The sequence below is a fragment of the Triturus cristatus genome, chromosome 12, assembly GCF_964204655.1.
Source record: "Triturus cristatus chromosome 12, aTriCri1.1, whole genome shotgun sequence".
Taxonomy (NCBI): domain Eukaryota; kingdom Metazoa; phylum Chordata; class Amphibia; order Caudata; family Salamandridae; genus Triturus; species Triturus cristatus.
This window is the reverse complement of record NC_140595.1, coordinates 362,866,668-362,938,756: the sequence shown is the minus strand read 5'-3', so window position 1 is coordinate 362,938,756 and position 72,089 is coordinate 362,866,668.

Sequence of the window (72,089 nt, the reverse complement as noted above, 5' to 3'; positions counted from 1 at the left end):
AAATTGTAGCTTTAACACAGGGAAATCATTGGGAACTGCAGCTGCTGCACTCCTCACTCCGGAGGTCAGGGGCGGAGTACTGCGGCAGCTAGCCTACTGCCGCCATGTTCCATCATAAGCGTTCCATTCACAGGATTCTGCTTGGCCAAGGAGAGTATTATCCAAACATATATCCAAGGCAGGAATAGGTAAGAAAAGCATTTCAACCATGAAATAAAACACAAATCTATGCTGGAGGTGGATGCAAAAGAGAAGAACTGATTGAAGAAAAATAATCTTGATCCATGTAGGACCCAGATGTGCTTAGCTGGATAACAGGGGTTCAGGATGCAATAGTAGGACTCAGAAAATTGAACAGAGAGGGATCCACCCTCAGTAGATCAGTATAAATGATATCAGCTGCAGAAGACGCAGTAGTAGAAACAGTCATCATTTCAGCCATGTTGTCGGAGGAGGACTCAGGTTCTCCCCCCATCAGCCAGGGAGGATCAGCAAAGGTGGTGCTCATGGGCTGCAAATGAAAGTCTTGTTGAAGAGCATGAACACCGCGTGACATACTATTTAGAATCAGACACAAGGTGTAGTTTGACATGTTCGATGGAGACAAAGCGTTTCTCTTTAGAACCAGGATGCCCTGACAAGATTACAGTCTCGAACCTTGTATACCAAGGACCGGGACAGGAGCACGGTAGGATGGACCAAACTCCTTTTTAATAGCCACTTTCTCTCGAACCAGATCTCAAACTTTTGGAAGACAGTCAAAAACTGTAGGTTTATACGTTCCCACTCAGAGAGAGAAATGTGGGCAAGTTTTTGCTTGATTGAGTGTCACAGAACTTTTGTATGTCCTGGGAGACAAGACTATGGTCATCTACATCAAAGGTTGTGTCAGTCACCTCAATGTCTGGACTCTCAAGGTCTAGAACATAAATCTTGATGTCAACAAGTTGCTGTTATGTGCTGCTTTAAGTCAGGGCTCATTCTTTCTACAACAGAATTGCCCTCAGACCTATACGGAGAAGAATAATGCAGCCGTACCCCAGGGACGTCATTGAATCTTGGTACACTTTAGAAGCGAAAGCCGGACACTGGTCCAAATGGAATGCAGAGCACGCAGAAGTACCAACAAAGACTTGCAAGTCTTCCATAACAGCTCGAGCAGTACCCGAACACTGCTTCCAAACCTATAGGAATCTAGAACAAGAATAAACTTCAGCTAAAAATAAATGTAAATGCAATTTCCGAAATCAGTGGACCACAATGATCTAGGTAAAGGAAGCCAAAAGCGTGCTGTAAATGAAGAGGTGTGTTTGCAGTGGAAGAGCTATGGCGGAGCGTTTAGTCAGTCAACAGATGTCACAACACAGGAAATAATTTTTGACCTGCTAGTTTAAGTCCTTGTTACCAATAAAGTTGCTGTAGCAGCAAAACTGTGGCTGCCACCCCTGCATGTGCGGAGGCAACACCTTTATGGGCCCCTACAACCAAAGGGTGTCTGAGGTCTTGGTTGGGAATCAAAGGATAGCCAACCCTACGAATTGCTACAAAGGAAACATTCTGGTCATTCAAATGATACGAATATTTAGAAGGAAAACACTTTGGTAAATGGTGACAGTTTTTTATGTATATGAGTTCTAGAACGCATAACTGTTGCTACTGTAGCTGTGGTGATGGTCAATTTGGCTGCTTCATCAGCCCAAGAATTCCCTACAGCCCAAGAATTCCATGAGCCACTTGTTGATGACTCAGTGTATGTATTACATGAGTTTGTGTCAATCAATCTTTAAGATCACCCACTTTAATCTAAAGTAGTTTATGATTGATTGTGCTACCTTTTTACGCCTTGCATCCATTTTGTTGCCAATAATGTAAATTATCATTAAAGGGCTATACACAGTAATATGAATCACACACCATAAGTGTGAGGAATTCAGGATCTGTATCTTCAAGTGCACCAAGCAAGGCCTTCAGTTCAGCTAACTGCACAGTGCAGTCTCCTAGAGACTGTTGCGAGTTGTTTGAGGGTGGAGCACACCATCCAACATAACACCAATAACTATGGCACATGTGGCTGAATATTGATGTTTGAAACCTATAGCAGGTTGTCCTGAACTGTCAGTGTAAATTATATATTTATATTGATCAAGTGGCAGAACATTAGATCACAACGGATAACTATGCTCATATTGCAGAAAATCTTGTACCTGCAAAGAAGGGTCAAAGACAAAGTCTACATAAATAGCTGTTAAGAATGTAGCCCATTGGAGCCATCTAGGTGGCGGGCCTTAGTGTTAGGAATGCTAGCTTTGGTGACAGCCTCTATAACTGGTACGTGAGTAACAACATTAATGCGTTTCCCTTGAGCAAGTGGCCTTTCTTTAAGTATGGCCACCTGCAAGGCAGTATTTTTTTAGTGGAAGCAAAACACATTTCTTCTCTGGGATATAAACATGATTTATATGCTATAGGCACTGTTGCATCTTTATTAAAGGTGATATATGTAAATCCAATTGCACCCTGTAAAATCCGAATGATCAGGTTCGTGGTATTGACACGTGCATGCAAATTGCGTGTTTCATGCAAGTCATATTGTAAAGATCTGACTGTATCTCTGTGTTCTAATGTCCAGCATGAAGTGTGAAAATCAGGGCATATAAATGCATAAAGTCGTTTTATACATTGTGCACATTCAGGTATGCCTGTTCTGGCCAAATTGAAAAATCCTAGCTGGGACTGCAATATTTTAAGCATGTTTGAAAGTTGGAACCGTGCACATTTCTCAGAGAAAATAGGGGCAAGACTCTTTCCCTCATGGGTAAGTTCATATACTAAGAAAAGGACACTTAAAAAAGCCATACTAGATTTCTTGAAGTTGAGCTTGTAGCCAAGTTCAGCAAATCCCAATATTAAGTGATGTACTCTGGACAAGTGGGGATTTAATTCATCATTCATCAAGTAGATATTGTTTACATAGAACAGAGCGTTAGGGTCAATGTCATGAAGAATCAATAATTTTTTTGCCGCAAAACCCCCTAGGATATTTTTATAGCCCATAGAAATTAGTGCATAGTGCATTTGAAAACCCAGAGTGCTAAAAGTGGACCAGTCTCAGCTCTCAAGAGCTAAATTGTGACTAAAAAAACAATGGAAATATCCAATGCGGTTTTGTTATTTTTACGGATTACATTGATAATGAGTGCCATACTGTGCGTTTTGCACCGCAGATGTGTAGTTATGACTATTCAAATGTCTACAGTCCAAGAAAATGTGATAGAAATGAAAATGATCTGGTTTTAAAAAAGGAAAAAGAGCATTATTCATTTGACAGACACAGGGTTCAATTACTCCCTGTAAATTCAATTGGGAGAGAATTTATTTAACAGGCAGTTTAGCTTCCTGTTTAATAGAGTATTATGGATGTACCTGTGGGGTGGAGTGTATAGGAATTAAATTATGAGGGGAATCCTTATCCCAACCCACATGATTATTATAGTGAATTGCAGGGGACAATGCAAGGCCATTCTGAGGCATAAGCTAGTTTGACTTCAACAGATACAAGGTACAAAAAAGGAAGGAACAATTCCATTCTCTCCCTGGGGGATACAAGTACGAATGGTGGGGCCAATTGACCCCTGCCAAGAGGGTGTCATAAGACGTTGTTACATTTTTCCAGAATATTGCTTTAATGGTGCATTTAACGTCACCCTCAATTTGAATATCTACGTAATATAATCTGTCTGGAGGGGCTACACATGTATCTGTGGTTTCAACTGAAACAGAGATATCAGTTGCTATCGCTACCTGAAACTCCTGGAGATTCTCGTGTACTATGGTGACTTCAGCCAGGCTCTTGAGTCGAGTCACTGCCCAACTCCTGTTGAGGAAAAGGGTTCTCACCATCTGTGGCACATTTTGCAGTCAAAACTGATGCTGCTTTATTTATCTTAAATGGGGCTTTATATTGAGGAATCTTGTCCTCCTTCTATATCTTCATGCCAGACAAGCATTGTGACTCCCTTTTCAGTTTAACATACTCTTTTGGTCTGCGGTAAGAACACCCTCCTGTCTTGTATTGCTGGTCAGAGAACGTGTGTCAGGAACCTGATACCTGTTTGAAGTCTTGATTTTAGTGCAATCGGAAAAATCGTGCCTTCTCTCAGAAGACGCCTTGAGTGGAGAACCTCTGCGATTCATCCCATTGTTTTTTAGCAAACTAGCGGGCTAGTCTGGCATCCTTGTCAGTGCTAGGCTTGCAAAGTTGTGGTATTGAAGGTCTGGCTCCCGAATTATTGCATCCTAAAGATGTATATACATTAGCAATAATTATTGGCAACTCAAGGTAGCTGGTGGCAACAGCAACCGTGCTAAGTCGTTGGCATATAGCCAGAGATGCTGCTTCACCTTTATCATTAGAAAGAATAATTTCAGAGACTACGGAAAATTACCAATTAGTTTGTTATGTTATGTTATGTTATGTTATTTATTCTTTTATATAGCGCAACGGTTACTCAAAAAGAGTATCCCGGCGCTTTTAGGTAAGGGAAACAGATTTCAAAATAACACAACACGACTAAAAACAAAATAAAAGATAAACAAAAGCAAGCAACTGAGAGACCTATTGAGAGAACAGCCAGGTTTTGAGACCTCTTCTAAAATCAAGGAGAGTGAAAGCCCCCCTCAGAGGGAGCGGTAGTGCGTTCCACATCTGTGGGGCCAACAGACTGAAAGAGCGGCCCCCCAGGCGAGCCCTCTTCACACGCGGAACAGCCGCCAAGAGTAGAGATTCTGACCTCAACGCGCGAGTCGGATGGTAAAAGGTCAGTCTCTTTTGAAGATGTTTAGCTCCCACCGCATGGAGCGCCTTGTAGGCCAGGGTCAAAGCCTTAAAGGCAATCCGTTTGCGAATGGGTAGCCAGTGTAACGCCACCAACAACCCAGAGGCGCTGGCCCGTCTACTTAGGCCAAAGATGGCCCTGGCCGCCGCGTTCTGTACAACTTGAAGCCTTTGTAGCAGGTACTCTGGCAGGCCCAGGTAAAGAATGTTGGCATAATCCAACCTGGAGCCTATCAGAGCCTGCACCGTCAGCCTCCAGTTTCTTCCCCAAATCTCAGGCATAATCTCCCCCATGTTCATTCCATATTTGTTTGAGAATGTTGGGTAGAACAGCTATCGAGGGAATTCCAGGACAAAGAGTATAGATTGTGGCAAAAATAGTCCCCCAGTTATTGCAGTCTCCAAGAGTGGGAACCAGTACAGTGGGTAAGCACATGATTAAAACTCTGTGCTTGTCTTGTGGGCTTGTAAGGGGAAACACAGCCTCAAATTGAATGATTTTTTGGGCAATCCAAAATGACATTTCCTCACAATTAGTAGGTTGTTTGCCTATAACTGAGTGAACTATTACAGGACTACTAACAGGCACTGCAGGCAACTGAGCTTGCAATTGCAGGCCAAGTCTAGCCAGACCAGCAAATAACATGTGAAAAATAAATTGAGTTAAGCATCTGTATAAGAGAAAAAGCACGTTGTGCAAACCTTGCGGCTTTTTACGAGATTTAAATTGCCTAAATCTGGCTATGGTGTATACACAGCTAATGCTGGCCAAGTAGCTCCCTCATTACTGAGAGAACTAATTCTAACTGGCCCAGGCCCATACTGTAAGAGGAATTTCATCATGTGCATAAGGTCTATGTGCAGCAGGTGCCTGGGGAGTAGTGTATCCATGAAAAGAGTTTGTGTTATCATCCACAGCTGGAAATGTGACCCAAGAATAAAAAACTTCTAAGAGCAATGCTGCATCTGCATCTATCACAAAGATTACAGAAACACCTGCATTAGGGACTCCATGTTGCATTAAATTTGCATAGACTGATGGTCGGTAGTTGGCTGCAATAGCTCTAGGTTGCACCATAAGTATTTAGAAATGGATTCAAAGTGTAACAAACACTGGGTGTAAACCTTTTAATATTCAAGCTTGAAAAAACAACAGAACTAGGTGATCCATAAAAACTGTGGATGGTTAATCCCTAACACCACGGATGTCTCCAGAAAACGGTGTGAGGTTATTGTGGACAAGCACACACACTACTCAGGGTTCCCGCAAATAAGTACCTGACCAAAATGTTGGCAACACCATGTTGCATGGATTCTGCTTAGGAACAGACCTATGCTTGGGAACATAGAACATCAGCAGGTAGAGACTCATGTTTCAAGTCAAAGTAACTTTATTCGGTTCTAAAGACCATAAAGGTTTCACAGACATACATTACACTTTAAAATGTTCATGTCGTGCATGTGCAGAGGAATGGATAAAATCACTAAAAACAAACAATAGATAGCATCCCTAACACCAAATACCCAATGTGACAATCTGTATTGTCAACCATAAAATTTCATAAATATAAATAATTATTATTTAAAAGGTTACAAAAGTTCTGTTCCTCTACTGTGACTCATAGCGTTTTCTTATACACATTGCAACTTCAAAATAATTAGAGACTGCAGAGCAAATAGGTAAAGTAGACAAAAAGTGCAAAATTTAAAACCACCAATATAAGTACAGGGCCGGATTCCCCTCAAAACTGGGGCTAAGAATTTTTTCCTCAGCTCTTTATAAAGGGGGCAGAACTACATAAAGTGCAAAGTGCACTGAGCTGCCAAATTGTCTCACGGGCAAGGCGTTAGTTTATCAACCTATCCTGATTATTTGGGGAATGCCACGGAAAAGTGCAAGGTACATAGGCAGAATCTAAGAATTGTGCCTGTACATTGGTGGTAAAAGTTAGCCAACATTGCTGTCGTGCAGGGAACAAGCATGAGGGACCTGTCACTACCAGTTTTAAGCTGCGTATATTTGCCCCAGAATAATGCGCCTCTTTTATAATGGCTTTCGTATATGTGTGGATACTAGGAGGGTTGTTGTAGCAGTGCCCCAAGCCTATCTTGAGGAGTTTATCTTTCACGAAACAGAGCCAAGGGATCAACGATGCACTATCTAAGTTGATACAATCCTTAATAACTTCCCTTGAGAAAATTAAGTCCTCAGATAGCCAGATTTTTGCCCAAAGCAGCAAAGGGGCAATACCTAGTCGATCCTGAAGATAGTGCAGCCCCAGCTCATGATGACAAAAATGTGTGGGGACACTATTTGGGTTCATCAATAGCCTTTTTATAATTGTGTTTTCCAAGACCTATAGGTGTCTGCTTTTGTGGTAACCCCAAACTCCTGCCCCTTAGGATGCAACAGATAAGCATTTAGCTTTGTAGAGGGTATCCAATTCTGCCACTGGCTGGTGGCCTAGCTTGCAGGCAAAGCGGCATAACCCCTCCACAACCCGGCTAGTATGTTGAACCCCTGCAGTGATGAGGGAATCACAATTCATAGTGTTATTAAAAATGTTCCCTAAATATCTCAAATTAGACAACTTATCAATGGTCTTACCCCTTACAGCAAATGTTCTTGTATTAGTGGATTTGGGGCCTCACACCATAATATATTATTTAATAAAATGTACTTTTAAGTACAGAGCTGACATAAAATCTGTAAAAGCATTGAGTGATTTTTGGAGGCTATTGGCTGTCAAAGCCATTAGCACGGTGTTGTCCGCATAAGATAACAATATGACCAGATTGTCTTCAATTCTAGAAAAATCAAATTTCTTTTCTATTAAAAATGCCTCTAAACCATTAGTGTACAATAAAAAGAGAAATGGAGCTAACATGTTTATTTAAACTATTGTGCACTAAGATGCAGTATTTGTACCACAATTAGAAAACAAATGCCTATCAGGAATGTCATTAGCATGGTTAACAAACCATATACCATAAAAAGCCCTGTCATGTTATGAGACAGTTTAGCCTAAACACCCCCTCTCTACTGAAGCTAAATGATTATATAGTATTGACCCCTGGGATTAGTGGCGGGTACATACTTTAGCATACATAGGTGTATGTTCTACATCTCAGCTGATGCAGCACTTTTGCTTCAGGACCTTCGCTCAGTGTGTGTTTTTTCAGAACCCCTGTTCTCAGTTATATGACAAGATATTTGTGCTCACAAACAGCAGTTGTATTTTCTTGTCATGTCTAGGTGCTAGTGTCTGACTAGAGAAAATAAAAAGGATCCATGTTGTTTGACCTTGTCCAGGGTGCTCAGACTAAATCCCAGGAAAAGGATAGAATACAAAAACATGTGCAGGTTCTTTGTAAAAATACGATTTGGCACAAAAGCAAGCATGTTATGTAGTAACGTGTGTAAAATAAATGCAGCCTACAACGTTCACAATTAGGCTAACATAGGGAAAACGACAACGGACCATGCAAGAAACATACAACATTTGCACCTCAATCTCATATTTTCTAGTTTAAAAGGATTTCAAAGTGCTACCAGTTCTTAATACCATCAGTTTCTGAAAAGGGTGGCAGGTATTGGTCACCTGGACCACTGGGTGTGTCACAGATAGTACGCTTGGCCCCTGGGTGTAATACAGAGTGTAATTAGGACACTTAGGGAAAAATAATTGGACCTGGGGAACTAGGTATAACTTGTGTACGGTCAAGAAGGGTTTGTAGTTCTTGTGTTATCCCCCTTGTTTCTACAAAATCTTGCCAATATCTTTGTCTCACAGCTGATATTGGCAGACTATCAGGCTCACTTAGTACCATGTACCATGCAGAGCTTCCCCTGGCTAAAGGATAGCATGTGGTAGGAGTCATCAGAGATTGTCCTAAAACGTTGCATTTTCTCATCTATGTCTCAATACTTCATATGAGGGCACTGTTATTTCTTGCAAATTGTGTTTGATGCCAAAAGATGTTGTTCAAATACTGTTTTTAACAAATACACGTTTTCCAATGTTGCAACCCTTCATATGCATTGTCATCTGTGTTTATTGAATTGTTTGATGCATCTGTAGATAGCGCTGAGCTTGTAGCACTTAGTTATAAGAGTAAACCACATACGTTTTTCCCACAAATAGACCAAAACCAAGACTCCCCAAAAAGAGCTAAGTTGTCATTTGTCCACTAAAACTAAAGAAAATAGCATGGGTTTCCCATTAAAACACATGCAAAGTAGGTTCCCTATACAGGCTAAGAAACCTAATAGGTTTTGCCAAGAATGGCACGCACACTCGTAGGCACACACATTTTCCTGTCCTAAGGAGGAAACTTTTGACACTAACGCAATCAAACATACAAGAATATACATACAAACTAAATACACAGGTCAAAAGAAAGACAGGAGAGAGGCATTATTAGAATTATGGGCCAGCTTCAAGGAGGTCTAGATCAATGATCCTTCACAACCGATAGCAAGCAAGGTGCCGGCACCTCACCAACCATATGCAGATATGGAGGTGTTCACACGAGCTCCTCCTCATTAGGATAGTCCAACCCACAAATAGTAGGAGCAGGTGGGCCCTCTGCTGAAAGATGAACAGTTAGGCTCAAGCATGAGAAACTAACAGGCCTGCATGCCCAGACAAGCCCAATTCAACCCAAGTCCCTTGAAAAAGTCCCTAGAAACTTTACCCCCTGTCTACCCCACCTCACAAATAGAACCTCAGAAGCATGGAGAACACACACTCTCACTGGTTCAGGAAAATATACACATGACAGGGAGATTTGTTGCAGTTCTAGACAGTGACACAGGAAGTGGGGGTGTGGAAGAAGGACCCAGTTCCCCAGGAACCGATGATGAGGGTGAGGCTACGGGATTTTCCCAGGTAGCTAAGGAGACCACAGAGAGAGAGTTTGAAGGTGAAGTCTGACCAAAAAGAACAGAGCATAGCTCAGAGCGAAAGAGCCAAACTAGACGGGATGAGGAAGAAAAGCATGAGCTAAGATTAAATAGAGAAAGAGCACTCACTCAGGAAGCACAGTGAGAAAACAGAGCAGCGTGCCTCCCCCCCATATAAGGGAACCGGGGGTAGGTACAGGGCACCAAATGGGGAAGAATCAAATGCAGAATTAAATGTAAATGTCCAGAATTTATAAAGCGCAAGCAATTACCCTAAGGTGTCAATGCGCTGGGGGCCGTCAGGAAGATTAAGTGAGCTATTGTCCAGAGTCACATGGTGCTGGGCTGATCTGGTGCCGGCAGTGGGGATCGAACCGCGAGCCCCCAGGTACCGGTGTCAGTTGCCGTGGCCGCTGTGCCACACCTCTTCCAAATGAGAAGTTAACAGCATTACTGGATGGAGCAGGGAAATGTGTCTCATGCTTTGAGAAGAATGTTGCAGGAATAAGCATAGCAATGGGCAATATTAAATGTCTGCTAAGTGGCCTTACTGGGGTGCAGACAAATCTGGTGTTTGCCCAAGCTCGCATCCCAGCAATTACGCTGACAAACACCGAGCATGATGGGCCATATTTAATTTATACCGGCACCAGATATGGACAGCCCTGAGGGATAAGAGAAGGGTTAAGCGCAGAGACAATGAAGCCAGAAAAAAGCATAACAGATTTCTTGGATAGAATGAGGGAACGGTGGGCACAAGCAACAGGACAACCATGGATCGATAAGGGCCCACAAGTTGCATTATTTTTCAATATTCTTAAAAAGTGGTTACCCTTTGAGATACAGAGTAACCTGGACAGTGTTGTTGGGTTAGACACCAAACCCAGGCAGGTGACACTAGCCCACATTTTACATTATCACAATAAAAAACTAAAAAAAGATAGGGAAACACAAGAGCAAGCCCAGAGAGACATTGCAAAATTGAAAAGGACCACCTTCGAGGGGGCAGCTTTGGCCACAAGCGTCAAATAGCACCAGTCTTATAGGGAGCCCCACCGCAAAACCCAGTGGGTTTCAACCCAGCTATAGGGGTAAAGGCCAGGGAGGTTGACAGCAGCAAGACCCTAGGGAGTGCTACTATTACCACAGAATGGGTCACCTGGTAGACAGATGCCTTTTGAAAGTGTACCAAGAGCAGAGATCGATGGGCCAGGGCCAGCCACCACAAAACCCTACAAATGCTCATACACAAAGCAAAGCCAAGCACAGGGGAATCAGAGTGCACCATACACTCAGCCTCAGGGAGGTCCGCAAGCAGCCACATCCCCACAGCAGGGATCAAGTAGTTGGAAAAACATGTGGCAGCACCAACTGCACACAGGGAAATTCAGCCCAACAGGAAAAGAAGCCATAACCTTGGCAGGGCAGGGTACTCATCTGGGGAGGCAGCACCCTCATGCAATCACAGAGCACAGTAAGATAAACCCCCTATAAGCAACTGCACCAAACCAAAAGAAAAGACCAACGAGACAGTGTTGGGAAAACAAACTTTTTACTTGTGTTCAGGAATTCAGAGAGATGAAGAGCGGCTGAATGTGTTGTGTCGACTGGGTACCATTGCTAGGTTTGACATCAGAAGCACCTCTCGGTGCCAAGGCCCCACTACCCTTCTGATACCCCAGGGCAGGGTTGGCTAGCCACACCATGGGCAGTCTGACGAGGGTCCGGGGCGACTCCCAGATAAAGTATTTAAAACCAAACACCCAGGTCCCTCTGTCCAAAAAGTCGATGGGGACGGGTTCCAATCAGCAAATTGAGAGGTTCCCATTTTCGGGCACCCAGCCCTGGACCAATGTTTCTACCTTGGCATGTAGTTCCAATCGCACAGCCACAAAACAGAAGCATCTGCCCAAAGCAAGCCCCTCTTTTCAGTTCCTAAATAAAGCTGTCCTCAGTGCCAGGAGCCATGATTCTCATACACCTGGGATCGGGGAAACCCTACAGACACACACCACAACGCATGCACAAAGAGCAAATAAGCTGAAAGGCGTCAGATGGAGTGTTCAACAGGCTGACAAGGCTTCCCAGAATTGCTGAAGCAGTCCCAGTTCATCCTCACTCAGCAGACTTTGGCAAAAGTTCCTGGTTGAAGCCCCGGGTCTCCCACGTTTTCTGTTCTCAACCATGTTTTTGTGAATTTCTTTTTATTTTTGAGATTTCCATGGTATGACTAGGCCTGGGCGATAACTGCGCTCCGTTTGCGGAGTTTGCAGAGTTTTCTGCACTCAGCATCCCGCAGAGATCGCGGAGTGCAGAAAACTCCACTTCGCGTAGTGCAGCTGGGTTTTTTCCCAGCTCGCGCTTGCGAACTGTAAGTTTGTGAGCACGAGCTGCCGCTCGGGTAGAATTTCTACCCGAGCGGCAGGAAGAGTAGCGCAAACGGCAGTTCGCACTGCACTCCGCCACTTGCTGAACTTCGCGGAGTAGTTTTTTTGTCACTTTGCAGAGTTTCGCATAGCAAAACTCTGCGAACTACACCCAGGCCTGGGTATGACCACCGTGCCACATACCTACAAAATAGTGACAAAACCATAGCAGTTAATCAATCAAACAAAACAAGCTTTATTCGATTTCTGTGAGAAAATCATAAAAGCAAACAATTAATGAAAACACATATACATTACATATTTAAAAATACATTGAGTAACAATTGCGACAGATTATTCTGTAGAACAAGATTTAGTTTCAACAGTAAATACAGTTTCATTTAAATTACCCCAATTAATTTTGAACGGAAATAGTTTTTCTGCATATCACTGTGCTTTTTAAAAAAGAGGCAATTTATTTTGTAAAACATTCATTTTCTAAAAATTGCAGAGATAAAAATGCTGGTCTATGTTGTATCAATCCCCATAATTTTTTGATTGGTAGAATCCATCGCCTTCCTTGCTGTATATAAAATTTACAAAATAAAACCACATGAATTGTCAATTGCTTGGACTGTTTATCTCATGGCAGTCAATTAGGAGATACCAGACACAAGACAGGGACAGCAGGTCCAAATGGGTTGAAGCCAGCAGGATACCGGGAGAGGGAGAATCCCCAATGTCCACTTCAGCTAAAGGTAAAGGCAGGACACCAGAGGCTCCGACCCCCTCATAGGCTGAGTGACTAACGGACACTACAAGCCTTGCATGCACCATCCAGAAAAAGGAGTAGGCCCTGAACTCGGTCACCACAAGACGACATAGGAAGGGATAAATGGGGCCCACAGAGTAATCTCTAAACACCTTTGCCTCAAGGTCAGATGAAGTAGTAGGTCATGCAAGACCCAGGGAAGTGCCCAAAACTAACAAAAACAGCCCAATAAGGAGTCACTAGAGAAAGCGCGGGATCAAGATGCCTGGCACCACAAGGGAGGGTCACGTTGTACACCGCATGCTAGGAACTGAGAAACACACACACACACACACACATGATCCCAGCACACGTTCCAAAAATCTACAACACTCAATAGAGAAACACACTCTCATTGCATATTCCCGTGCACATGTAGGTTGAAAGACGCAACTGACACAGATGGCTCCCCCATGCATACAGCAGGCGAGGCATGTTCTTAGGTAGCTAATGGCACCCATGAAACCCCACTAAACATGAAGTGATCCATCCCTATGCTCACCAGACCATCACATTTTGCTGAAATCCAAGCATCAAGTATGGACAAAAAGGGGAGGCTCAATGGCTCACAAAAGAGATTAATCTGTCTGATGACCAATAAACCACCCTTAGTTTTTAAACTGTCAAAAGATACCCCGACTGGGGCCACCTTCCAGTGCCTCACTAAAATTGAACCAAGTGGAGTGTCAAAAACACACCCCTAAGGAAAATACACAAACCCAGATAAACCATTGAATACAATGCACATGTAATGTTTCTGAATTAACAAAATTAACTGAATTCCCATCCAACAGGTCAACAAGATCTCCATGTGCACCACCACTCAGTTGCCACATCAACACCCCAGCACAGATCAGAAATGTATGAATCAAGATTATGAACTAATATTGCAACCAATTTCTTTGACCTGTTAGAGGAAAACAACTGTCAACAGAGGACCACAGATGCCTCCCACAGGATCCATACCAAGACCTGCAATGTCCAATATCAAGTTATGTATTATTGCGCTCCCATGTACTCTCTGTCAATTATGGGTGCTGCCGCACCTATTCACTGCTAAGAAAATGCCTAGTCAATGGAGTCTTTTTAAAAGTTATCTCAGCGCTTGCTTAGGGATCTCTTCCATGTCACCTACAATTGCACTAAAACAAACACTAGCATACCACATGCACTACACAGCACCCTCTTGCACAACAAGTTGTATCGGCTAATGACTGCAGTAGGCTCCCAGACATCAGCCAGGTCATGTTACACCTGTTTGTTGATACCACATGCTGTAGGCACAGACAGACTTTACTTATCCCACAAGGTAGCCCCTGGAAAAGCAAAATGCATTCTTTACTAATATCTATGCAGAAATCGGGCCAAACCCCAACCTAACAATGTAGAACCCACAGGTTATTAGTGAATCTAACCTGATACAAAATCAACCCAGCTATTTATACCCCTTCAACGAGCCTAGTGAGATACAAACAAAGTTGGACAGGATGTAGAGAAAGGGCACCATAAGGGAGGATACTGTTTGGCCCAGAGTCTTCCCAGAGAAGAGATTTTTGGAGGTAACAAAATCCCCAACTCAATGCATAAAAACATCTGCTCCTGCCTCCATTTGTGGTCCAAGGGTGGGCCCTAGGGTATCTGGTGCAGGTTTCTTTAAGTGGACCCCCAACATGGAATTCCTTTATTGGGTCATCCAGCTCAGGGATAAAAAAGGGGAGTGAATCACATGAGGGAAGTTAGAATGAGAGCATGACCACCTTATGTTAGGAAATCTGGGATACCGAGGTGGGTAGATACACTTGTCTAGAAGGGAAGGGGTAACCACTAATTGTACGGAAACTTACACTGCATTCCTTGTGTTTCAGAGGCAAAGAAATGAGTCTACAATGAGAACTGCGGCATGAGTATGCACATTCTGGATATGCAATGGGGCACCTCCACGCTGATAGATTTCTCATGGCAGTAAGGCGAGTTTGCCTATACTCAGCTTGTTGAGGAAGAAGACAACTTTGCTGCATCAAGCTCGTCGAAAAGAACTGTGGACTATTTTGACTGGGTTCAGTACAAGGACATTCCCGAAGAATTCAGACTGTTCACTGACACCCAAGTTTCAGCAGGAGGTTTGATACCCTTCTTCACTCTGAAGTCAACAGCCAATGCCCACTGGGTGCAAATAACCAGGTGGGAAATGCTTAACATAATGAACAGCCCTGAACTCAGCCTTAATTCAATCAAGGAAGAACTGCGAGCAATACGCCTCATGGTAATGCATCATTGATATGTTTTGGACTTAATAACCATGATGGAGAGAGGAATGTGTGCAAAGATTTATGTGGCCTGCTGCATCTTCATTCTAGGGACTGAAGTAGATAGTTGGGTATTGACACTTGTAATCCAAGCACTGCACCATTTACAAAGAGACATGTGTGAGGAGGGACGTGCCCTTGAGCAGCATTGGTTTTCAAATTGGTTCTCTTGGCTTCCCCAGTGGATCTTCGGTCCCTGCACAACTTTTTTGCCAGTTTATACTGTATTCTTGTTTTTGGGTGTGTTCTGTACAATTGGGGATTTCCTGCTGGAAAAACGAAGTTTAACTCAAACTGGGAGGAAAAATGCAAGTAACGGAGAAAGTGGTTGTTGTCAAAAGCGAGCATAAAAATACAACAGGCCCCCAATGAAGTAACTATCATGAAGAATGGTTTAGATAGAGTATTTGAAAATCAACTAAAGGAGGGAATATTAATATTGAAAAAATCGATGTCAATATAAAGGCCTTACAGTCATATATAAGAATGAAATTGCATCTTTTTTTACCGAAAAGTCCACGTCAACCCAAATCGAAATATATGTAGTCAGGCAGACTCTAAGACCTAGGCCTAGAGCTGAGGTCACTGACCGATAGGTCACAGGTGGGGTGGCACGTTGCCAGCAGACAAATGCAGAACAGGAAATCCCAGTTCAATCCCACAGATAGTCACAGCAACACCAAAATGGTCCATTGAGATTGGCCCCAATAAAGCACACATGACCGGATGGGTATGTGCGCTCCTAAAAACATGATAAAGTCATATGTCATGTTAGTTGGGGGAACATATAGCCAATCAGGACACAGCACATTAAATTATAAGGTGCTCCCCATACCGGACATCTGGACACATTACCAACTGGCCACATTGTGTTCACACAAGGTTGAGGCCCACCTGGATTGTCTATTGAGCAATTAATTTATGACTCCAAAGGTAGCAACTTGCATTCCTTACCATACAAGGATCACTGGAAACATTCATGGCAAGCATTAAACTGTATAAATTAATTGTAGATTGAGACAGTCCTCAGACCCTATGCCTGTAACTGATCTCCCGACCGCAATGTTCAATTAAACAAACTGTTCCTATTTTGACAAACACCTCTTGCCTCTTGTTTTTTCAAGTTATTAATTGTTCAAGCAACAAGACTGCTGCTGGTGTTAGGACCACATTTCTCTCTGCATTGCAGACTGGTTTTCTGACATGGATAACGAAGATATGAAGTCTCATATAAAATGTGTCCTCGTTTTATCTTTATAAAAAACTAAACATAATTTTATAGGAGAAACAGTACCTCCTCGTTTTGTTTGTTTCCATTTACACCTTCAATTCCATCAAAATGGCTTCAGTTGTGCCACAGTTTTGACATGATTAAAGAATGTGTACGCTCTAGTTGTTCACTAGAACACTGACTCATGGAAGCTGCAGTAGAAAACTGGGAACCAAATGGCAAACTGCTGTTGGAATTACATGTTTTGCAGAGAATATCAGACTTAATTCTAACATGACTATCACAATCGGTACTAGGAGCATATACTTTTAGTAGGCACACCTCTGGCCCATCCAGGTCTCCATATAGGATAACAAAGCAGCCTTCCCGGTCTACAGCATGCCCCATATGATGGAAGGGCACTCTAAGGGACACCCATATCATTGCATCCCAGGCATATTCAGAGCATGAGATCACATACAACTGTCCCATCCACCTCTTGCAAATACTCAGGAGACAGTCTCCCAGACATGAGTTTCCAGAGGGAATGCAATGGATATACAGATCGTTTGAGGTCAAGATGCATCCTGCGCTGTTTCTCTAACAACGCCAACCCCCTGACATTCCATGTCAGGAATTTAAATACCTCATTCGCCATCATTCAACACAGCAAAAACTTTTCGAGGTCAGGGCATCTGGACACGCTTCCCTACATCAGGTGGTCATCCCCAATCTGTACCATACACCATAGCATCCTTCCATATGAGCTGTGGTCATTCCCCTTAAACAGTGAAAGGAACAAGATTTCACCCCCCTTAAGACCTTCCGCCTCATGGGCAGTAAAGCAATCTCACCCTGTCTATTACTAGGCAGTGTACAAACTGGTGTTTCCCACCCCATTCCCAGTGCTCTGTATACATATCAAACCAATAATACATATAAACAACTTGATTCTTCGCTATAGATCAGCAGGATGTGGTGGCCATGAGACAATACCCCTGACCAGCCTCTCCAGCGCTTGAACTCTTTTTCCATACTGCTTCTACCAGGCCATATTATCACATAATGTACGCAAACAATCAGGCAACCCATATGCTGTGCCCTCATTTTTTATCTCCTGTACGAAAATAAGCAGTTAAAACTGTGTTAGCAGCCAACCCAATGGACAAATAGTCAACCCAGGTTTAATAACTCCTCAGACTAAAGACCCCCAATGAACAATTCCAGAATGTGTAAATGCAGCGGCATTCCAGTGGACACCACAGTAGACTGTAGTCTCTTATATCTGCATGACGATATATCTGTACTCACTGTGCGTCGATATGACCACAGGTCGGGCCCCTATCAGTGCTGCCTGTGCCAGACTTCGGGTTACTTCACCCATTCTGAAAGCAGTCATGCGGGCCCGGAACTACCTCTATGTCTCTGAGGGTGCCTTTTGAGCACACAGCTATATGACCTGGCAGGCCCAGTGCATCTGACCACTTGTCTCTCCTAGTCCTTCTCCTCGGGCGACCCCAGTGTCTCTATAACAACCAGAGAAGCGGCTCCGGATCATGTCGATCTTCGGGATAGATCCCTGGCCAGTGTATCCACCCAGTCGCTAGCCTCTTCAGCCGTGAAGAAACAGTGCACTTTCCCATCTTGTACCTCTTGAAGTTTCAGCAGAAACATCAGGCTGTAGCGCAGATTAAAGTATTGCAGCAGTTTCTTAATAGCCAAGAATGTTTTGCGCTGATTCTGGACTTTTGTGGTATAGTCCAAGAAGACAGTTATGGGCCGTAGGGGTTTCTTTTTGTCAAATAAATGATCATTAATCCTCTAGAAATCTGATATCAAGAATCCTTTTCTCTAAGTTCTCAAGTATTACCCTCATCCCTGTTAGCAAAACATCCTGACATGCAGACTGAAACGTACTTCAAGCACCAGCAGCAGTCTGTGAATTAACTCCAGAGTGATTAATTGCAGCTTCCCCACAAATTTCTAATAAACAACTAGAGAGCTAGAACTTTGTATTCAAGACAAAAGTGAGGTACTTCTCTATATCATTTTATTGCAATAGAGGCTGTTGTATATAAAGCCCTTCCTGAGGAGCAGGCACAAGTAAATGAGCTTGGAGATGTTAAAGTAGGTATGAAACCAGTGGATTAAGAATGTGAGGGGAGGTATGGGTTTTTAATAATTTAAAATATAATATATATTTTTAAATGGCTGAGAATAGTTAGAGGCAAAGATCTTCATAAGTTCAGCATCCCTTTCTACATCTGTTTATTTACCCTACCCATTTTATGTTGCTTAACAGCTCCCTAATTTTAAAATAGTATAAGATTTTGTGTCAGTGGGGTTTGCCTGCACACACCAACCAAAGACCTTATGCAGCAGGGGTTGGGTGCCAGCAGAGAGTTGCGAACATGGTCAGGCCATGAGGCAACACCCTCTGCGTATGGCCTAAGGGCTGGTTAAATGGGGGTTGGCTGCTCACGTAGGGTTTGGCTCTGGGCTAATTAGAATAACATTTTATGAAACTAAAATCCAGTGGAAAAAGTCAAGGGTTAAAGTGATGTTATAATTATGTGGTGAAATGAGAACAGAACTAGAGTTTGAAAAAACACTGAAACACAACAGTTATAGTTTAGTCAAATAATAATATTTTGAGCCCCCAATGCACTGCTTCTGACCTTACATATTTCATCACTCACGGCATATTAAATGACATCATTGATGACATGGCTCATTGGATTTAAACCTCTGCATAAAAAGGGTCCCGTCCTTGATCCCAAAAGTTACAGATTGATAAGTTTAGTGGGCGTGGGGGTGGATGTTTTCTGTAAATGAATCTCAGAAATATTGAAAGACTGGACTGATAAAGGATTGATACTACCTATAGAACACGGTGGTTTTAGAAACAAACACACCAGTTTATGGGCCATTACAAGGAAGGCAATTGGTCTGAAAGCCAATCTTTTTTGCTGTTTTGTAGATTTTTGTGCAGCCTTCAAATTGGTGAATCATGAGATACTTTGGACTTACCTGAATACAGTACGGATGCCTAGTGGCTTACTAAGTATACTTACAGGGAATTGGGTGCAGGTAGAATTAGACAAGGATGGTACCCTATCCGATAAGATCATGATAGGGAATGGTATGAGGCAAGGGTGTGTGTTGTCCCGACTCACCTTTATATTATATTTAAAGAATGGTCCAAATGTTTTAAAGGGATCTGTCTCGTTTTCCCCTAAGATAGTAAGCAACATATAAAAGATGTAGTCATAATGGATATGACTCAAATTGGGCTCCAATGGAACTAGATGTTTATTACAAGTGCTGTAAGATAAAGAAACTTGTGGTTATCAAGGACAAATCTATTTTTTTGGTAATTGTTTAAAAGAAGAAAGAATCCAAATGGTTTTTAGAGGAGACTCGAATGGAAGAGGTAGAAACATCTTGTTTTTTGTTTATGCATTTTTCATCTAACATAAAATGGAAAACACATTGCGAGGTGGTAAATAAGAATGCTCTGCCCACCATATAGGGGATTAAGAAATTTAGGAAGGAATGTGGTGGACCCAATTTAATACCAGTTATAACCATTCTTAAAGGTATGGTGCAGTCAAAATGGTTGTGTGCTGCTGAATCACTTCAAATTGATGGAATGCACAACTGGGAAAGAATTGAAGGGCAGTGCATGAAAGGAGTGTTTAATATGATAAAATCAGCAATAGTACAGGCACGTCATTGTCTTGCCTTTCCAAGAGGGCTGTCCTGAGCTTTTGTAATAAGTTGTTAGATCCTAATGAGCTGAAGATATATCAGTTGTGAGATGAACTGGGCTGCAAGTCTAAGGAAGCTTTTGTCTTTACTGAAAGACTGATAATTTTTGGGCTCTACCAGTTGACATATCACATTCCATGTGTCCCAAAAAGATATGTGGGGAAGAATTGTAGACATCTAAAAAACAAGTGATATCAAGTATATTCTAATATAGACTTTTACTGCATTTTGTTGGGCTTCATGGCAAAATAATCTGGCATTCCCCTATTTAGGGCCAATTCCATTATGATGCAGGAACTCTTACAGTTTCAAATTGAAGTAAACCCTATGCATCAAACAGCAAGGGTGGCCAAGAGACTAAAGACAAATGGAAGTTTTTTTTGTGTTGTAATTTTTTATTAACATTTTGATAAAATGTCAGCACAAGAACAATGTTAGTAATAACAACATCGTCTTATATTCCATAATGGATAAATAAGTACATCAAAATGAGAAGAAGAAATACATGCCGCAAAAACCATTTGTTAAAAAAATAAAATATATAAACAAATAAATAAATAAATAGTTGGATAGTTAAATAATTAAATAGTCAAATAGTTGAAAAGAGTATAAAAGAAAGAAAACAGAGGAACAAGTACATAGAAGTGAGGACCAAATCACAATATGATTTAATAAATACATGAGTTGAACCATTACAACTATAATCAAACAATAGTATGATATGATAAATCGTTTTATGATTCTTGGATAAATACATTGTAGCGATGCAATAAAATAAAGTGAATCATAATTATAGAATGAATGAGTTAGAATAACATATTTTATTTAGATAGTGGAATAAAGTAAGATAAAATAGAATAGAAAAGGGGTGAAATATTATAAGGTATAATAAGATGGAATAAAGGGAAAGTGGAGCCACGGGGGATGGGAGGGATGGGAAAAGTAATAATACTAAAAAAGACAATGTTAGATTACGGGATAGGAGTATTCATTGTGGAAATATGATTATCAATATCAGAATCACATTCAAGAAAGGTGACCAGACCTGAAGAAACATTTCAGTCTGATTTTGAAGATTATAAATTACTCTCTTATGTGATGCTGTGTGTATCATTGTTGTCAGCCATTCTTCTTGTGATGGAGGGGATGAAGATTTCCAATATCGTAATATGCATATTTTTGCTGTGGCCAGTGCTGTATGGAAAAGACGGCGTTGTGGCTTAGAGATCTTTGGAGAAAGTCATAAGTCATGGAGCAGAATATTAGTAGAGGTTAATGGAAGACTTATAGGCATTGTTGAGTTTAAAACTTTACCCACATATATCCAGAAAGGTTGTATCATTGGACATTCACATATAATATGAGTTGTGTCACAACTGGTGTTGAGAGCATCTCCAGCAATTAGCATGGGAATGTAGCCCGGCTTTCTGCAGTTTTACCGGAGACCAATGCCAGTCATTAAGGATTTTGAAGAGCCAGAATTTTAATCTAGCTTCACGAGATCCCTTGTCTAATTCTTCCATCAGCTCCTCCCATTCCCCTGTAGTATAGGACATTGAGAGCCGAGCCGGCCATTTGAATTGTAGTGTCTGGGAAAGAGGTTGAGAGTTAATGTGCAGTGTAAGAGTTTTATAAAGACCCGATATCACTCCTTTATGTTTGCCCCATGTGATTAAATATAATACTATTTGCGAGTTTTGAAGTACCCCAGGTGACAGACCTAGTTGCTTTTTCAAGCATTGTTGAAGCTGAGAATATTTCAAGGATTGATGCATTGGAAGTTTAAATTATTCTCTTAATTGTGTAAACAGTTTAAAATTACCATTATGAAAATTTGATCTAGGGTTTGAATGCCTGCTAACTTCCATAAGGGCTATGATCATGTTTTTCAATTGATGCGAACACTGGTATTTTCCCGTATAGGCACTTTTTCATGAATATTTGGACTTATGCCTAATAATCGATGTGCCTTTTGCCAGGGTTTGTGCATAGCTGATAAAATTGGAATTTTGGGATTCTGAGGGCTAATTCCTGTACTATATAAGGCGGAAATACCTGGGTCCGAGGATAAGAGGTGTTGTAATATATGAACCCATTGTGGAACATCTGAAATTCCCAGCAGCATATATGATAATTGAGAGATATGCAATGCTAAAGCGTAGTGTTCAATTGATGGGAGACTCATTCCCATAAGAGTGATGAGCTCTTAATTTTGCCACTGCTAAGTGAGGTTTTGCTGAACCCCATATAAAGGTTTTTATCTTAGAGTCTATAAGTCGCAATGTGGACAAGGGAATGTGAAGAGGGAGCATACCTAGAGTGTATAAGAAGCGTGACCATTTTAACAGCTTGAACTCTACCCCACATGGAGAGATTTTAAAAATTCAATTTTTCAAAGTCACACTGCATTTGTGCAATCAGAGGATTCAGGTTATCTGTAACCATACCTTCTATACCTTTCTTAACCAGGATCCCCAGATACTTAAGGCGTGAGACTTCCAATAAAAAGGAAATCCATGTATAGCTGCTTTCGTGGTTCCATTAGAGATAGGTAATGCTTCACTGTTGTCCCAATTTATTTTATACCCTGAGAAAGAGGAAAAGTTGTCTATGATTTGAAGTAAAGAAGGCAGGGAGCGAGAGAGATTAGTAAGAGTAAGTAGTATGTTGTCAGCATACAAGTAGAGTTTGGATTCACCCATAGAGAGATGTATGCCCCTAACTTCATCTGATTGGCAAATTGTGGCCGCTAGAGGTTCCATGGCTAAAATGAATAGAAGTGGGGATAAAGGGAATCCCTGGCGAGTTCCTCTTTGGATTGGGAATTGGTCAGATAATAGCCTTCACAGTTTACTTGGGCAGAAGGGTTGTCATACAATAGTCATACTTTTGCTATGAACTGATCCCCTAATCTAAAAAGTTCCAGTACTTTGAAAAGGTATTTCCACTCAATACAATCAAACACCTTTTCAGAATCTATTGATAGGGCTAATGCATCTTGCAAAAGGTTTTTAGCAGACCATAGTTTATGGGCCAAAGTACGAAAACGATTCCTGGATGATCGCACTAGAACAAACCCTACTTGAGTTGGATGTATTAGGGAAGGTAATACTTTCTTGAGACAGGAAGCTAGAATACTAGCAAATATTTTAATATCACAATTCAAAAGTGAAATAGGACGATAACTGGCACAAATCAAGTGGTCTTTCCCGGGTTTAGACAGTACGGCAATGATTGCTTTGTTAGAGAGGGGACCCAAGGAGTTGTTACGATCCGCCTCTTGGAATGCAGCATGTAGAGAGTCGGTAACATTATGCTGTTCCATTGTTAAACTTTGGCTGGGAAACCATCTTCCCTGGGGGTCTTATGATAAGGTAAGTTGGATATCGGATGAGAAATCTCTTCTCTATTATTCTCTCCCTCAAGAAAAGCTCTTCCCTGGTCAGAAAGACAGGGGAGATCCACCTTCAAAAGGAAGTCAGTCAATCTTTCTGAATCTATTGGTGCCCCTGGTGTATAGAGAGATTAGTAAAAAGAGGCAAATTCATTCACTATGTCTTGTGGCCGGGTAAGTATGCTACCTTGAGATGATTTAATGGCTGGTATGGCCATGGCTGCTTCCCTTTGTTGTAACTGTGCCGTGAGCAATCTGCCTGCCTTTTCTCCCTGTTCATAGTGTCTCCCCTTCAGTCTTTGGAGAGCAAATTCCGCTATGCACGTAAAGAGAATTTTTAATGCCATTTGGGGTTTTTCTCATGATTTATGGTTCTGTAGGGTAGGCGCTATTGTGTATAGACGAGTGTAAGATTGTAGTTCCTGCTCTAGCTCTTTTTGTCGTTTAGCATTCCATCTATTAGCTAATGCTGGTCAAAGTGGTTAGGGTGTGGAGAGTATGAAAAGCGCTCATATAGTATTCACACTAAATTCTACTGAGATAATATGGTGCATCCAGAAAAAGGAGAGAAAACACCCTAGCCTCTCCAAAATTCAATCATAAGATTGATTACAAAATTCACAATTCTTCGGAGCACTCGTGATAGTAAAGGAAAGACATTCGTCAAAGAATAATGCAAATGAGTAGATTCATTTCTTGTTATTCTTCTTCTTTAATTTCCACAAATCGTCCAATTCCCTGTGCCTACGTGTTTCGTCGTTAACGGCAATAGGCCTACGACTTTCTCCAGGCTGGAAGTAACACAAAATTCTATGTTGTAATGTTGAACAGAGTACAGTTTTCATAAAACTTAGAAACCCCAAACATTTGCACCCAGTGCAAAGGGCTATTCAAAGGGACTGTTTGTGACAATGTAAGATATCAAAAAATATATTTCGTAATTTCATCAGCATGATGGTTGAAGCAATGTCTCATTAAGCTTATTAGCATCCAACTCAAGATTACAAACACATTTTTCTGAATAATTCACTAAATTATACATCAATAAATTATAGAATAAGTCACAGCCTACTCAATATATAGTAATTCTTGTTGTAGTGACATTGTGATAATCATAGTTGAACCCAAAGATACTATAATGTGCATATTATGAGTATAAAACCCTTGTGTCTTTAAACTTAAGTATTATAAGTTCAAAAAGTACCTTAAAGATCCTATTTAAGGCTGAGGCTGTAAAAACCAAAAATGAAAATGCTAAATGAATAAGGCAATGGTCCTTCATAGTGTCTGATTCGATCAAAAATGACCGCACTCTCAAAAGTGAATCTTACCTTAATCAAGGTAAAGCTTGTTAGTATTGATTGTCCAAGAAATAATGTTTCTATAAATATCCAAAATAGGACTTCTGGTATTTAGAACTGCCCAAACGCAAGTATATCAAATCTGCAAAATTGTAAAATAGAATAATTTATTTAAGCACCCTTTACTGATCAATTAATAATACATTCCCAAAGATTGAACAAATATATCCAATCCATTTCACCCAACAGTTAACCAATAGCTTTCTATAATCCAAGGTTGTCAACAATAAGGAGGAAAACGCCACTATAGTATACCGTAATTTTTGCTCCATGCGTCTCAAAACACGGCTTTCATTAACGTTGTGTATCGTAATAACAAGATAAGGTCCCAGCTTCTGGCACCTAATGTACAAACTAATATATTAAGACTCAATAGGATTATTAATATTAAGAGCTGCCCAAACGCAAGTATGTTAAATTTGCAAAATTATAGAATAACATGAATTTTCAGCACCCTTATTAATCAATTAGTCACTCATTCCTACAGTTTGGACAAATGTAGCCAATCCGTTACGTCCAACAATCCACCGATAGCTATCTATGATTCCAAATTTATCACCAATAGAAAATAACCACCACTCTAACGTACCTTAATTTTAGCTCGTTGCATCTCAAAACACGGCGTTCATTACCGTCATGTATCGTAACAACAAAAGAAGGTTCCCACAATCTGGCACCGAAGGTATAAAATGGAATTCCATTTTAGCTAATGCTGCCTCACACATTAATTGACCTCTGATAGTAGCTTTAGCCGCTGCCCATATAATTCTGTCTGAAACCACAAATCCCTGGTTTGTGGAAAAGTAATCTTGAAAGTAAGTTTTTTGTTGAGATTTACCCTCACAAGATTTATGTTGTTGAATATTCATGCACAAAGGTTTGCGTCCTGGTCTAGGTATTCCAATTTCCAGGGCTAAGGAAACCGGGGAGTGATCAGACAATGCTGCCTCTAAAATGCAGGATTTTTTAATTAATTGGACCATCTTTTGAGGCACTAAAAAATAATTTTGGCGAGATAGTGTACCATGAGTAGGAGAGGAGAATGTATATTCTATATCAGATGGATGAGAAAGACGCCAATGATCAATTAGTCCGTTATCTGCCAATATATCATCCATTAGTGCTCTGTCTGCACCATTATTTTTTGTCTAAAGGACCTGTTTTATCTGAAATGGGGTCTCTCACTATATTCCAATCGCTACCTATGAGGTATTGTAAAGCGCCTATTTCTGTTAGCAAGCTATTCAGAAGAAGGAAGAATGATTTTTTTGTTCCTGTTGGACCATAGATTGACCCTACACAAATATAAGTGTCCCCTATATGCAACTTGGCAAAGACATAACGACCATCAGGGTCTGTCCATGTCTTTGGTATTGTGACTTGAAGAGATTTGTGAATGAGGGTTGCTACTCTACACTTGCGAATGGGACCTGTGTCTGTAGATTCCCCCTTCTGTAGACTGCTATGCATCACCTTTCCCACCCAATCTCTACACAGTTTTTCGGATTCCAATGCGTCAAGATGTGTCTCCTGAAGTAATGCCACATCTGCCCTCTTTGACTGGAGATAGGAGAGTACTTTTTTTCCTTTGTATGTAGTGTGTGAGATCATGTACATTCCATGTTAATACACATAAGAGTGTGTGTTTGTCATACTGGTCATGTCTAAGGGGGAACAAATGGATTCAAGCAAACTTTAAAAGTAGTCTTGTAGATCTTTAGAAATAAGGAGGGTACACTGAAAAGATAAAAAAAAAAGAATGAGAGGAGATATGAGAGGGTAAGGGATAGGAAAAAAGGGTCCCTGACTCTTAACAAAGATATGAACAAACTGTTAGACAAAAAAACTCAAAAGTGTTTGAATAAGAAATTTACAGATGTGTTAGGGTTGTGAAAGAAAATGTGAGTAGAATGTGAATATTGCTGCATAATAATTCAAGCACTAAGAATACTAAACTGTTAACTGCGGGTCTAGCTCCCCTAGAGCACCACCGCAGGGAGGAGCCCCAACACACAGATAATAAGTAGGGCAAAACTGAGAAGGCAAGGGTGTGTTTTAGTCCCCCTTCTTTTTAATATTTATATTAATACTCTGCACAAATCATTAATCACACTCACTGACGATGTGCCCAGAGTTAAAGGTAGGACCCTCCCTGTGCTTCTATACGCAGATGATGCAGTTTAATTGGACGCACACCCAATGCACTATGCACTTTAGTACAGGGATTCACAGACTTTATGACTCGTTTAGATTTATGCACTAATTTTAGGAAATCATTTATAATGTCCTGCGGGCCAAGGAAATACCCCCAAAGCTCTATATCTGTGGGCGATCAAAAATTAATTATCACCAGCACTTTCCCATACCTGGGGTTGGTCTTTGCTGCGAACTGCACCTGGTTAGAACATGTGGTGTCTTGTAAGAACAAGTTCTAAAAGGCCACCAGTTCCATCCTCAGTCTTCCCCGCCCAAAAAGATCTGGGGATTCTAAGCAATTTTTAAAGATTTTTAAACCACACTGCATACCCATAGCTACCTATAGCGCAGAGGTTTGGGGCATTGCTAAAAGCATCAGTGTTCAACAAGAGGAAAACAGATTTTATAGAAAACGTCTGGGCGCACCAATCTCCACTCCTCATTATATATGCCATAGCGAACTAAAATTAAGATACATTGAAGATTTTATAAGGGCACACCCAGCACTGTTCTGGCTGGCCATAATGAAAAACCCTGCAACATCCCTCATCAGGGAGATAATATACGATTACATTAGTTATGAGAAAGGGATGGATATCCCATGGCTAGCTGGGGTAAATAAGAGCCTGAAAAGCGTTAATTTTGACGGGCTCTTTCTAAATCCAAAAACAGCCGAGACTGTAGCTCTTAGGTCAGCCCTGTATGCACTTTATGGCACAGAAAGATTAGAGAGGAAATTTAAGAAATCTACTTTTGCTAATTTTATACCCATTGAGCGAACTGAACATTGCTTGCTTAGCTATATTACATTACCTATGCCCCATTGGGAGAGGGAACTTCTTTTTCGTTTAAGGGCTGGCACTGTAAAATATCTGCTTTGTTTTCCCCAGGGTATAATACAAAACTTGATTCCCTGCCATGCCCATGTGATGGACAGAGTGGACAAACACCTTTACACTTTTTATTTGTTTGTAAGTACTACACAAAATATGCACAATGGCTGTTAATACCATTTTTTTAAAAATTGCTACATATCCAATTCGCAGATGCGCTTAGAAAATGATGAATCAGTTCTCCTTGTTGGCACTGTTTTGCGAATAGCTACTGGGGCTCACTAAACGTTGTGTAACCCATGAAGTCCATCTGTACCTTGTTCTTAACATTATGATTTTTTGATCATGCTACTGTAATTGTTCTCATTGCGAAGCCCATCTGTACCTTGTTCTTAACACTATGACATTTTGATCACGATACTGTAATTGTTTTTATTGTGCTTTTAATTCTTGTATGTGTCATACTTTTATGGATATGGTGTTATCGGAATAAAGTCTTTTAGATTGGATTGGATTGGAATACTAAACTGTTAACCGCAGGTCTAGCTCCCCTAGAGTACCTCCGCAGAGTGGAGCCCCGACAGAGGATAATAAGTAGGGCAAATCCGAGAAAATATACACCCTGCTACGATGTGACCCTAACAACTATAATAATGCATCAGAACTATTTATAAACATGGAATATAGTTATATATATATATAATATGAAAGGGGAGATTAGGTGAACTATATTGGGTTTGTTATTTTGCAAATATAATAAATATTTTCTATAGCAAGTGTGAAAGTAATATTTATCACGTGTAGATATATGTAGGTTAAAAATAAAAAAATATTTGGATAAATATGCTAAATATGCTAAATAGAATACATTAAGGAATAAAAAATAACAATTAAGTAGTATTATATAATATGACATCGTATAATATAATATAATATATTATTAAGTAAAACTTTAAAGATATCATTCGATTACCTGGAATTTGAGTAACTTCTATTTTATATCCTGAACTCAATAAACAACTCTATTCTAACGAAAGGAGTGTAAGTAATTAACACAATGGGTATCTTAATTTATAAGAATGAGATGAATTGTGGATATCAACTGTATTATGGTAGATTACTGTTGTCAATCCGCATCTGAGGTAGATTTAAGAGGAGAGTGGGATTTGTCTCTCTGTTGCTCTTGCGTAAGGGTAGAGACAGTATGTTGCGCTGAGGATTTGTCATCTTGTGTACGAGCAGATCTTTTAAGGTCTCTTCCTCAGTGTTGTGGATTATTTACATTACCTCCTTTGTTGTCTAGTGCTTGTTGTGAGAGACTCAGGCTTGTATGAGTTTGATCACTTGAAGTACATTGTGTGTCCATATCTTGTATTTTCATATGTTCCAAGAAATATTGCAGATCTACCGGATCATAACAATCTTTAGAGTCTCCATTTTGGTGATGTGAAAAGGAGCTGGTTCAAATAAGCCATATTTGATGTCCATTTGTCATAGTTGAGGTCTAATTTAGAGAAATGCTTTGCATTGTTCTTTAGTCTCTTTGGAGAAGTCGGCAGCCAAATGGATGACATATCCATCTTATAAGAATGAGCCTTGCGAGCGTGCTGCAGTTAGTGGCTGTCTTGCTTGCTCATGCCTCAAGAAACAAGCAATGAGTGGCCTCGGTCGGGCTGTAGGATCGTTACGTGGAGGGCCAATGTGATGTGCTCTCTGTATTTCTAATGGAGGATAAAAAAAATGGCGACCAATTTTGGAAGGATAGCACGTAAAAACATTCTATTATTTTGACCTTCTTTGTTATCCGAAAATCAAAGAAGCGAATATTATCTCTTCTACTACGGTCTTCCAAGTCAACTAACTCGCTGCAAAGGAATAGAACTTCTTGATCTTTGCTTTGCACTGAGGCAAGACGACTCTCCACCGCTGTTAGTCATAGATCTAATCCTTCAGTTTTCGAATGGAATCCCACAATTTCTGTCCTGACCATTTTGGCTTCAGCTGTCAAAGATGATATATTAGTATCCATATCGTCCAGACGCCGACTGACAGTTGAAATTTCTTGTTGGGATGCGATTCATTGCGTCACTTTATGTGCAGGAAGTGGCGATGCTGCGTTCAGTTCACAGAAAAAAAGGGGTGTAAAATGAATAAAGTCACCTCACTTTATATGGTATGCTGAGTCCCGGAACTGCCACATGATTATCAAGATTACCACAGACATATTTATATAAATAAACCTCTTAACAGTTCCTCAAAACTTCGTCTGGGATTGAAGACGAACAACGGTGACGTATTCAGAGGGGAGGAGGCAGCCACAACAATTGCGGCCTCTGCGCATGTGAAGTCCGGGGATTTCGAGTTTACTGAAGGCCAGTTGACGTTGCGCTCTCCTCAGAACATGACCTCTTCGAAGATGGCACAGCTCCGTACTTCAGACGAAACGCTTCCACGGGCTTTAGTAATGCAGGTAACGTCAACATTTCAGCCCCCAGGATGTAGGTGAAAGTGTTGCTTCTGTCAGAGGCTCCTCTCCTGGTGGAGCTCCCGACTCAGGCAGCCACTTTAGTTCCCGTCAACACCCCACCCCAAGCTAATGGAAGTTTATGTAACTGTCGAATATAAATTCAATTTAACAATGAGCATTTGCTATTGGATTGTATGCTTTTTCAGAAGGGAGCGTAGGACATTTTTAAAACCAGTTTTAAGTAAATATGGAATATCCAACCAATACTTCATAATTTCTTTCACATATGCAATTTTCAGATGTGACTTGTGCAATAGGTGCTTTTTCATTAGCAAGGGGCCGATTCCGATCTGGGTCAGAAAGCCCTCCAACCGAGCCGGATCCGGAGTGTTTTCCGACCGAGCCGGAGTCCTGCAGTCCGACAGAGCGAGTACGTTGCGGCTGTATGCTGCCGGACTCGGTTCGGCCGGACTCCCATAGAAGTCAAGGGGAGCCGGTCGTACGACGCGTACATGGGCTCCCATTGACTGAATGGGTACGTCTCGCACAAGGGCACCCCCTACAGTGGGTATGCGTCAGTGCCATCCGCACTGTACATGCCTGTTTTGAGGGGACCCTTGGGTCTCCCCCTGTGTCTGAGTCGTAGGGCTGCGGGTGACAGGGGGTCCGATGCGGACCCTCAAAGGCAACTTCCCAGACGATTTACGAGCCAGACACTCCAGCTCGCACCAGCTGACCGATGCGTGCATCGTACTGGTTCGTAAATCGCATCCATTGCACGCCACGGTTAGCGTACGGCCGAGACGTATGGAGCGGTTCGGACCCGGAAACGACTCGGTCGGTAAATTTCACATAGCTTGCATCCTACTTGCTCGCTCGTACAGCTGTACGAGTCGGAAGGAAAACACGGAAAACATGCATACGGCTAGTAGTTTTTTCCAGCAGGATCGCGTTCGGTGCCCTTCCGACCCAGATCGGAATCGGCCCCTAAGTAGGAATGTATGGGAATCATTTTAAATGGGTTAGAGATATATGAGTAGTTTGTGGGAACATTCTGTATGATACAAGTGGAATCGGGAGCTCTATGCCATTTAACAATTTTTGTAATCAATTTCAATATGTTGCTTTTAATGGGTAACATTTGACTATTTATATAATGTTTTATGTCATTGACGGTAATGCATTTTATGATGGATTTTAACTGTAGAGTATGTTATGGTTAATGTTTTATGGATCATGGTCTAAAATAAACATATTTATGATGATGATGACTCATTAGGTTAAAAGAACAATAATCTTCAAACTACTAATGAGTACTGTTATTCCCAAGGTAATATGGGGCTGTAAATAGTTGTGCAAATGTGTCCATGGGCGCAAACGTTTCAATTGAAAGTGCTGCTGAATCTTAAGTACACTGTGGTGACTGCCCCTTTGGGCACCTTTCTGTAATATTGAGACAGACTGTGCTTAATCTGTAAGAAACTAAGTGTGGTGTTGAATGTCTTAGCAGCCTTCCACCACCACTGTCACACCGGAGCTGATGAATACCATGGTGCCTAGTTTTGATTCTTCACTACTATTTCTTCCAACACATGGCACTTACTTTGTCTTTATGTCACTCCTACATGTTTTTTGTTTCTTTGATTCCATTGTCAATGGTTTCCTATCTTTCTATTTCTTATTCCTTCTTTCATTCTGCTTTTCTCTTACTTTTCTCTTACTTTAATTGCTATCTCCATTGAGTTACGTAAATAATCGGTTTGCAATTTTTATTATATTCTTGTGTAATGAGGCTCAGGGACATAACGTTGAATTGTGATCAGTCAGTAAACAGATTCTCACTGAGATAGCCCAGGTTTGTGGTGATCATTACTAAGAGAAGATCCAATTTCTGGTGGACGAAAGCAATCTAGCCAATGACCATCTCTGCCACCAAAGATCAGTGGTTTAGTATTCATTTAATGTATGCCACGTTTGATGCATTTGATGACAAACTACTTTAGCGCTATTCCTTAGCAGCATTTAATATGTGACATCATTTTCAGAAAAAAGAATGTATTGGCAGACAACTCTGGCTCCATCATGAAAGGAATTTTAATAATTCAATGTCGATTTCTCGAGAGTTTAGGCCATGTTGTTTGAGAACTGGATTGCCAAAGACTTGCAAATGAAAGGAGGCTTGTCTCAGAACAAAAAGAAAAAAACCTCTGAGACTAGGTGTGGGGGAGGTAAAATAGAGGCTTGACATAATGTGAAGGAAAGTGATAGAATTCGAACTAATTAGTATCATTATGGAATTCTCTAAAAGGAAATTGTCACTTTTGTGAAACGTTTTTATGGTTACCAGTAGTAGACACCTTCGTGTTTATGTAAAGGTCGTTGTCACTGGTTACATTTCTGTATCAAAGAAATGCATATATAGTATACAAAGGAAATACAACGTATTGCTGTGGGCAAACGCTAAACGCAGTTTCTGAAAAGTCACCTTTAAGATATAAAAATCAGTCATTCTGTTTGCAAAATGGCGGACATAAATGCATCCTCCTTTTCACTGAAAAAAACATCAGAACAGTTGTACATGACAGTGTGGCTCTGCCAGCCACAGTGAAAAAAACTGAAATCTAAGACGAGCATAACAAAGAGGAAAAAAAAAAAAAAGTTCAGAAAGTTATGTCCGGCGGGATAAGACACACGTCTCAAGGGATATTGGCAAAAAAGAAGGCAAATCAGTCAAGAAAGAAAGGTGTTGGTGTGTAAGACGGGAAATCACTGACTCTCTTCAGGGAATATATGTCCATCTCAAATGAGAAGACGTGTATAGAATCTGACCCCAATTGACATACTGAAAAATACATTTTCACACTTTCAGTGAATGCTAGAAAGTTCATTATTTTGTGCAGACATTTAACGCAGGCGGTGTGGGAAAGGGATAGTTGCATCCAGACTAAGAATTGCTTCATTAAAGAAAAATATCACCCACACATTCTTTAGTTCTAGTTGTTTGTTATTTTCGGTTAGCTTGAGTGATTCTTTCTTGTCTAAACATGCTACCAAAGAGAGTCTAACATAAATTGTCATCAGGTAATGTTATATACACAATATGAATCAATTTTACACAGTGGCAAAACAATCTTTTAAATATCCAATTAAACACATTTGTTTTTGCTGTTATTTAAAACAAGCGTACAGATTTTCTGTGACAAATAACCTTGTTTTTTCTTTGGAAATGGTCATAAAAGAAGTCGAACATTCTGCAGAAGCCAGTGAGTTCAACTCAGACTGCAGATCCAAGCCTTAATGCTGTCAAGGCAAAGGCAGGCTTCTACGATTCCGACTTGAGCAAACTGAACCCCCTTAAAATGGTTAGATAGCTATTTATAGTGCCTAGAAACGGCCGAACGTAAGTGTGTGAAAATATGTTACTAGTAGATGCAGCTTTTATTTTATCCATTCTGTACTAGTTTACGGGCTCGGTGTATAAAGGTTAGGTGACAGACCAGCCAGTATTCTATGCACACTGGCTGATTTATGACCCGACCATCGGCTATATTACATATTGCGCCCAGGGGGCGCAATGGGCATCGGTGCCCTCTTTGGGCACCCCAGGGCACATTAGTATTTCAGAAGGGGACACGCAAGCATCTGCAGCCATTCTGGACCAGTTTAATGGCTCAGTGTTTAGAGGTAGGGTGGCAAACCAGCCAGTATGTTATGCACACTGGCTGGTTTATGACGCGACCAGGGGCCAAATTAGATATTGCGCCCTGGGGACGCAACAGGCATCTGTGTCCGCTTTGTGAGCCCTGGGGCACAATAGTACTACAGAAGGGGGCTGCAGACGCTTGTGCGTCCCCTTCTGTAATGCTGATAGCATGGGCGCACATGTAGGGCCAGCGCTTTCATGAGAGGGAGTACTCTCATTTGCATGGGGGCATGGTCCTATGGAAATGAGGGAATCGCTTTGCCTCTGTGCCAGTGTCTTATTACCGATGTGGCGCAGAGGAAAACATGCCCTTAGGAGATGCACTGAAAGTGCGCCACAAAAAGATGGCACAGTTTCAGGGCTTCTCCTAAAGGCAGCCCTCTGGAGGGGAGAAAATGTGTCCCATGGACCCCCCTAGACATCCTCATGCAGGCGGGTGCAGTCACTCAGCGCATCCACCTGCAAGGGGATCTCTAATTCCCCTTGAAAGTGCAGGCAGAGTGACACCTGCAAAGGTAAACACAGAGCACCTTTTTAACAGCTGCTCCATATTTCACTTGAATTTGCTGCCCCCAGTGTAGTGCAAGTTCGCAGCTGACATGGGGGGCAGCACATTCTTTCTAATGTGGGGTACTCTCCTTGTTTCCACACAGCGCACCTTTTAAAAGGTGTGATGTGTCACAAACAAGGAAAGTGCACCATATTCATAAGACGGCCCCTGATGTACATATCAGTCACAGTGCAAAATCATCAAATGCAGCGAATCACAAAACTACTACTTCACTAATATAAATGAGGATGGTTCCTTTTGGTGAGTCCAACTGAATGGCAGTGCAACTTGGGATAGTGACCATCAACTGAAAAAAAACATCAATCCAAGGACACGCATTCAGTGACTGCTGATATTGTTTTAAACTAGCCCAAGTCCAATAAAGGGACAGTGGCTGCTCTAAAGATAGCAGAAACCAAAGGAAATGATGGATGGAGTGTTGAACATTGCAAGCACTCACCCCCAGTCAACTGATCTGGGTTTAATCCATCACCGTTCTTTAGCCCACTCTGCCACCCCAGTTCAGACATGGCCATATGCAAATCAGTCTGACCCTGTGCCTCATGGGAACAGTCCAGCCCGAACTGCCAAGCCATGTCTTCCCTGGACCGGAAACAAGCTTCCTAGGACCGGTTTCTGGCATTTCAGCCGTCTTCAGCCAGGCTTGCTTGAATCCAGTGGCAAAGTGAGCAAGGGACTCAAGTCTGAGCATACCCTGCCAACTTATGGCAAACAAAGCAGAAACCAAAGGAAATGATGGACGGAGTGTTGAACATTGCAAGCACTCACCCCCAGTCAACTGATCTGGGTTTCATCCATCACCGTTCTTTAGCCCACTCTGCCACCCCAGTTCAGACATGGCCATATGCAAATCAATCTGACCCTGTGCCTCATGGGAACAGTCCAGCCCGAACTGCCAAGCCATGTCTTCCCTGGACCGGAAACAAGCTTCCTAGGACCGGTTTCTGGCATTTCAGCCGTCTTCAGCCAGGCTTGCTTGAATCCAGTGGCAAAGTGAGCAAGGGACTCACCTCTGAGCATACCCTGCCAACTTATGGCGAACAAAGCAGAAACCAAAGGAAATGATGGACGGAGTGTTGAACATTGCAAGCACTCACCCCCAGTCAACTGATCTGGGTTTAATCCATCACCGTTCTTTAGCCCACTCTGCCACCCCAGTTCAGACATGGCCATATGCAAATCAGTCTGACCCTGTGCCTCATGGGAACAGTCCAGCCCGAACTGCCAAGCCATGTATTCCCTGGACCGGAAACAAGCTTCCTAGGACCGGTTTCTGGCATTTCAGCCGTCTTCAGCCAGGCTTGCTTGAATCCAGTGGCAAAGTGAGCAAGGGACTCACGTCTGAGCATACCCTGCCAACTTATGGCGAACAAAGCAGAAACCAAAGGAAATGATGGACGGAGTGTTGAACATTGCAAGCACTCACCCCCAGTCAACTGATCTGGGTTTAATCCATCACCGTTCTTTAGCCCACTCTGCCACCCCAGTTCAGACATGGCCATATGCAAATCAGTCTGACCCTGTGCCTCATGGGAACAGTCCAGCCCGAACTGCCAAACCATGTCTTCCCTGGACCGGAAACAAGCTTCCTAGGACCGGTTTCTGGCATTTCAGCCGTCTTCAGCCAGGCTTGCTTGAATCCAGTGGCAAAGTGAGCAAGGAACTCACGTCTGAGCATACCCTGCCCACTTATGGCGAACAAAGCAGAAACCAAAGGAAATGATGGACGGAGTGTTGAACATTGCAAGCACTCACCCCCAGTCAACTGATCTGGGTTTAATCCATCACCGTTCTTTAGCCCACTCTGCCATCCCAGTTCAGACATGGCCATATGCAAATCAGTCTGACCCTGTGCCTCATGGGAACAGTCCAGCCCGAACTGCCAAGCCATGTCTTCCCTGGACCGGAAACAAGCTTCCTAGGACCGGTTTCTGGCATTTCAGCCGTCTTCAGCCAGGCTTGCTTGAATCCAGTGGCAAAGTGAGCAAGGGACTCACGTCTGAGCATACCCTGCCAACTTATGGCGAACAAAGCAGAAACCAAAGGAAATGATGGACGGAGTGTTGAACATTGCAAGCACTCACCCCCAGTCAACTGATCTGGGTTTAATCCATCACCGTTCTTTAGCCCACTCTGCCACCCCAGTTCAGACATGGCCATATGCAAATCAGTCTGACCCTGTGCCTCATGGGAACAGTCCAGCCCGAACTGCCAAGCCATGTCTTCCCTGGACCGGAAACAAGCTTCCTAGGACCGGTTTCTGGCATTTCAGCCGTCTTCAGCCAGGCTTGCTTGAATCCAGTGGCAAAGTGAGCAAGGGACTCACGTCTGAGCATACCCTGCCAACTTATGGCGAACAAAGCAGAAACCAGAGGAAATGATGGACGGAGTGTTGAACACAATTTGAATGTGAGCTAGCGTGAAATAGAACTCTTTTACTGAAATTAGAAGCATATAGAATTTGGGGGACGAAACTGCCTTTTTTAACTTTCTTGTCGTTATTACCTGTTGATTAGCCCTTTGCACTGAATCTTTTAAGCAAAACTTTTTGTATTGATTTTATATATAAAAACGTTTTTACCTGATGTAAAGCTTTTACTGCTGCACCTGACACTTGCACTCTTGGGTCTTCTGTATCTGGCGGGTCGCGATCCCTGGTCCGCCACGGCTAATTAGTGCCGATTGTTGCGGATTGATTGACGCGACTCCGCCCACTTTCTGTAGCACTTCCGGCTTGGGGGTATATGGAACGGCAGACATGGCGGCCGCGCAGCGGCCGCGCGCAGCGGACGCGCCGAAGGCACGCCTAAGGCAAGCCCGTCTGCGCCCGTCCGCGTCCGGAGCGCGGCCAGCGCCAGCCATGCTGCTGGGTGTGACAGATTGCGCCACCAAAGATGGTCTGGAGAGTCACTTCTAAACCTCCAGGGTGAGGTTTGCAGGAGGGCACATCAGACTGACTTAGCTCTTTCCCCATTGCCACATTGCTGCAGAGAATGTGGTCAGACTCTGATCCAAAGTAAGATGGCCGAGGGGGGGCAGTCCTCCAAGGGAGTACTGCCGGCTCAGAAGACCATAATTAATCTGGGCTTAGTAAATTGTAGACCGTTTACTAAACATGCTGAGTCAATTTTAATTGAAGGAAACTGGGATGCCCTGTTTCTTACTGAAACCTGGCTGAGTGTGGACGCAATGACATCAATCTCATTAGCTACCCCACCTGGGTTCAAAATGTGTTTTGCGAACCGTGAAGGGGGGAAAAGAGGGGGGGGGGTGGCTGTTATTTTTAGAGATTCCTGGGAGCTTGTGTCCTCTGCCCCGCTTCTTGTGGCTGGTATTGAAGGTTTACATTTTTGCTTCCAGATTAACCCTGCTTTTGCTTTAGCCGGCATTCTTATTTATAGACCGCCTGCATGTACAGCGACCGCACTGCTGTCCTTATGTGATCTGATTACCCAAAAATCAGTAGTCTATTCCAACTTCTTGGCTCTGGGCGATTTTAATTTTCATACTTATAACCCAGATTGCGTCCAAGCGTCGCAATTTGTGGCCTCTTTAGAGGGGGCTAACCTTGTACAAGGGGTGCTCTCCCCAACACATACTGCAGGACACACCTTGGACCTTATTTTTTCTAATCTTAATAACATTGTAATAAGGCCCCCACTGCCACTGACCTGGTCGGACCACTTCCTAGTCCCGTTCTATATCACTCTCCCGATTGCCAAACTGGCCAATAGCATCCAGGCCGTGCATAAAAGAGACTGGAAAAAACTGTCTGCAGAATCTTTAAGCCCCAGACTGAGAGATAGTTATCCCCAGCTGTCTCAGGACCCCAATTCTGATGCAGCCTCGCTACATCAATGGATTGCGGACGCAGTAGAGGCTGTTGCACCAATCAGAACAGTGAAACCCGCTAGAAGCTCTCCCTCGGCCCCATGGTTCTCTGACATATTGAAGGAACAAAAAAGTAAATGCAAAAAGCTTGAACGCCAATGGAGAGTAGCCTACTGCGACCTAGCTAAAGCAGTTTATAAAAAAGCGACTAAAGAATTTCATAAGGCTTTAAAAATGGCTAGACAGAACTATCTTGTTGCTCGCATCCAGAATGCAGATCACTCCTGTACAGAAGTTTTTAAAGTAGTCCAATCTTTTTTTAAACCTAAGGCAAGTGAGCTGGAGGTCTCAGCGTCCGTTGAACAATGTGAAAAAATTGCCAGTTATTTTGATGACAAAATCTCTAGGGTTTATGACTTCTTTACCCCCTCTGAGGTCACTGTGAAACTGGACCCTCCAGTAGATGAGGGTAAGCGGGTAACGCTCTCAAACTTCAGCCAGATTTCTCATCAAGAGGCTTTAGGGGAGCTACAAAAATGTAGGTCGGGTGCGCCAGATGATCCGTGCCCGCCAAAATTTTGGAAAATGCTAGCCCCTTCCTTGACCGAGGGCCTTCTTCACATTTGGAATACCTCTCTAGAGACAGGTATCTTCCCCGACTCATGGAAACATGCAACTCTTCTCCCCTTGAAGAAGAAAGTAAACGGTGATCCGGGGGACCTCAGTAACTTGAGGCCTATCTCCCTGCTCCCGGCACCGGGAAAGATGTTAGAGAAATTGGTTTAGCGTCAACTGACCTCTTTTTTAGAGCGGAATCAGGCTTTTCACGATACCCAATCTGGTTTTCGGGCGGGTTTTAGCACTGAGACCGCTCTCCTTTAGGTGGCAGAGTCGGTAAAATGGACATTGGATACAGGAGCTTCGGCGTTGCTGGTGCTCCTGGACCTGTCCGCGGCGTTTGATACTGTGGACCATGCCATCCTAATTCAGAGATTACAAGATGCAGGGCTTGGCGGGACGGTGTTAGCTTGGGTAAAATCTTACCTAAGCGGGCGGTCCCAGAAAGTGGCTTTACAATCCTATGTATCTAGACCTAAGCAAATCAGGTGCGGCGTTCCACAGGGCTCTGCCCTTAGCCCCCTGTTGTTTAATGTCTATCTAGCACCGCTTTTCACCCTTATTGCCAACTGGGGGGTCAAAGCGATTTCTTACGCCGATGACACCCAGCTGATCTTTCCATTTAAGGAGCGGACGGCAGACACTTTCAGGAATTTTAAGGGCTGCTTACAAGACATTGCTCATTGGATGAATGCAAATAAATTAAAGCTCAATTCCGGTAAAACCGAAGTTTTGTATTTTGGCAAAGGATTAGCTCCTGATCCGGGACTGTGGTGGCCATTAGAGATGGGGGTACCACCTATTCCTAGCTCGTGTGCTAGGAATTTAGGTGTGAAATGGGAGACGAATCTCTCATTCTCGGCTCATTTTAAGCAGGTGTCTTCTGGCTGTTTTAGCACTTTGAAAAATCTGTGGAAAATCCTCCATTTTCTACCGGAGGGCTGCCGGAAATCCATAGTACATGCCACAGTCACGTCCAGGTTGGACTATGCAAATAGTCTATATCTTGGTCTACCCAAATATGCCATTGGTCGCCTCCAGATGATTCAGAATGCGGCTGCGAGACTGGTGTTACGAATTCCTTTTAAACACCATGTCTCTCCGTATTTACAGAAGCTCCATTGGTTGAAGGTGGAGAAACGAATCCAATTCAAGGCCTTGACCTTGGCATATCAGGCTCTTAAGGGAAATTGCCCGCAATATCTAAATTAAAGAGTGTGTTTATATAAACAAACTCAGGTGCTACGATCAAATTCCCAGACTTTTGCTGCAAATCCCTCGTTTTGAGAAGGTTCGCCAGGGAGGGAGGACCTTCACAGTGGGTGCTGCATCACTGTGGAATACCCTACCAGAACCTCTGCAGCAGGCACATACTGAATCTAGTTTTAGGAAAGCACTAAAAACTTGGCTTTTCTAGGCTCTCTCTCACGCTGGCTGCAACTCTGCTGTGCTTTAGCGCCGGGACACTCCTAGTTGCGCTCTATAAAATGCTTAATAATAATAATAATAACATTGCAAGCACTCACACCCAGTCAACTGATCTGGGTTTAATCCATCACCGTTCTTTAGCCCACTCTGCCACCCCAGTTCAGACATGGCCATATGCAAATCAGTCTGACCCTGTGCCTCATGGGAACAGTCCAGCCCGAACTGCCAAGCCATGTCTTCCCTGGACCGGAAACAAGCTTCCTAGGACCGGTTTCTGGCATTTCAGCCGTCTTCAGCCAGGCTTGCTTGAATCCAGTGGCAAAGTGAGCAAGGGACTCACGTCTGAGCATACCCTGCCAACTTATGGCGAACAAAGCAGAAACCAAAGGAAATGATCGACGGAGTGTTGAACATTGCAAGCACTCACCCCCAGTCAAGTGATCTGGGTTTAATCCATCACCGTTCTTTAGCCCACTCTGCCACCCACACAAAGCAGAAACCAAAGGAAATGATGGCACAGGGTCAGACTGATTTGCATATGGCCATGTCTGAACTGGGGTGGCAGAGTGGGCTAAAGAACGGTGATGGATCAAACCCAGATCTGTTGACTGGGTGTGAGTGTTTGATTGGTTCTGATGCTCCGTCCATCACCACCCCCTTTTGTACCGCGCTGCTCTAAAGATACCATTTAGTCAATGATATTGGTGGAGTACTCAGTGGATAAATGACTGCTCCCTCAAATGCCAAACCATCGAACGGCGACAGCTTCTATATTGCAAGGGTCATGCTTGAACAGTAAGCACAGCACCTTTTCAGATCTTTATTCCTTAGCAAGTTCAGGTGAAACAAGAATAGAGGAAGAACTATTATTGTAATGAGACTCCACCAGTAGAACAATCTGAAAACATGCCACAGGTCTCTTCAGAGTTTTCACTGTCAAGTAAATCCTGAAAATTCCTTGTGCAAGGAAGTCTTTCCATGTGTTAAGGGTCTGACTAGTACTGGTGGTAATGAAGACAAATGGATGAGCTGCCCAACACTATACAGAGTCGAAGGATAGTAGAGCTCCAGTGGGTACCTCTGCATAAGGTATCAAAGAAACACTAATGACCTCATTACAAGTGGCCAGGCTGAGAAGGTATTATTACTGCACCTTTTAAAACCTGGTGCCATGGGGAATTAAATTTAAAAGGTGGGATAATTATCCCCTATTAAAAGCCATGATCTTTAAAATGGGGCATAATATGTGGATTTTGGTGCTTTGTGCAGCAAAACTTCATGTACCGGTACTTACTGGGCATTTTTCCCTGGTTAAATTCAGCAGGTTTCACCTACCTAAATTTACCTGAGGAAAGTTGCGAGGCATAACTACAACAAAAGTTGTAATTTCAATTCTTGTGCCAACAGCACTTAGTACATGATCTGGAAAAGAATGAGCCGCGAATAATAAAGGCCTAATCTTCTAAAAATCACAGTCAAGAGGCAAATGTTATGTTATGCTATGTTATGTTATGAGGACTTGTATGGGGTGGTAGAGAGCTGGCAAGCAAGATGGCCACACTGAAGTTAGACTCCTGCCGTCCGGGACATAAATCCAGCATATTAATGCCTCAAATGACAGCATCACACCAGTAATCAATGTTAGGAGACGCCTAGACAATGCGAGGAACTGTTTACTGCCAATTCTGATAGAAAATGAGGGATATATTTACAGGTTAATGGTTCGCGGCCCTGTCAACTAAATCAGGTGCGACATAACTGTAATGGCTGCCATGATGCAAGCTTATGGTAGCAGCATCTTAAGAGCATTTGCACTGAGTGGCGGATTGGACCATTGCTAAAAACCCTGCTGTGAACCGCTTGATGGCCTACCTGTGTTGTTGGGGGACTGCTCCCTACCATTACTGCTCTTGTGCGATGCCGAGTGGGGGGGCCGCCTGAAGGAGCCCAAACAGTGCCATTGGTGGCATGCTGCTGATGTCTGTTGAGGTTGGAAGTCCAGATGCCTGATGGGGACAGCATCAGGGCTCCACGGGCTGTAGCAGGCCTCGGGCATTTTCCAGAGAGGCTGGAAGAGTGGGGGCCGATTTTGCCGAGGTGGGAGCAGGTTTTGTTATTAGGGTATGGTTTTTATGTGTTGCTGCAATATTGACCTCCAGTAACAAAATCAGCAGAGCTTCACACTTGCCCCTTCCGGGGGTTGGTCTGACTAAATTGCCAGGGCTGGTTTGGGTTCCCAGTCCAGCCCTGGATGGGAGCGAGTGCTCCTTTTTGCCTCTCCCCTGCACTGTGTCCCAATCTGGATCAGCAGAAGTGGACAGAGGCCTACATTAAGGTGAGGAGAGAGGGTGACCCGCATAGAGTTGCTGGATCATGGCCGCAAGGGATCGGCTGCCATACCGGCAACTCGCGAGGAGACAAGGAGTGGGGATTAAAGGGCTCAGGGGATTAAAGGAATGCACAGCTACAGAGATTTTGCCCCCTCCTGCAATGCATCGGCCCAAGAGGCGTGTTGCATACTTGGCCCCCTGTCTCAGGCTTGGTTGATGCTTGTGGAGCCAGGAGAACACTGTGGACTGTGGTCTGCTGCAGGTAAAGGCTGCTGCATTTTCCTAACTGGTGATGTCCGCCCTCCAGATACCGCTGCACATGCCTTGATATAGGAATGCCCTAAAATAGTGTAATCTCAGGGCTTAGAGCCCAATATTTATCTATTAGCCATGAACACCAGACCTGCCATACACGTGAGGTGAATAAACTGTGATCAATTGATTAGATGCTGGTACTAATATGGCTGTACCAGCATTGCATCATAGAGACCAGATACGACATTCCATCCACCACAGCTAGTATAACGTCCCCTGCATCTACCAACAGCACAGAGATATGAGGAGTGTTGACTTCAGCAGCCCATTCTGCCCCTCTGGTTGCTCTGCGGAGATGAGGGGGGACTGTGGGGTGATGGGCAGCTGTCTCTAACTCAGCCGTGTGTTCATGAGTTGAATGACTACTGGGTATACAGCATAGGCGTGTATGGATACCACTAATCTTTGTAATTCTGACTCTGTGCTACAGCCTATCATTTTGGAGGACACTGGACTGAGCTACTTGATATCAACATGGGGAAAATGGATGCTGGGTAGACCAAAATGCAATTCGATGCCCATAATTCCCCTCACAGTCCAGGTGGCAACACTGACCAGAATGGCTCAGAGGACTCCCCCATGGAGGACTGGACCAATGCCATTGACATGCAGTCACTTCTTCTCGCTTTACAGCAGAGTCTCACCTTTGCTGAATCCAAAATGGACAGCATGTGTAGCAGGTTGGACTCCATTACACAAAGGTTGGAGAATCATGATGGCCCCATCACCAAAAATAAAATGCAGGATATCCGCAGCTGAGGACACTGACTCCCACAGGAGTGAACAACCCTTAAACATGGAAAAATAACTCAAAATAATCTCTGGCAAGACTTGGAGGTGAGGCCCATAGAAATAACTTGCACATAATGGGAATCCCTGAAACCGCCAACACGGGCAAAATGGAGGACTATGTGGAAAGCCTGCTTACTGAGTTGTTTAGTGCTGATTCCTTCTACAAGTGCTCATTATGGAGCAAGCCCATGGCTTGCTGATGTCTTGTCCCCCACTGGGTGCACGTTCCAAAGCGATCTTTTCCGGAACGCTAAACTATCATGACAGGGCACTGCTCTCAGGTTAGTGAGGGAGAAACCTACATTACAATTTGAATACAACGTGGTGGCCATATACCCTGACAATACCATTGCAGTTCAGGAAGCAAATAGTACATTCATGCCCATCAAACAGAAGCAGTAGCAGGCCAATGGTCAATGCTAACAGTGTTTCATTACTATTTCTTGATGTGGAGTGAGACTACTTCTTGGTGGAATAGGACGGCCAGAGTTGGAGGAGGGTGGGATGGGGTTGTTATGTTTATATTCATATGCATATGCACATCCACTTACATTGCCACTTGTCGACCTCGCTAACACTGTATTGGGAGAATTAGAGTACTCTAGAAGATCATCAACACTTCACATGGGACGGGTGATCTAGACCTGACGCAGAATAACATTACACTGGTTAGATATAATTACTTAACCTGGAACATAAGAGAGCTAGGTAACCCATGCAGATGTTGGCACATACTTGCATACCTGGATAGGCATAACAATCATATAGCCCTATTGTAGAAGACTCATACAGGGAACTCTGAGCGACCCACCTTTGCCACCTGCTGGGCATCCCATCAATACTTTGTGACAAATTCAACATATGCAAGAGGCAACACGACCCTTAATTGCAAGGGCACCCCATACACTACACAGGGCTATCTTAATGATCCCCCAGGGATGCTACACCTTGGTGTGGGGAAGGCTGACCACTTTAACCATCACCATTGTTAACCCCTTGGGTGCGGGTTTATTTCCCGCGCTGTGCGGGAGAAATAAACGGTGGGCGGGATTACGACGGCTTCCGGCCGTCGTGCGCACACGCCCACCGTGATGCATGACGGCCGGGAGCCGTCATGCGCATACAAGGGGTTAATTACTATATCCCAAACATTAGCAATGCTGCCTTTTTTGATAGGCTTTGGAGCCTGATTGTGGACATTGGCTCCACACACATTATTTGAGAAGGTGATTTCATGTTGCGCTTAATACTAATTCAGACAGGTCCCACACACCATTCCATTATCATGCTACTGCAAGTCGACACATCCAGGACATTATGGATGAAAATAATTTGGTAAATATGTGGAGGTCTCTATACCCGCAGACGAAGGAGGACACCATTCACTCTGAGGTCACCAATAGCTGGTCCAGACAAGACTATCGGCTCATATCTAGGGGGCTGGGAACACCTGGTTACACTGAGTGACACATTTAGCGCTTGAGCTCTGCCTTTAGCTTTCCCATCCTCATATGTGTCCTGGAGGCTCTCTACTACATTGCTCCTGGATGCGGCATTCTGCGAGGAACTGAAACAGGAGATTGTGTTTTACAGTGGGCCAGATCTCGTATTCATTCTGTTTGTTTTGGTACCTTTTTTCCACCCCAACATATAGATACCCTATGCTTGGCTAATAATGGAGCTATGGCCACAAATTTACGTTGCATGCTTGGGATGGTTTTGATGAGGCCCAATATACATACCATGTGACAGCACTGAATTCTTGTTCCCATCCTTACCAATATTACCTGTGTTATCTGTCCCCAGTAATGCGCTATTGGGTCACAGGCCCATGCTAGGTGTAGGAAATCAGCGTCCGCCACACCGCAACTTTTGCATGACAAATCTGGGTTCAACCCGTATTTGTACAGATGTTGGGGAGAGTAGTAAGCTTGCTGCAGATACTTAAGATGAATGATTTTGAGGTTGCTGTTTGAGGTGAGTCTGTCTAATAACCTGCAACAGAACTCCCAGTCTGCTGGTGTTAGAAGTGTGTCTAGGGTTGTGTTCCATCGTTCCCTGGCTGCATCTATTGGGTCCTTACATTCCCTCTACGAAGCATTATACAGTCTAGTGATCAGTTTTTTCCTGTCAGTGCTTGCTAACAGGGCCTGCAGAGACAGCAGTTCAGGTGGTTTGTGAGGGAAGCATGGGTGCAATGCCTTTATTGCCGACCTTAACTTGTGATATACAAATCTTTGCATTAGTGTACCCCTCAGGTTTCCAATAAACTTGGCTAGTGAGATAAAGGATACTGCACGGAAAACGTCCCCCTTAGCTGGGAGCCCGGCTTCCTGTAATATTACCAGTGCTCACATTTCACTAGTGACTGATATACAGGGATGATGTAGTAGGGGTAATTTAGCAGCGTATAATGGGGTTTTAATTTGCTCACACAGTGAGTAGTTTCCATGCACTCTGTGTGCTGTCTAATAGACTGCAGAATTGAGACTGGTCAGCAGGCTCTCATGCGTTAGTACTGCATTGTTGGGGGTCATCATGCTTAACTGCAGTATGTGCAATGTATCTTTCAGGGTGATGCCAATAGTGGGCGAAGTGGCCGTGAGCGCACAGGTAGTAAAGATAAGGATCTGAGGTATCAAACCTACTTTGTGTATAGGGGCGTGTGAGTGTCTGCTAGCAGATCCCGGGTTGTTTGCCTGCCCAGGTCAGAGTTATCATGCAGGATTATAATGTCTTTAAAAAGTCTTGTGTGAGGGGAATGGGGATATTTACAAATAGATATAAAAAATTGGTCCGAATAACCATCTTCATAATTGCCAATCTGTCGGCAAGTCAGAGAGGCAGACTAATCCAACGCTTTATTTGATCACACAATTTTGTGATAGCAGTGCCGTAATTTTGACGTGTGACTTCTTCAGGATCTCTATGTACCCAGATGCCTAGGTACTTTATTGGCTCCATGCACCACTTCAAGGGGATTTCTATTGTATGAGGTGGGATAGACGGCATTGGGGGAACACCGTTGATTTATTACAGTTGATATTCAATCCAGAATACCATTCTAATTTAATATATTCCCTCACAATGATATTGCAAGGGGGCATTGTCTGAAACGTAGAGCTGCAGCTGAGTGTTTTTGCCTTATGATGCAGGCCAGGGACTCCAATGCTAGGGCAAACCCAGTCTCATTCCCCTACAAATTTTAACTGGTTCCGATGTTATGCCGTTCACTCCAACTCAGGCAAACGGGCCCATGTACAACAGTTTTAGCCATTTTAGGAAAGCTTGTGGCATTCACATTCTAGTTAGGACCGTAAGCATATAGGACCACTGTATGAAATCAAATGCCTTGGCGGCAACTAAAAAGACAGCCGCCGCAGGCAGAGAGTGGTGGAGGTAATGTATTACGGTGAATAGCGTACGGAGGTTATGTGTGGTAGACGTCGAGGGAACAAAACCAGCTTGATCTGGTAGCACCAGAGCCTGCATTAGACAAACCCTGATACTTAAATGTTGTTCTTGAGATAGGGGATGAAATTGGCACATTGTTTCAAGATATGCCAGACATATTCAACTCTATTTTTATAATTCTACTAATCTATACACTCCTCGCAGGATGCAAAGGGTTGACAAAGATGCATACCTTGGGTAGGTGGTGTTGAGTTGGCTGAGCGATGCTCAGAGGGAATTCCTTTTCGCAGATATAGAGGAAGATGAAATAAGGGAGGCCATTATGCAGCTACAATATGGTAAAGCACTTGGCCCTGATGGCCTGCTGGACCATTTTTTACAAAGCATATGCTGGCACACTAGTCCTGACCATGCAATCAGTCTATCAAGAGGCTAAAGATGTTGGCTTGCTACCACCTTCAATTTGAGAGGTGATGATGATTGTTTTTCTCAAACCTGGCAAACCAGTAGAGTATTGTGAATCCTACCAACCCCTATCCCTTATAAACTGTGATGCCAAAATTCTCCCAATGATTCTAGCAAATCGCCTTAGACTCTTAATGACTTTTCTGGTGCAGCCTGACCAGTCAGGTTTCATAATTGGGCACGGTATGTCGCACAATTTGTGCACCCTGCTTGCACTCCTACAAGACATTGACCCAGACCTAGCTGCGGTTGTAGTATTCCTCGATGCCACCAAGGCTTTGATTCTGTGGAATGGGATTACCTGATGGTCATACTTCTGCGCATGGCATTCCCTCCGCCTTTCTTGTTCTGGATCGCACTGCTGTACTTCCAACCAACTGTCAAAATACAAATCAATGGGAACTGTTCGGCCCCTTTTTCCTTCGAATGGAGTACTAGGCAGGAGTGCCCCCTGTCACTCTTGCTTTTCACGTTAGTGGTGGAGCAACTGGCAACAAAACTTCAACATCACTGTGCCTCGGCCATCATATATCCCTCTAGGCATATACCTGTATCATTATATGCTGATGACATCATGTTATATATCAGGGACCCTAGGACAGCCTGATTCGAGTACTTAGCAGGTTTGTCCATTTTGGAAGCATATTGGTTATTCAGATCAATTGGGAGAAATCACACCTTTTTCCCTTTAACCATGCCACAGAACAATTCCATCGAGATCACCCACTGCATTGGTGCAACACAGATCTAAGATATTTGGGAGTACTGATCTCCAGAGATAGATAAGAACTAATCTGAGTAAATTATGGCACTGCCCTCTGTGTGATAACAGATAATTTTACAAGATCGATGTTGCTACCTATCTCCCTAGAATGGCGTAGTACTCTCATGAAAATGATCGTATTGCCAAAACTTCTTTATTAGTTCCTCAATATTCCTTACTCGCTAGGGCAACATTTTTTCAAAGCAATGTAAATGCAGCTGATGATAAGAAACCACCCATACAGTAGAATGTACTCGCTCATCCTTTCTCTAAGGGGGGCTTCAAGGCACCAGACATGGAGCTCTATTTATTCAGCCCTGTGGCACACTATGCCTTACATTGGTGTGGGCTTGCTCCTTTCATGCAGTATGTGTCCACAGAACAAGGCTACATGACCCCCATCCCAGCGTCTGCTTACTTGGGTATACAAGCAAACTCTGCCATGGCAGCGGATTCCACTGATGCGTGTACAACAGCGAATTGGGACATAATGACTACGCAACTCAGTAGACCAATGCCCTATTCTCTGCTTATCCCACTGCCTCATCATTTCTCCTTTCTAGTAACGCACAAAACGGCCTGCAGGGCCATGCTTCATAAGGCTGGTGGCGACCTCCATTATGATGGCCTATTCCTCAACTGAGAAACATTTTTTGCCAGGGAAGCACCGTCACCGTTAGATATATTTCTTTACATCAGGCTCCAACATAAAATTAAGGCAGCTACTCCAGACTTCGCCTGGAAAGCAACCACATTCAACACCCTATGTTTTAAAATGTGTTTTCTAGGTTAATATCAATACATGTGGTTGGGCACAAGCCGGAAGCAGAAGATGTGATCAACGGTTATTGAGATATTGCACAACGCTACTGAATTTGAAACTTGATTTATGTTTATTGCCCTTGTAATGTGTCATACATGAAAAATCAAAAAAGAAATTTAATTTAACAAAAATGACGAGTACTTGTATAGTGAAGGTATTCACAGATTTAGAAGGTGAGAAAGCATATGTCTCCTTGTAGTGAATCAAAGTGCAAGGTCTTCAGCTTCTTGTGGAACCCAAGATGCAAAGAGGAAGCTCTGATGTGGTGAAGAGGTCGTTCCATGTTTTGGGGGAGAGATAAGAGAAAGCTCTGCCTGGGGCTGCAGCTTTGGGGATTCAGTGAATGTGTGCCAGTGAGAGTCCAGCTGAGTGGAGGTGCCTGGGAGGTGTGTAGAAGTGTATGCAGCTGTTCATATATGCAGGGCTGTGTTGTGTAGTGCGTTGTATGTGTGTGCGAGCATTTGTAATTGGGTGGATTTGTGAATTGGTTGCCAATTCAGTTCTATAAGTTATAGGGAGACGTGGGTGCAGTAGGGGAGATTGAGCACAAGTCTTGCTGATGTGTTTTGTATGGTCTGGATCAGGTTCACTAGCTTCTTAGTGATTCCTGCATAGAGTGTGTTACCGTAATCAAGTCTGCTGGTGATCAAGGCCTGTGTATCCATTTTTCAGGTGTTTTCCGGAAACTATGTGAAGAACATTTGTTGTATCTTTAAGATGTGGAAGCAAGTGGAGGTCACTGCATTCACTTAGTCTGTCATGGTGAGCTTGTCGTCCAAGACGATTCCCGAATTTCTTGCGTTGGTGGATGAGTCAACTAAATACAAAGCCACAATAGAGGAGAAGCGATACTTAAGTAGTGTTTGAAAGCATGGAAAGAAAAACATTAGTAACACTTGGCAGAAAGAGAGAAAATATATCAAACTAGAGAACTGAGACTGAAATAAGCTAAGGTTGTAATGCAAAACACTAGTAAGTGAGGAAGCATGGAAAGGAAGGCAGGGACTGCAAAAGGGGTATTACAAAAGAAGAGAAGGTTCAAGTAATCTGTGAGCACTAAACAGTGTTAGTTCCAGAATCAGGGAAACACCATTGAACAGTGCTAGTGCTGGAGACAAGAACACACTAAAAAACAGTGCAAGCTTAGGAAATAAAACTATACTGCAAAGAAGTGCAGGTGTAGGAAACTTAGCAGCAATGCTGCATAGTTTAGGTTCAGGAAGAAAGGATTTCTGTAGCCGGAAATTCCAGAATCAGTGAGCAAGAACCTCTGGAAACAGAAGTTCTGCCAAACAGGAACAATGATGGAATGATGAACACTGGACTAAAGCAAGCAGAGGCATTAACCCCTTTGCTGCTAGGCCTTTTCCCGCCCCTGTGCTTAGCCTTTTTTTGGCTATTTGGGGTAGTGCGCGCTTAGACCCCTGTAACTTTTTGACCACATGAGGTATCCACGCCAAATTTGCGTCCTTTTCTTCCAACATCATGGGGATTCTAAAGGTACCCAGAGTTTGTGGATTCCCCTGGAGGGGTCCCAGAAATTAGAGAAAATACAGCTACATTTTGTTTTTTTGGGAAAAAAGGGCCGCAAATGAAAGCATCTGGGTTTTTTCCTGCACATGGTATCAAAAAAGGGTTTGTGGTGCTGAAATCACCATTTTCCCAGCTTTTAGGGAATGACAGACTTTTGTCAGAAAACCAACATTTTTTACACAGTTTTGGCATTTTTCTGGGACATAGCCTATTTCTGCTTTTTTTGTGCTTTCAACCTCCTTCCAGCTAATAGAAATGGGTATGGAAGCAATAATGGATCCTGAAAAGCTATACATTTTAGAAAAGTAGACAAAATTCTGAATTCAGCAAGGGGTCATTTGTATAGATCCTTTAAGGTTTCTTTATAGAAACTAACAGTTAAATATAGGAAACATTGAAAATTAGTTGAAAGCAATACACCGTTACATCCACTAGACCTTTCTGGTTGTGGGGATATATAGGACTTGTAGGTTCACCAAAAACCCGACGAACCCACAGTCAAAAACTGAGCAACAATTTGCAATGGCTTTTTATTATGTACGAGTGAGGCGCCGTTTTTATCGGGAGACCTGGGGGAACGCTGGGTGGTAGGAAATTTGTGTCTGCCCTGTGATGCCACAACTTTCCCACACAAAAATGTGTGAAAAAAGTGATTTTTTCAACTAAAATTGAAGTTTGCAGTGGATTCTGGGTAAGGAAACATTGGGGGATCCACGCAAGCCATACCTCCCTGGAATCCCCCAGGTGCCTAGTTTTCAGAAATGCACAGGTTTGGTAGGTTTCCCTAGATGGCCGCCGCGCAGAGGACCAAAAACCCGGGCAACAGCCCTTGCAAAACCAGGTTGTTTGGTGATAGGCAATTTTGATGTTGCCTCAATATGTTTTGGGCCCCTGCCTGTTGCGGGTACTTGGGCCTCCCACACGAGTGAGGAACCATTTTTGTCGGGAGACCAGGGGGAATGCTGGGTGGTAGGTAATTTGTGTCACCCTGGTGATTCCACAACTTTCCCACACAAAAATGTGTGAAAAAAGTGATTTTTTCAGCTAAAATTGAGGTTTGCAGGGGATTCTGGGTAAGGAAACGTTGGGGGATCCACGCACGCCATCCCTCCCTGGAATCCTCTCGGTGTCTAGTTTTCAGAAATGCATGGGTTTGGTAGGTTTCCCTAGATGGCCGCCGAGCACGGGGCCAAAAACCCAGGCAACCGCCCTTGCAAAACCAGGTTGTTTGGTGATAGGCAATTTTGATGTCACCTCAATACATTTTGGGCCCTTGCCTGTTGTGGGTACTTGGGCCTCCCACAGAAGTGAGGCACCATTTTTATCGGGAGACCAGGGGGAATACTGGGTGGTAGGAAATTTGTGTCAGCCCGGTGATGCCACAACTTTCCCACACAAAAACTTGTGAAAAAAGTGATATTTTCAGCTAAAATTGAGGTTTGCAGGGGATTCTGGGTAAGGAAACGTTGGGAGATCCAAGCAAGCCATACCTCCCTGGAAATCCGTGGGTGTCTAGTTTTCAGAAATGTGTGGGTTTGGTAGGTTTCCCTAGGTGCCCGCAGAGCTAGGGTTCAAAAACTACAGCTAGGCACTTTGCCAGCGTAATCATTGGCGTCTAGTGGGCTTTTTGCCCCTGGGGGGGCAGATTGGGGGCTACTGCCCCCAGAAAGGCTGTAATTGTTACAGGTGGGGGCATTGGCATGCCCATTTTGGGCAGCCCCCACCCTCATTAAAACTTGCCCTAAAAAATCCCTGGTGTCTAGTGGGCTTTTAGCCCCCCCCAGGGGGCTGAAAGTCTACTATACGCCAGGGAGTTTTTTGGGCAAATTTTAATTAGGGGGGATTGCTAAAAACGGGCATGACAATGCTCCCATCCTAATAAAAATGTTCCCAAAAAAATCCCTGGCGTCTAGTGGGCTTTTTGCCCCCGGGGTGCAGATTGGGGGCTACAGCCCCATCTGCTCCCCAGGGAGGGCAGGAAGTCTGCAATTTTTGTGGGGGAGGTGGTGGGGAAATGGGCATGCCCGTTTTAGGCTGCCCCACTCTAATTCATATTTGCCCCAAAAAATAAACCCAGGCGTCTTGAGGGTTTTTTGCCCCCCCCCCTGGCGGGGCAGATTGGGGGCTAATGCCCCCATCTGCCCTCCGGGGGGCTGAAATTTGACTAGATGCCAGGGAGCTTTTTGGGCAAATTTTAATTAGGGTGGGGGCTGCCCAAAACAGTTATGCCAATGTCCCCACCCTAATTAAAATTTGCCCAAAAAATCCCTGGCATCTACTGGGCTTTTTGCCCCCCCCCGGGGGGCAGATTGGGGGCTGATGCCCCCATCTGTTCCCCTTGGGGGACAGGAAAGCTGTAATTATTGCAGGGGAGGGGGTGGGGGCATGGGCAGGCCTATTTTGGGCAGCCCCCACCCATTTGCCTATAAAAATCCCTAGCGACTAGTGGGCTTCCCCCCCCCCCGGGATGCAGATTGGGGGCTAATGCCATCATCTGCTCCCCAGTGGGGGCAGAAAGACTACTAGGTGCCAGGGATTTTTTTTTAGCAAATTTTAATTAGGGTGGGGGTTGCCAAAAATGGGCCTGCCAATGGCCCCACCCTAATAAAAATTTGCCCCAAAAAATCCCTGGCTTCTAGTGGCCCTTCTGCCCCCCGGAGGGGCAGATTGGGGGCTACTGCCCCAACTGCTCCCCGGGGGGCAGGAAGGCTGCAATTTTTGCAGGGTTGGGAGTGGGGTCATGGGCATGCATGTTTTGGGAAGTCCCCACCCTAATTCAAATTTGCCCCCAAAAAATCCCTGGCGACTACTGGGCTTTTTGCCCCCGGGGCGTGCAGATGGGGACTAATGCCACCATCTGCCCCCCGGGGGGGCAGAAAGCCTACTAGACACCAGGGATTTTTTTGAGCAAATTTTAATTAAGGTGGGGGTTGCCAAAACAGCTCCCACCCTAATAAAAATGTTCCCCAAAAAATCCCTGGCATCTAGTGGGCTTTTTGCCCCCCGGGGGGCAGATTGGGGGCTACTGCCCCATCTGCTCCCCAGGGGGGGCAGGAAGGCTGCAATTTTTGCGGGGGAGGGGGTGGGCTAATGCCCCCATCTGCCCCGGGGGGGGGCTGAAAGTCCACTAGATGCCAGGGAGTTTTTGGGGCAAATTTTAATTAGGGTGGGGGCTGCCCAAAATGGGCATGCCAATGCCCCCACCCTAATAAAAATTTGCCCCCTGTGCACATAGAAAGTGAAACTGAAATGAGCCTAAAGGCTCATTTCAGTTTCGGTTTCTGTGCAATAAAGACAGCGCGACGTGCGCGCTGATCTTCATTGCACAGAAACCAGGGAGGGGACCTCGAGAGCTGGGGAAGCTCTTCCCCAGGCTCCCAAGGTCAAAGGGATTACATTGAAATCCCTCTGCTGTCTGCAGCAGAGGGATTTAGTGCCCCTGGCCTCATGACGGAATGGTTCCATCATGAGCACAGGGGCACCGATGCTCATGACGGAATCATTCCATCATGAGCATCGAAGGGGTTATGAGGTGTCACAAATGAGCATGTTTCAAGTGTGATAAAGCTGTTACCTGCACGCCACAAGTGTGCTGATTCCTCTGCTCATGGTTGGATGAAGATGGAGCAGTGAGTATGGAATTCTATGAATTGTATGCTTTGGTAGTACAATTGTACAGGCTATTGCAAACAAAATTGAATGGGCCTTAAAAGCAAGTCATGAAGGCTTTTGAAGAAGCTGGAATTCATTTGTGGAATATGCCACACAATCCAAGCTTCTGAAAATGTAGTCTATGGAAGAAATATCACTGGCAATCACAAAGCCCGAAATGGATGCAGAATGAAAAGGAGATTCAGAATATTGTCAAAGAGGGAGGATGTCAAAACATGGATAAAACACAAAGTAAGAAGAGTGTTTAAAGACTGGAAAGTCACAGAGATAGGCCCAAGAGGGGTGCATTAGAGCACTTGGAGCAACTCATATAGTGGAATGGTTCTGTTAGTCAGTCTACAGACACACAAAGAAATTACAAAACTTTTTGAGAAAGAGGATTGGCTAGGTCACAGTCCAAATTTCACATGCAGGCAGATTGGAATCCGACCCAGATATCAATGTGCAGAAAAGTAGTATATGTGTTTTATTTTCTTATCCAGCCAAACTCGCTGCTTCTTCTGCTTTTGCCCGCATTTTGCCAGCATTTCACCTGCTGATCCTGTCCGGAGCCCGGGGAGAGGAGGACGGAGGTCGGGATTACGCGTTCAAAAAGTGTTTAGCGGCACGCATGCCGCCACCGGGGTGTAACGCGCCAGGAGGTGCTTCAGAGGAAGGAGGCAAGGGCTCCCGCAACGCGGAAGCCCATAATCTCGCTGCTTCTTCTGCTTTTGCCTGCATTTCACCAACATTTCACCTGCTCATCCTGTCCAGAGCCCGGAGCCCGGGGAGAGGAAGACGGAGGTCAGGACTACGCATCCCAGAGTGTTTAGCGACATGCATGCTGCCACCGTGGTGTAACGTGTCAGGAGGTGCTAAAGAGGAGGAAAGGGCTCCCACGGTGTGGGAGGCGTGCGGGCGTGCCCGGGCCATGCACGTTAGAGGCCAGAGGAGGCTGGGCTGGGCCTGCCCTCTGGGCCTGTACTTCCTTGCCCTCATAGCTATTTTGAATCCAACTCACTCCCAGTAGGACTAGAGCAGGATCAGTCATTTGGCATCAACTCCAACCTGGATCCCTTCACAGAACATATCGAGCTGGTAGGGATACAACGTTTATATACACATTATTACTGTTTTGCTTATTTTTTAGGACTAACTTGGGACTGTTGATCAATGCACTGGCTGGGGTACTGGAGTAATAATAGGGAGACGGTTTTCGATGGGGAAGTGTAGGACAGCTGCTCCAGCAGTTTTTTCAGGCTCCATAATAACCATGGACTCGTTTTTACAGTGTGCTACGTCAGTGCTGGACAAGGAGATAGAATTGGTGAACCAATGCCTGTCTAGCGTCCCTGTTACCTCCCAACCATTCTCTGCAAACATGCACAGTTACTCACGTGGACAGTACAGACTATCCACTTAATAACTCAGGAACACCAGACCTAGCTGGCCTAAACACCTCGACTAGTCATTGCCCTGGTCGATAGGTACCCTTTAGCCCTACCATCACAATTAATTCCCCCGAGGGGGCTCATGTAGGGCCACCCAATGGGCAAGTGGGGGCCCGAATACCAATCACCTTGTGAATCCATCCGTCAGCAGACCAATCACTCAAGGGAGGCCTGGAGGTGTAGAGTGGGCTAATCAAGGATCGAGCGTGAAAAGAAAAGGTCAGCCACCTGGTGGGAAGGCAAAAAGGCCAAAGGCTGAATCGATACCCAAGACTATACCTGTCAGGCAAGGGCTGACTAACGCAGATATGACACCCTTTTTAGAATCTATGCAGAACTGTTTCAAAGCGATTTTGGATATTAAGCTTGGCCCAATTATTCAGCGGCTGTCTCTAATTGAAAACAGCATTTCAAGGCTCAACAGTAGACCATTGTTGGGGGGTGTTGAGGTGAATTCATTGATGGCCACTTTAATAGCAGAAGGTTTAAACCCAGGAGCCTCAAACACTCTATCTAAGGACTCTCCACCCCTCCCCTCAAAGTCTCTAAGTGATAAAGTTCAACCCAGATTGACTTTACCCCCATTTGCATCTCATCCTGGCATGGCTTCAGATATGATTTTAGGTTCTAAGGGAAGTTTGACCGCTTGCTCCCAATCAATCCAGGAGACTAATGCACATGCGGAGCAATTCCAGGAAGGAGGCAAGGGTAAGGGCCCCTCAGAAAATCTTATGACTAATCTTCCTGATATTCATCAACCGCTAGAGTCAACCCCATACGTTGTGGTATTGGGGAATGTGCCGACTCTTCTCCAGGGGTCGAGGGAGGAATACACTCAACTAAAGAACAAGGTACTACACTAGTTATCCTGTAATACGGCACTAGGAACAAGGGCAGCGAAATACATAAATATGGTGCATAGGTTTAACTGGGTTGGAAGCTCTCGCAAATTGTTCAGTGGTGATTGTATCATCATCAACTTAAATCAACCTCATCTTGCGGAAAGGATCCTGTTCTCTGCCATCAACAATCCCTCTCAAGGCGTTAAGATATCAATTGTTCCCCTACCACTTGGTTTCTTCTATAAACCTGAACCCCCAAGGCATAACCATCTGGCGAACACCTTCAATGGCCCAACTAATAGCCTTATGTCACTGTATCAATTATCAATTAATCCGACTCCAAACTGGGTATCAGATTCAAATCGCTGGAGCAACTGTGGACATGGTTGGCTGGAGTTGCCACCACCTCTTACCCTTGAGTTAGCTAATCGCTTTACACCTTTGATAACTCTAGATGTGTGTGATTGACTTAGTGGACTCGATTCATCGAGTCAAGTAAAACCACCTAACTCGCAGGAAACTCCACGATCAAGCATCAGGACTGCAGGTTCCGGTAATAGAAATTTTATATCCTGGAATATTTCCGGACTTGCTACCAAGTTTTCTGACCCTTTATGGATTATGTATGTCGAACAATTTAGCATAATTTGTTTACAGAAGACTTGACTAACTGGAAGTATTCCACCATTGGAGGGTTACAAGTCATTTTCAGTTCCGGCTATTTCATCTCATGTGGGAAGATCAAGGGGTGGCCTCATAATTTACATCTCCCTGGCAGTTGATTGTGGTCTAAAGGTCTTGTCAACAGAATGCCCATGTAGACAGACACTGGTACTCTATAGGGGGCCCCGTAAATTGAGCCTCATAAATTTCTATAACTCAACATCGAACATCTATGAAATATGTAACAGAACTCTGTTAGGCTCCTTTGTAAGGTAGCATCTGAATACAACTTTTGGATACCTTGTGAATGCCAGGGACTTTAATATTCATACCTGCGGCGACCCCATGGTAGGTTCTGTGGCTGAGATAGGGTGCCCACGTGTGCAGGGTATCCACTTTGAACACTCCACACAGGGGGAGTTACTGAACGATCTCCTCCATGAATTTGACCCGTTGTCTCTCATGTGTTTATCTGACCCATGCAGTAAGTTAGCTACACCATCTTTTAAAGGTAGGGGTGAAGGATCATTCATAGAATTTATTTTGGTATCCTCAACCATATTAGATCTATTCTTAGGATTTGCTATACAAGCAAGTATCCACAGTGACCATAACCCCCTATGTGTACAATTTCAAGGACCTTGTATGGTACACGGTGGGGGCTGGCCAAAGTGGGGTGGTGAGGCCAACTGATGGTGGGAGGCATTTAAAATGGTCCCAGTTAGCTCCAGACGTGTTTTACGCATACATGTTGGCCTCGTGCGCCAACGAGTTGGCTAGATACTGTTCTGTAACCTTGGGGCCTAAGGATGTAATTGGCATCTTTAACATCATCTCAGATCAAATAAGTGAATTTTAAGCGCCCCGGCCAGGCGATCCACCATTCAGTCCCTTAGATGGTTTGACTCTCTTTGTTCAAAGGCGGCTAGGATGCTGCGGGAGGCACTTAGTAAATGCCCCAGGGACACTATACAGGTGAGATCTTGCCATAGGATATATATAATATAGAACTTGTCAGACTAAAATCTGCTTTAAAAAATTAAGCATGGAGGGACCTTATCGACACGAGCACACTGAGGGACAGTTCAAAATTTTGGAAGAGAATTAATAGTCCTTTTTTAAATTCTGAGGAGGGGAGTGCGGTAGCTGCCAACATAACAGAGGAGGAGTGGGTTTACCATTACGAAGATATATTTGAGTGTCCTACTGAGCTAACCTGCTTACTACCTAAGGTGGTTGCAGATTCTGTCTTGGTTTTTTGCTGCTCTGAGGTTAAGGATGCAAAAACAACAGTTGATGGACAGAATGCAGAGCAATGTCATACATTCACCCCAGTACAGAGATCTGGGCCTAAATCCATCGTTTTTTTGATCACCATGCCATTCCAGTTTGAACCCAGCCACATGCAAATAAGTCTTGACCCTGTGCCTCATGGGAACAGTCCAGCCCGAACTGCCAAGCCAGGTCCTCCCTGGACTAGAAACAAGCATCCTAGGAAGGGAAGACATGGCTTTAGCAGTTCGGGCTGGACTGTTCTCATGAGGCACAGGGTCAGGCTGATTTGCATATGGCCATGTCTGAACTGGGTGGTGGAGTGAGCTAAAGAATGATGATGGATTAAACCCAGATCAGTTGACTGGAGGTGAGTGTCTGATTTGCTCAAACGCTCAGTCCATCATCCCTTTTGGTATCGCTTTGTTCGCCCTAAGTTGGCAGGGTATGCCCAGACGTGGGTCCCTTGCTCACTTTGCCACTGGAATCAAGATAGCCTGGCTGATGAGGGTCATGAACCCGAAACCGGTCCCAGGATGCTTGTTTCCGGTCCAGGGAAGTCATGGCTTTTGCAGTTTCGGCTGGACTGTTCCCATGAGGCACAGGGTCAGGCTGATTTGCATATGGCCATGTCTGAACTGGGGTGGTGGAGTGAGCTAAAGAATGATGATGGATTAAACCCAGATCAGTTGACCGGGGGTGAGTGTTGGATTTAATCAAACGCTCCGTCCATCATCCCTTTTGGTATCACTTTGTTCCCCCTAAGTTGGCAGGGTATGCCCAGACGTGGGCCCCTTGCTCACTTTGCCACTGGATACAAGATAGCCTGCCTGATGAGGGTCATGTACCCGAAACCGGTCTCAGGATGCTTGTTTCCGGTCCAGGGAAGACATGGCTTTAGTAGTTCGGGCTGGACTGTTCCCATGAGGCACAGGGTCAGGCTGATTTGCATATGGCCATGTCTGAACTGGGGTGGTGGAGTGAGCTAAAGAATGATGATGGATTAAACCTAGATCAGTTGACTGGGGTGAGTGTTTGATTTGCTCAAACGCTCAGTCCATCATCCCTTTTGGTATCCCCGAGGTTAAGGGTGGCATCATGGGATTCCCCAGTAATAAAGCACCAAGACCTGATGGTATCCCAGCCGACTTTTTAAAATCAAACCCAACCCTCTGGGCTCCGGTTCTTACCGCAGTTTTGACAGCACCCTTGACAGCACCCATTGCTATAGACCTTTCTGGATTCGGTGGTCAAGGTGGTGAGTCGCGTGCTTTTGGAAAGCTTGACAACCTGGACAGAGGAGCATGCCATCTTATCAGATATCGAGTATGGGTTTCGCCATGGAAGGTCTACCATGGCCCAATGTCTTAATCTGTCCATGATCCTGAATAAGTACATGGTTGCTCGCCCCGGCATTATCTATTTAGCATTTATGGATCTGTCTTCCGTGTTTTATCGCGTGAATAGGAGCAAACTCTGGCAATCCAAGCTTGCTATTGGGGTAGATGACAATATTGTTTGTTTCTTAGAAAGACGTTATCAAGCAACCAGGGCACAGGTTAGATTTTCTCAGGACCTTAGAGTTTCTCGCACTGTGGCAATAAAGCAAGGTGTAAGGCAGTGTTGCATCTTGGCCCCTTTTTTGTTTAATTTAAATATTCACGATATAGACAGGGTATTACAAGATACGAGGGTTGATTTTCCACAGGTAGGCCGCCGTGGCCTCCCAGTTTTATTATATGCGGATGACGCGGTCCTTATATCCAGGACCGCCAGGGGGCTACAAACCCTGCTTGATTCATTCTCTGCTTTCATGAAGGATAGGGATTTGTCCATAAATTATTCAAAATCTTTTGTGATGCAGATAGGTACCCATTCAAAAAAGACCTCTCAGTTTAGGGTAGGTACCGTGAAGGTTCCATGTACCATGGTTTTCTCGTATTTGGGAGTTATACTAGATGAACACCAGAACTGGGGCCCACTAAAGCAGAGAAAGAGGGGTGACTTAGGGCGAGCTAATGCAGCTATTTTTAATTTTGCTACCAAACTAGGTAAAAGACCCCTAGCGGCACTTCTAAAGATAAATCAGGCAAAATGTGTTGCGTTGGCCACTTATGGTAGTGAAATATGGGGGCACGCAGTTATGGAAGATCTGCAAGTGGCCGACAATAGGTTTTTGAAGCGTTTACTGGGTGCCCCAAATAGGACTTCAAATATGGTTGTGCATGAAGAACTGGGGGTCCCTTATCTGAGTGACACCTTGGCCCTATGCCCACTTATCTTCTGGCTGAAAACAGGGTGGAATGCGGAACTGTTACTGACTCAGCGGAATCTGAAAGAGTGTATGTCGCTGGATCAATCACATAGCATACCATGGCTTGGATATATTAGGTCCAGTTTTGATAGATTGGGCAGACCAGAATTATACACCAATCCAGAAACAGCAGCTATAAAGGAATTGGCTTAGGTCAGAGAGTCTTTCTGTAGTTTAATGAAATTGGAGAGGGAAGACTTGGAACTGCGACAATTTATAATTTTGAAAACATCAGCAACCACAGCGCCTTATCTTTTGGGTTCTTTTAGCACACTTGATTGTTTTTTGTTGACTAGGTTCCGCCTGGGCCTCTTCCATCTCCTGTTAGCTTTCCCCAGGGGATGTTTTAGAGGACAGCCTTTAGCATCCTGTGGCTGCAACGGTGTATCTCCTCAGGATTTGCTTCATTTTTTATTCTTTTTTAGTCTCTATGCGATCCCCCGGAAAAAACGAATTGTTCTAATTTTAAAGAGATTGAAATTTAGGCAGACTCGTCCAGCTCTAATCTATGTACAGCTGCTATTCCAAGATTCTGTCCTATTTGTTCTTAACTTTCTTAAATCCACAGTAAAATGCAGGGCATCCTTTGAATTGAGGGCGGTATTCTGGAGGGTAATTTTTTAATCTAGTTCCCTGCTAGTGATAAAATGATTGCCAAGATCGCAGGCTCTAGTTATTCTTTAGTCTAACTAAACCTCTGACCCTATGGGACAATTGATCTTGCTGGGTATTTTATTCATGAATTAACTTTTGTATGTATAGAATTGTGTAACGGTTTTATGAATTTTATTACTGTTTTTATACATGTGAACTTTTATGGTTTTACAGTTGTAAACCGAATAAAGTTGTTTGATTGATTGATTAAGTAATCTATTAGCGCTTCTGAAAAAAATAGGGCACTTTTGACTACTGGTAACATGCATCTGTGTCAATAAATCGTTTCACTCCATTACAGTTTAAGAAGGATCATTTTAAAAGATGTTATCCTTGAAACATGGTTTAAACTTGTAAGCATCTGCTTCAATTGTAAAGGCAAAGGAAAGTTTTATGATGGTAGCAGATACTGGAGATCACACTGCAGCATGTTCTATTTGAATGACCCACCATGGTCCTTTCCAAAATGAAACATCGTTCACTGATTGAAGTCGCCTCACAAAGCCGGCTTTAGAGCCGGTTGCTCCCGGTGCAATAATATGTTTTGCCTCCCCCACCCCATGACCACCTCCTTGGATTCTCTCACTAACACCAGACAAAAGTGCCCCTCATCTCTCCAGTCATGCTAAACACAGTCCCCCCACCTGAGGTCAGTGCCCCCTCCACAGGTCAGCGCCCAGTGTGGCCTCACCAGTCACACTGCCCTAAAGCCAGCCCTGTTGCCACAACTGTAGGTAATTCAGTCATAATTCCTTTATTGCATACTTAAATAAAATCTTAGCAATGTGTCTACAGAGACATGAGTATAAATCACATGTATTACTTGCAAGTGCTTAAGAACTGGCTTAAAAATATACAACGAGCGTGGCCTCATTAAAACAGTTCCACAACAGACAATAAAATGAGAGATTACAAGTTCATGAGCAAGGACAGAGGAAAAGTGCAAAGATGCTATGGTTTTGCAAACTGTGCACGGAACCAGAAGAGTATTAAAGGCCAATTTTTCAAGGTTGTGGAGATCGGTGGATCTTTGTGCTAATGATTTAGCTTATCAGTGTTTTTAAGTAATGTTTGTGGTAGGCTGCTATACTTGCCAAATCTAGTCAAGTCACTTGGCTTCATTATATTAAAAACCAAGTTTGTGGTGTCTTTGCAAGTTCATGTCCTATGTTTGAGAAACAAAGGTTTAAGCAAGGTGCGGCAGGCGTTCAGGAGCATGGGGCAGCAGCATTAAAGGTGGTTAAATGTTTCTTTTAGGTATCCACAAAGTCTGCACTTAGCTATCATGGAGAGGGAGAGCCATTTTGGATTCATCTCTTTGATCTGTAGGCATATCAACCTTGCAGTCATGATATATTTTAAGCATGTCTTTCCAATCGTGCTCTGAAGGTATGGCTGTCTCCTCAAATATGGCAGTCTTGAGTGTCATAGAAAGTGGCCACTGCGTCAAATACTGGAGTGCTCTTTACTTTTAATTTGACCAAATCAGCTATCCTTGACTGTGTCTTTATATGTTGTTTGAAAATTTTTTAAAGAGCAAAGTGTGATAACAGTTTGTTATTTAGCATCAACAGATCTATGTGGAGTATATTTGCTGATTTGATTAAGTAAACTGACCAGGGGTTTGACTTTAGGCTGAAGATCTGTTTGAGAAAAGATTTCATGGGATTCTGTGGAGCCTTTATGGCCCATAAAGTAATATTTTAGAAATGCTCCCCTGTTGGACCACATTTGCGCCTCGAGGCTTAGTTCTAATATGATAATGTAACCAATTGTGTAGAGTAGGAGTCTAAAAATTCTCTTGTGTGCTTAAAGTTGAAATTTGTCAAGTGTTTTGGTGAGTTGTAGGTACTCTGCACTCAGATGTAGTGCTGATTTTTCAAGACATAATGTCATTGTTGGACTTGGCCCTTCTGGCAGATTCACCCCCGAACTTTTTGCCTTAAGCTCTGACATATTGGTAGTGATTTTTGGCCTCTGCGGACTTTAGCACTGTGGCCCAGTGTAAAGTGCGTGCGCTCTCTGAGTGCGTGTGATGAGATTGGCCTGACCTCCCATAGGAATGCATGGGGGATATGTGTGTCCATGGTAATTCCTGGTATGAGAGGAGTGCAGGGTCGAGTTTAGTATGTGCAAACTCGTGAGAATAAATGCTGCACAATGGTGTGCGCAGATTTATGGTGACTAGTGGAGAAGTGCCACTTCTAGAAGTTGGCCTTTCTGTGTACTGTGTGTCTGCCTGCCTGATGTGGAGTGCATGCCTGGCTTGTGATTGACAGGAGCTGAGAGGGCTGGGGAATTCCAGGAGCCAGGGTGAGTCTGCCTGGTGGTGAATGGAGAGATCTGCATGTAGATGGGAGGGAGGAGTTGCACCTGGGACCTGAATAGGACTGTGCCTTCCCTCCACAATGCTGGCTCCGCCTCCTGTGGTGCGTCTCAGCACCTAGCCTGTCCTGTGAAAGGGAGAGAGGAGCTGAGCAAAACAAAGTGCTCAGGAGCTCCCCTGATGCAGTTGTATCTGGTTCTCCAATTGCCTACACTTTTAGGACATAGGATTTGCTGGTATAAAAGAAGGGGCTGTGACCCCATGAAAATGTTCTTGCTTGGATCCTGACAGGAGGGGGCTTGCTGCTGGTGGGGCCCATGAGGAACCGCCATGGAGGCTGCCTCCCTGCTGGAGGGCCTTGTGTGCTGGCCCCTGGGCCCTACAAGGCCCCCCTGATGCCTCCAGGACTGCTGGGACCTGTTGCTCTTTATTTTTGCTTTTGACCAGGCTTGCTATCGTCGTCCAGCGCCTGAGGAGCGCTTTATTCTGCTTTTTAAACTTGCCCAGCTGAGGGAGAGCGTGGGCTTCGCAGCGCCGAGCTGCCTCTCGCCTGGAGGGAATCCCCAGTGTAGGGATTCCCCCAGAATTACCGGGGCTTTGCAGGTGCCTACCCCGCTTATTTAATTATTTGTATGCACGGGTGCCCACCCCGCGACTTTGCCGTTAGTTTTGTTCGCGGGTGCCCAACCCTTGACTTTGCCCTTGATTGAGGCGGGCGCCCACCCCGCTGTGTATTTTTGATCTCGAGGGAGCCTACCCCTCGTTTTGCCCCAAAGAAGAAATCACCGCTGAGGCCCACGGCAAAACCAGGAAATCAGGCCCACGCCGCCTGACTGTGGGCGTGGCCTGGTGTGCTCCACTTCCACTTCCCCCTGCCTGGGGGAAGCTGTGCCGTGCCTCGCTGGTCTCCCAGGCGGAAAGAGAGACCGGAGCAAGATTCCCCGCGGGGCTCCCGTGACAAAGACGGAGCCCCGCATGCTGCCCTGGTGAAGTCCCATTCCCAAGGGAGAGACCGGGCGAAAAGGAGAGTGACGGTCCCGCTCCAGAGCCCGGAGGAGTCCCGCCAAAGAGCCCAGGTGAGTGGTGCCTGGCAGAGTCAAGAGGAGCATGATTGTTTTAGAGCCCTGTGTGGCTCTCACGTTGGGCATTGTTGTTTCCAGAGCGGCCCCGGATGGCAGCGAGCCGCTCCAACATTTTGCATAATTCTTTACCGGGCCAGAGAGGCCCCTGACCCTTTTTCAGTGCCCCAGTGTGGGCCTGATCTTCACAGCGGCGCCGCAGTTGCGGGCCGCTGCAACGCTTGGGGGCATGATTATTTCAGGAGCCAGTGCGCTCCATGGAGGCATGTTTCTTCACAGAGCCCCATGTGGCTCCAACTTTGGGCATATTTGTTTTAAGGGCCATTGAGGGCCCATGCCTTATTTTTAAATTTCCAGCTGTCCAGCAAGTAGTGGGCAGCTGCACTGTTTTGGCGCACAGCTCTTTTGGGGTCTTGTGAAGTCAGGAGTGAGATGCACTCCATTGCCCCACTCTTTCCCAGCTGCCCAGCAAGTAGTGGGCAGCTGCCACGTTTTGGTTTGCACAGTGACGCACCCTTGACTTTTGATGCATTTGCAGCGCGCCCTGACTCTGTGGACATAGGGCATTTGAGCCCCCTTTGTGAGATGGCCAGTTGGCCAGGGGGACTAGAAGGTGTAGGGCGCCAGGCCCTAATGTGATTGTGGTGCTAGGAAATGTACTGTGTGTAGTATGTTTTATGCACCCTGTGTTGATACCTCTAAATGTGTTTTATGATTATGAGGTTGGTTCGCATATTATGGTTTATGCTAGTGAGATTTATTTCCTGATGTAGTTATACTTAGGAGGTCAGGGTCTAATGCGTTTAGACTTGTGAGAGGATTGCCTCAGGTGTTTATGATGGTGAGGTTGGCGCAGAATGTAATTCGCGCCTGATGTGATGCTGTGCATAATGTAGTTTATGTTACAGGCCGATGCTAAGTACAGTGATTACCAGTAGTTACTGGTTGTGTTCAATGTTTATGATAAGTTCTACATTTACTAAGTTCACTTTGTGATGGTACTGTCAGTGGTCCAGTTGGCCCTGTCAGGTGTAAATAATCCATTGTAAATATTGCCCCGTGCCAGTTGGCACAGTGTATAATATGTGCTTACTATTCTAATGTGTTATGATAATACAAAGGCTATTTTTATATATAACCTAGTGTGTAGTTCCTTTTGTGGTGTGCCTGGGATGTTGTTGCTGTGTGCATGCGAAAATGCTTTACACATTGCCTCCGGGATAAGCCTGACTGCTCGTGCCAAGCTACCAAGGGGGTGAGCAGGGGTTATCTTTGGTGTGTAACTCCCTTGCCCTGACTAGAGTGGTGGTCTCTGCCTGGCATTTGGCGCAAGTCTTAGCCAACCAGAGATCCCATTTCAAACAGTCATATTGTCAGGATTAAACATCTAAAGCAAGGTATAAACAGACATAACCTAGTCCAATTTTGAATACATTGTGAATCCTCTCCATAATAGAAGTAATACATTGTACTAATGCTCTTGGACTTATTTAAAAAATTTATGATACTGTAGAACATTCATCAGTATACTGCAACATAAGTACTAGATTTATTATGAGTTTAGTTTATGGTGGCATAAGGTCAGGACCAAATTTCCCTGATGATAAAGCTTCATCCATCAAGACACCTTAGGGGAGAACATAGTTAGCAAGTGTTTTAATGAAATAACCCAGTTACATAGATAAGGCAGCTAAACATGTTGGCCCTTTCCTTAAATAGGTAGGATAATTTTAAGTCTTGTAAAATATTTGTGATTCCAATTGAAATTGTTATTTCTTTAAATAGTACCCTCACACATTTTGCAGTCAAACCTATGCTGACATGCAATGCACATTTAGGACCAGTGTGAATATGTTTCACAGCTTTCAGGCAATTCAAGAATAATCTGTCAACAAGGAAGGGTCACTGAGGGGTCAGCTATAGGAACAGCATCTTTGGCTACTCTACTAATCTCACTTCCATGCACCAAAGACATCTGAGGCAAGACCTCTGCTGTGCTTTGATGTGCCTTTTCATTTCTACAATTGTGTTTAGTACTATGTTTAACTGAAATCTTATTTGGGGATAGTCTTTTCATTCTTTGGTGAATATACATGACACTCGGGCAATAGATTTCTATTTAATTGTACTATTCGTGATTGAGGGTAGTTGAATAATTTATTCTAGTACCAGGCCTTCTTAAATGTACCACTAAAATGGAAAAGACTTACCAGTCTTTCCACTCTAAAAACTGCACAGTGTCACTCCACTGGGAGCTTTATGCGTGACGGCAGTAGCAAATCCCACGTGTATATTTTGTGCATAATTGTTGAACAAGCAGCCTCTTTGCTATGCTTTTTCAGTAGCGATAATATTGGACATAATATGTATCTGAACATGAAAGTGGTTCCCTTCAGACTATTTTCATCCCCCTTGTATATGACACCTGTGGGTTGTTTGTTATTTGATCTCTCTCCAGAAAATACAAGTTGTCCAGTGAGTTGGACTAATCGACATCTGCTTTATGTTAAACCAATATTTCACCAGCTCTATTCTCACTCCTGTGTTATGCTTGGCATTGTTTTGCTGCCAAAGATTTTTGGCCATGTGAATCCTAGTTTAATTCATATGTGTGAGTAACCAGCTGGTATCCGTCCTCCTCTTGTTTCCAGAAAGTAGGTTGGTAAACCTTGGTTAATGGTTTGTATTCCCAAGGGATGCCTGTGCTTTCGGTAGCTATGGTTTCCCGACATTTCCTCATGCAGTAATGAAACATTCTTCCAGTACGTGCCCTTCTTGACTTCAAGGAGGCTGTACACTAGTTAAGAAAGAAGATTACCAGGCACAGAATGCTGTGGGGGTTGGAAGTACGGCATAGACATTGGACAGTTTCTTCTACTCCGAATTATTACATTGTGTGAGAAGAAGCTCTTCCCACTGATACAGGCCAAGATAAGTGCTGGTTGACTACAACTTGAGGAAATGGCCTACCCGGAACCTAAAATGTCCTTGCATCGCAGCTAAAATAAATTAGGCAGTAGAGTAACCACGCCTCTTGAAAGGCATATCCATGACATCAATCAATCATCGGGGATTGTATAGCATGGCTTGTCACCCATGGGGGTCTCCAGGCGCTGTGTGGTATGAGCGATCCTGGGTCAGAGAGAGATGGAGGTCGGAAGCCAGGTCTTCAGCTGCTTACTAAACACCCTCAGAGTGGCAGACATATGCAGGTGGTGAGGGAGGTCGTTCCAGGGCTTGGCGGCGAGGTAGGACAAAGACAGGCCGCCATATCGGTTGCGACTGATGTGTGGGATGTGGGCTAAGCTGAGGGTGGTGAAGCAGAACTCTCTGGTCAGTTGGGAGATGGTCAGGTGGTTTTTGATGTAGTTGGGTCCGGTTTGGTGGAGGGCTTTGTAGGAGTGGGTGAGGAGCATGAAAATAAATCACTTCTGAACGGGTAGCTAGTGGAGCGCCCTGAGGTGAGGGGTGATGCTGGCACTTCTTGGAAGGTTGAGTATGAGTCTTGCCGCTGAGTTCCTGATAGTTTGGAGGTTGCTAAGGAGCTGTTTGGTGGTTCCTGTGCCATAGTGGAGTTGGCTGGAGATTAGTGCCTGGGTTATTGTCTTCCTGGTAAGGGTGAGGATCCACCGGAAGATCTTGTGGAACATGCGGAGGGTGAGAAATCAGGCAGAGGAGGCAGCATTGCTCTGTTGTTTCATGGTGAGATGAGTGTCCAGGATGATGCCAAGGCTACGTGTATGATCCGACGGGGAGGATGATGGGCCAAATGTGGAGTGCCACCAGGCGTCATCTCAAGTAGAGGGATTGTTTCCTAAAATGATGACCTCTGTCTTGTCTGAGTTGAGTTTTAGGCAGTTGGTTTACATCTAGTTGGAGATGTTGGTCATGGTGGTTTGGAAGTTAAGCATTGCGGTGTCTGGGTCTTCTGTGAAGGATAGGACAAGCTGGGTTTCGTCAGCATATGAGATGATATTGAGTCTGTGGATGCAGGTGATGTTGGCCAGAGTTGTCATGTATGTTTTGAAGAGGGTGGGGCTGAGAGAGGAGCACTGGGGAACACCACTTACAATGTCTTTGAGTGCGGAGGCAAATGGTGAAAGGTGGATGCTTTTAGTTTGTCTGGAGTGGAATGAGGTGATCCAGTGAAGAGCCTTGCCCTAGATGCCTATATGGTGTAGTCTGGTGATGAGGGTGTGGCGAAAGACCGTGTCGCAGGTTGCTGAGAGGTCGAGGATGATGAGGATGCCAGAGCCACCTTGGTCGATGAGTCGTCTGATGTCGTCAATGGCTGCAATCAGGGCAGTCGCGGTACTGTGGTTAGGTTGGTTCCCTAACTGGGAGGGGTCGAGCAAGTTGTTTTCTTTGAGGAAGATCGAAAGCTGGAGGTTGATGGCCTTCTCCAACACTTTGGTGGGGAAGGGGACGAGCAAGATGGATCGGTAATTTTTGAGTTCATTGGCATTGGCTGTGGGATTCTTAAGGAGGGGTTTGATCTCGGTGTGTTTCCATGTATTGGGGAAAGTAGCTGTAGTGATGGAGGTGTTGAGAAGTCCTGCGAGGGGGGCTCTGATTGCTTCACATTCTAAGTTGAAGATGTGATTTGGGCAGTGGTTTTATGGGGATCCAGAGATGACATGTTACGTATGCTAACCAAACCCTAATGGAACATTAATAATAATATATTTATAATATTATTACTATATAATAGTGTTAGACTAAGCCCCATTCCTGCAGTTTTTCTAAAACATGGCATTGAACTGTCAAAAACCAGATCCTAAAGACCATTACGAGTCATCAGTCTCAATCTACTCCACACTATCCATTGAAAGCCTTGCATTATGTATGTGACTTGAATTAGGAGACATTTGACTACAAGCAAGCCACACATTGCTGCATTTATAGTAATATACCAATCTCTCACACCAAAAGACCTCTACATGTAGTGAAAACATAAACATGTTTATCATTACTTCTTCCACTCCAAACCCATTCTTACAGACCAATTGCTGATAATGACAGCACATCGCGAGGATGCTATAATACCTCTCTGATGCCACAGACAATAGAAGAAGAAAGGTAGAGGTGGGCACATTCTTAAGTTCTGAGTAGACCAGTATTGCTAGGTAGGATGATGTCACTGTCATGGTGAAAGGGGGTTGATAATGAGATCACAGTTCTAACCTTTGTTTACCAACCGACATGATTTTGAAAATGTTGGTGTTAGTTACTCCAAATAAACTAGGAAAAATCATTGATTATAAAAAATATTACAAAAGAAGGTGCTAATAATGCAGCACTGTGTCTATGCCGATGTGACGTAATCTGGTTACGTGAAAAATCTACATCATTTGGTCCTCAAGAATCCTACAACGGTGAGAAAAATATATATTTTCCATTTTGACTTTATTCTCATAATTTGTAATTCTTTGAAGCTACTTTCAGACATTTCCTTACTGGCAGGATTTGTGCCTTTACTAAATCTCTCCAGTACAAATGGCAGAGTCAACCTTTCAGATTGGGTAAAAAAGCAACATGCATACGTAAACACTAATGCATTATACACATGTGAACACAAACACTTGGTATCAAGATTGACTGGATTACTCAATGGTAGTCTTCATTACTTCAAGTGCTGGCTCATCTTCCTCATCACTATTGTTACGTTATAAGGTTTTCCTCATTAAACAGAAAAGATTTACCTGTCCTAGAGATTACTAAAACTTTTGTCCAATACTTGAGCCTGGTCCCATTATTAGGCACCACCTCTCTTTTGAAGGCATAAAAGAGCACTCCACCTGTCACATATCTGGAGGCCAGCACCTTAGCAGCAATGTCTACAAACTAAGTGATCAGAGAGAGCAGGTATCTAGCACTGTGACATGAAAGACCAGTATGCAGAGTAATGAGGGTTACCATTAAGTAATTGGTGCATTACCATTTGATACATCTTCCAAATACCAGCTGTTAGTCTATCAGAATGTACCAAAAGAGAAACAACCAGCTATTGGGATTTAGAAAAGACAGAAACCCTGGATGCAAAACTGCTGGTGGAATTGCAAAACCACAAAACCAATGTCCAAAGGCCCTTGGAGAAATATATTGAAGACACAACACAGGGAAATGTGTGCCACCCTTCTGACTACCAGGATTTGTACGGAAAGGGAAAGTGGAACATCCACGAAGCAGTAGTGCCAAAGACTGTCAGGGAGTTAAAAGGAAGGCTGCTTCTGAATCTGACAGCCCTCTTATAGGATCTGTAGTGTCTTGCAAGTTAACAATGATGGAACCCTTTTGGCTCCTGATGAACTCCGTAGAGCTATGACGTAATGGATAGAGTGTATTACAGTGAAGGTTGCTTTAGAAGGAGTTCAGAGTTACATGCTGACGAATAAAAACATTTGATGCCAAGCTCTGTGTCTGGCGTAGTCATGTACAGTTGGAAAACCCTACAGGATCCAGGGGACTGGAAGGACAAAATGGGAGCTAGAGGTCCCAGACGCCACAGAAGTAGTTTGCTGCAACAGTACCGAGGCCATTAAAGCATGCTGAAAATCTCAAAGATGGGTGATTACCTGGAAAGAAAAGGAAAGGGAATCACCAGGAAGCAAAGAAATAATGTTTCCACCTTGAAGAAAATAATTGTCTTGGGTCCTGATTATGAGCTGTGTAGTATATTGCAGTATAACAAGGGTACCCCTAATTTAGTTTCCTATGTCAGGGTTTTAATGCAAATATTTGTGAATTCATATATAGGAAACAGTTAATAAAAAGGTATGGTGATATACAAACAATA